A 72,089-nucleotide genomic window follows, 5' to 3' on the forward strand; every position below is an offset into this window, starting at 1 on the left:
TTTATTTATTTTATTTTTCTTTATTTCTTTTTTATTTTATTTATTTATTTATTTATTATTATTTCACTTTTATTTTATTTTTTTTTATTATTTTTACTTATTTAGATTTATTTTATTTTTATGTATTTAGTTTAATTTTGTTTATTTTATTTTAACATTATTTTATTTTCATGCATTTATTTTCATATTTTTCTACCTATTTTTACTTATTTTAGCTTTAGTTTTTTTTATGTATTTAGTTTCATTTTGTTTATTTTATTTTAAAAAAAATTTTTCATGCATTTATTTTCATTTTTTTTTTACTTATTTTTACTTATTTTAGCTTTATTTTATTTTCATGTATTTAGTTTCATTTTGTTTATTTTAATTTAACTTTTTTTTTTCGTGCATTTATTTTCATTTTTTTTTACTTATTTTAGCTTTATTTTATTTTCATGTATTTAGTTTAATTTTTTTAATTTTATTTTAACTTTATTTTTATGCATTTATTTTCATTTTTTTACTTATTTTTACTTATTTTAGCTTTATTTTATTTTCATTTTTTTATTTTGAAGTATTTTTTTTACTGTTGTTTATTTATTTATTATTTACTTCATTTTTATTTTATTTTTATTTATTTTGAAGTGTTCTTTTTGTTTTGTTTTTTTTTTCTTCTTTTGCATTTTCTCATTAAAAAGCACTCCTTGAGCTCCGGCCAGTGGCCTTGCCTAGGCTGAGATGATGTCAGGAGGAAGATTTTCCTCACTCTCCTCTCCTGCAGTGATCACTCAGACTGTACATTGTAACTTTGTCTCATTTCCTCAGTCTCCCCGCCCCCCCAGTGATCAGTCTGTACATTGTAACTTTGTAGCAAGTGACGAGCTGAGAGGCTGCAGTCAGGGGCTGATCTGTGTCATCTCTACACTGGCAACTTACTTCAGGAAGTATATGTATAATAATAGTGTGTGACTGCGGGGGAGGGGACATTAGAGTGTAAGCTCCTCTGGTACAGAGACTGATGTGACTGTGGGGGGAGGGGACATTAGAGTGTAAGCTCCTCTGGTACAGAGACTGATGTGACTGTGGGGGAGGGGACATTAGAGTGTCAGCTCCTCTGGTACGGAGACTGATGTGACTGTGGGGGAGGGGACATTAGAATGTAAGCTCCTCTGGTACAGAGACTGATGTGACTGCGGGGGGGAGGGGACATTAGAGTGTAAGCTCCTCTGGTACAGAGACTGATGGGACTGCGGGGGAGGGGACATTAGAGTGTAAGCTCCTCTGGTGCAGAGACTGATGGGACTGTGGGGGAGGGGACATTAGAGTGTAAGCTCCTCTGGTACAGAGACTGATGGGACTGCGGGGGAGGGGACATTAGAGCGTAAGCTCCTCCGGTACAGAGACTGATGGGACTGCGGGGGAGGGGGCATTAGAGCGTAAGCTCCTCTGGTGCAGAGACTGATGGGACTGTGGGGGAGGGGACATTAGAGCGTAAGCTCCTCTGGTGCAGAGACTGATGTGACCGTGGGGGTGGGGACATTAGAGCGTAAGCTCCTCTGGTACAGAGACTGATGTGACTGTGGGGGAGGGGACATTAGAGCGTACGCTCCTCTGGTACAGAGACTGATGTGACTGTGGGGGAGGGGACATTAGAGTGTAAGCTCCTCTGGTACAGAGACGGATGGGACTGCGGGGGAGGGGACATTAGAGTGTAAGCTCCTCCAGGACAGAGACTGATATGATTGGCTCAGTGATCTCTGTACAGCGCTGCGGTATATGTCAGAGCTATAAATGTATAATAATGTATTTCCCTCTTGCAGACGCGGGACGCCATCTACCTGCAGAACGACACGGTTGCCGCCAGACATTCCCGCACGACCTACAAGCTGAATATCGCGTCGTCGGTGATCGGCGTCATTTTATTTATCGTCATCTTTGTCATCTACTTTGTCATCGGAATGCAAGTATACCATAAAGGACGGCAGTGAAGGAGCCGAGCGACCTCCAGGGGACCCGAGCGACCTCCAGGGGACCCGAGCGACCTCCAGGGGACCCGAGCGACCTCCAGGGGATCCGGGTGACAACCGACAAATATCCACACGCAGTATATAGATATAGATATATATTCTGTCTATGAAGAAGGAAACATATTCACACAACACAGCCAAGGGAACGGACGGGGGGGGGAGGGGGGGATGAGGGGGAGGGGTGTAAATAAAATGTGTTTAAAAGTCAAATTGTGTGTTTGTTGTGATGAAAACAATGCGGGGCGATCTTACAGGGTGACTCCGTCCAATCAGGTAAAGGTGCGGTTTTACCACTCAAAACATTTTACGAATGAAGGTGCTGGACATTAAAAGAGGAAGTGGGAGGAGATATCCCCTCCTAGACAGGTGTCCCCATTAAAAGATTTCTATCCACTTCCTGTCCTGCAGACACAAGAGGAAGTGGGAGGAGATATCCCCTCCTAGACAGGTGTCCCCATTAAAGATTTCTCTTCACTTCCTGTCCTGCGGACACAAGAGGAAGTGGGAGGAGATATCCCCTCCAAGACAGGTGTCCCCATTAAAAGATTTCTATCCACTTCTTGTCCTGCAGACACAACAGGAAGTGAGAGGGGGTGATAGCCCCCTCCTAGACAGCTGTCCCCATTAAAGATTTCCCTTCACTTCCTGTTCTGTAGACACAAGAGAAAGTGGGAGGTGATATCCCCTCCTAGACAGGTGTCCCCATTATAAGAGTTCACTTCCTGTCCTGTAGACACAAGAGGAAGAAGGAGGTGAAATCCCCTCCTAGACAGGTGTCCCCATTAAAAGATTTCTATCCACTTCCTGTCCTGCAGACGCAGGAGGAAGTGGGAGGTGAAATCCCCTCCTAGACAGGTGTCCCCATTAAAGATTTCTATCCACTTCCTGTCCTGCTGACTCGAGAGGAAGTGGGAGGAGATATCCCCTCTTAGACAGGTGTCCCCATTAAAAGATTTCTATCCACTTCCTGTCCTGCGGACACAAGAGGACGTGCCCAGGGCAGCCGCCCCTCCTTCCCACCCCTCATCCTGGCCCTGCTAGTTAGTTCAGACCCTCCCTGTATCTTCCATGTTCCCCAGTGTCAGTTCTCTGCAGGGGCGGGGTTAGGGGGGCAGAGGGGGAGGTGTCAGGGGCGGGGCTCAGGAAAGTCGATGTCTTCTTACACGTCAAAGGACGTGAAAAACATTTGATTCGTCTTCTTGAAGAGTGAAGCTGCTTGTGGACGATTCCAAGTCAGCAAGTGACCATACAGCCTGGGGGGAAGGGGGGGAGGGCAAAATGAGGTGCAGCTCTGCCTAGGAACCAATCAGGTTCCAGGCTTTATCGTCAGAGATGAATTGAACAAAATGACGTGAGAAGCTGATTGGCCGCCATGTGCAGCCGCGGCGGATTCTGTGTGCTGTCCCCCCCCCCCCCCCCCCCCGCTGGGTCCAAGGAGGAAAGTCGATGCAGAAAGCGGCATTAGAATCAGAACAATGGAACGGGGAAACCACCGCAATGGGGAACCGATAGCCATGAAAAAGCCGATGCGGGGCTATCACCCTCTTCTACGCCATCCGAACTGAAAACGCAGGTCGGTTCCCACTATAGAAACGCAGTGCAGATGTTCCGGAGGGGTTTCCGCATGCGCGTTTTTGATGTGTTCCAGGTTCGTTTTCCCTCCCGTCTCTTCAATTTAAATAGCTACCTGTGCGTGTTTGGAGCATTCCGGTGCGTTTTGTATGCGTTTTACTGCGTTCCAGTACAGCTCTGTGCAGAAAAACGCATTTTTTTATGCATTCCGGCGCATTTTTTATCATTCCAGTTCAATTCTCCCTCCTCTCTTTCTCTTCAATTGAAATAGGGACATGTGCGTTCCGGTGCAATTTTTTATACATTTTTTCCAGTTTATTTTTCCCTCCACTCTTTTTCTTCAATTCCAATAGGTATTTGTGCGTTTTTGGTGCATTCTGGTGCATTTTTATGCATTTTACTGCGTTCCAGTACAGTCCTGTGCAGAAAAACGCATTTTTTTATGCATTCTGGTGCATTTTTTATGCATCCCAGTTACATTTTTTGCCCCTCCTTTTTTCTTCAATTTAAATAGGAACATGTGCATTCCGGTGGGGTTTTTTGGTGCGTTTTTGATGCGTTCCAGTTTATTTTTCCCTCCTCTCTTTTTCTTCCATTGAAATAGGTACCTGTGCGTTTTTGGTGCATTCCGGTGTGTTTTTTATGCATTTTTCTGCGTTTCTTTACAGTTCTGTGCAGAAAAAAATGAATTTTATATAAAAATTATTCCTGCGCCATAAAACTACAAACTCTAAGCTGCTGCAAATGTGAAAAAACACAAACAATATGAAACATAAATAAACAGCGCAAAATAGATCTCTAAATCCAATCAAAAAAATTATTATATAAAGTGCAAAATAAATATTATTATTATTATACAGTATTTATAAAGCGCCAATAGTTGGCTCAGCGCTGTACATTACAAAGGGGGACAGAACATGTGACAGAACAATACCAATACAATGTGATACATGAGGGGATCGAGGGCCCTGATCCTTGGAGCTTACAATCTAGGAGGGAGGGGATGGTGGTACAGGAGGAGATAGCTGTGGGGGATGGGGTGGTAGGAAGAGTGGAGGAGGTTGGCAAGTTAGCAGGGGGTGGGGTAGGCTTCCCTGAAGAGATGGGTTTTCAGGGTGCGCCTAAAGGAGAGGAGAGTAGGTGATAATCTGATGGGTTGGGGCAAGGAGTTCCAGAGGATGGGTGACTCCCTGGAGAAGTCCTGGAGGCGGGCATGGGAGGAGGAGACCAGGGAACTAGAGAGAATGAGGTCTTGTGAGGAGCGGAGTGTGCGTGTTGGGCGGTACTTGGATATTAGGTCAGTGATGTAGTTCGGGGCAGTATGGTGGACGGCTTTGTATGTCAGTGTTAGGATTTTGAATTTGATCCGTTGCGCAATCGGAAGCCAGTGGAGGGATTGGCAGAGGGGGGTGGAGGACACTGAGTGAAGGCCAGTGGAGGGATTGGCAGAGAGGGGTGGAGGACACTGAGCGGAGGCCAGTGGAGGGATTGGCAGAGAGGGGTGGAGGACACTGAGCGGAGGCCAGTGGAGGGATTGGCAGAGAGGGGTGGAGGCCAGTGGAGGGATTGGCAGAGGGGGGTGGAGGCCAGTGGAGGGATTGGCAGAGAGGGGTGGAGGACGCAGAGTGGAGGCCAGTGGAGGGATTGGCAGAGAGGGGTGGAGGACACAGAGTGGAGGCTAGTGGAGGGATTGGCAGAGAGGGGTGGAGGACACTGAGTGGAGGCCAGTGGAGGGATTGGCAGAGGAGGTGGAGGCCAGTGGAGGGATTGGCAGAGGGGGGTGGAGGCCAGTGGAGGGATTGGCAGAGAGGGGTGGAGGACACAGAGTGGAGGCCAGTGGAGGGATTGGCAGAAAGGGGTGGAGGACACAGAGTGGAGGCCAGTGGAGGGATTGGCAGAGGGGGGTGGAGGCCAGTGGAGGGATTGGCAGAGAGGGGTGGAGGACACAGAGTGGAGGCCAGTGGAGGGATTGGCAGAGAGGGGTGGAGGACACTGAGTGGAGGCCAGTGGAGGGATTGGCAGAGGAGATGGAGGCCAGTGGAGGGATTGGCAGAGGGGGGTGGAGGACACAGAGTGGAGGCCAGTGGAGGGATTGGCAGAGAGGGGTGGAGGACACTGAGTGGAGGCCAGTGGAGGGATTGGCAAAGGGGGGTGGAGCCAGTGGAGGGATTGGCAAAGGGGGGTGGAGGACACAGAGTGGAGGCCAGTGGAGGGATTGGCAGAGAGGGGTGGAGGACACAGAGTGGAGGCCAGTGGAGGGATTGGCAGAGGGGGGTGGAGGCCAGTGGAGGGATTGGCAGAGAGGGGTGGAGGACACAGAGTGGAGGCCAGTGGAGGGATTGGCAGAGAGGGGTGGAGGACACTGAGTGGAGGCCAGTGGAGGGATTGGCAGAGGAGATGGAGGCCAGTGGAGGGATTGGCAGAGGGGGGTGGAGGCCAGTGGAGGGATTGGCAGAGAGGGGTGGAGGACACAGAGTGGAGGCCAGTGGAGGGATTGGCAGAGAGGGGTGGAGGACACAGAGTGGAGGCCAGTGGAGGGATTGGCAGAGAGGGGTGGAGGACACTGAGTGGAGGCCAGTGGAGGGATTGGCAAAGGGAGGTGGAGCCAGTGGAGGGATTGGCAAAGGGGGGTGGCATAAACGGAGCAGTTGGAAAGGTGAATGAGTCTGGCAGCCGTATTCAGGATGGACTGAAGCGGGGATAGCCTGCGGTGAGGCAGGCCAGTGAGGAGGGAGTTGCAGAATGATAAACCATGAAGTAATAGTGAACGTCCCGGGTAGTATTAATATTAAACACCAAAAGTCCGTGAATAATAAAAATCAGAAGTTCCAAAAATTCTTCAAATACAAGGAAAACGTCCACCTTCCACCCGTACAAACCAACATCCAATGCGCTCAGCAGAACTTAGCGAGTGAGAAGCCTTTCGGGATTTTAAAGGGATCCTAAACCCTCTTCAGCATCCACTCCATAGAATTCTTCACCATCCGAATCGGCTCCAGCGTTCACCAGGAGAAAAAAATCTCAAATAGTGTGATATTGCCAAACAATAATAACATTTCTAAGCAGGGATTAAGGCCGCTCACATGGCAGCAACTTGTAAAAGGCGCATTTATTGAGTACAATGGCCTCCGGATGGAACCCGAGCGTTTTACAGCCTCCTCTTTCAGGAATCTCACATCAGCCACAGGATAGAGCAGAGAATCCACAAAACAGACCAACACAGCTCCCAACAATGGCCGCTGGAACGCACCACTCAGCGTGAGCCCCACTCACCGGAAGTGACATCAGACGTACGGGGTATGGCCCGGAAATGCGTCAACGCGTTTCGCCCCTCCCATTGGGTGTTTCGCCCCTCCCATCGGGCGTTCTCAAGATGTCCACTTCCTCTCATCACTCCCTTAAATACCCGGAAGGAACCCGCCCCTCGGTTCCTATTGGTCCAAACACCTCCCGAGAAATACTAAACATCGCTCCTCCTATTGCTTGACGTCAGAGTCCTTTACAACAGAAGTGCTTTCCTACAAAACTTCATCCCCAACATCACTCATTTCATCCCATCAGGTAATATATATACATATATGGATATCACTCAATAAAGGCTTCAAAAACATAAATAAAAAATAAAAAATGAACTTTATTATTTTAAATATATAAAAATAAATAAACCAATGATGGGGCACTATCAGGGGTGGACTGACAACTCATGGGGCCCCCGGGCAATAGGGGATCATGGGGCCCCCGGGCAATAGGGGATCATGGGGCCTCCGGGCAATAGGAAATCATGGGGCCGCCAGGTAATAGAGGATCATGGGGCCCCCGGGTAATAGGGGATCATGGGGCCTCCGGGCAATAGGGGATCATGGGGCCCCTGGGCAATAGGGGATCATGGGGCCTCCGGGCAATAGGGGATCATGGGGCCCCCGGGCAATAAGGGATCATGGGGCCGCCAGGTAATAGAGGATCATGGGGCCCCTGGGTAATAGGGGATCATGGGGCCCCCGGGCAATAGGGGATCATGGGGCCTCCGGGCAATAGGAAATCATGGGGCTGCCAGGTAATAGAGGATCATGGGGCCCCCGGGTAATAGGGGATCATGGGGCCCCCGGGTAATAGGGGATCATGGGGCCTCCGGGCAATAGGGGATCATGGGGCCCCCGGGCAATAGGGGATCATGGGGCCTCCGGGCAATAGGGGATCATGGGGCCCCCGGGCAATAAGGGATCATGGGGCCGCCAGGTAATAGAGGATCATGGGGCCCCCGGGTAATAGGGGATCATGGGGCCCCCGGGCAATAGGGGATCATGGGGCCTCCGGGCAATAGGGGATCATGGGGCCGCCAGGTAATAGAGGATCATGGGGCCCCCGGGTAATAGGGGATCATGGGGCCTCCGGGCAATAGGGGATCATGGGGCCGCCACGTAATAGAGGATCATGGGGCCCCGGGTAATAGGGGATCATGGGGCTCCCGGGTAATAGGGGATCATGGGGCCCCTGGGCAATAGGTGATCATGGGGCCCCCAGGCAATATGGGAGCATGGGGCCCCCAGGCAATAGGGGAGCATGGGGCCTCCGGGCAATAGGGGATCATAGGGCCCCTGTGTCTTCGCCCACACTCAAACCACACCCAAAAAAGCCTATGAAAGGTACCAGGGTCATCTCAAGTCGGAATCGCACCGATGTGATCGCTTTAATTCCGGACTATAGGATGCGACTCACCCTGCGATTTGAAACACGCAGGGCACGGCAAATCACATGGCAGGTCGCAGCCGGTGTGACCGGCCTCTTAATCATGGAGTGATCTCACAAAAAAAAGAATATTTTGTTACAAAACTACAGATATAGCATTTTTAAAAAGTTTCCTTTTTATGATTGAGCTGCTTGGGCAAAAAAAAAAAATTTTTTTCCACAATGTATCTTTTTTTCAGGGGTAGTTTATTTGACTTTTTGTTCCTTTCATTTGTGTTTTGTGTGTGTTTGTTTATATTTTTATAAATACTTCATTATTATTAGTATTATTGATAATAATAATAATAATATTCATTCATATTATTGTTATTATTATGAATAATAATAATAACAATAACAATAATATACAACATTTCTATAGCACAAACGGCTTGTGCAACGCTTTAGAAAATTACAATTTAATACAAGATGATTCAGAGAGCTCTTCATGAGAGCTTTTTTTATATATTATAAATATATTTGTATAAATACATTATTATTATTATTATTATTATTAATAATAATAATAATAATAATATTATTAATAAACAAAATTTCTATAGCACAAACGGCTTGTGCAACGTTTTAGAAAATTACAATTTAATACAAGATAATACAGAGAGCTCTTCATGAGAGCTTTTTTATATATTAAAAATATATTTTCTAAATAAATTATTATTATTATTATCATCAATAATAAATGTATTAATATTATTATTATCACTATTATTATTATTATTATTATTATTATTATTAATAATAATAATAATAATAATATTAATAATAAACAAAATTTCTATAGCACCAACAACTTGTGCAACGCTTTAGAAAATACAATTTAATACAAGATAATACAGAGAGCTCTGTTCATGAGAGCTTTTTTATATATTATAAATATATTTTTATAAATACATTATTATTATTATTATTATTATTATTATTAATAATAATAATAATAATAAATGTATTAATATTATTATTATCATTATTATTATTATTATTATTATTATTATTATTATTAATAATAATAATAATATTAATAATATACAAAATTTCTATAGCACCAACAACTTGTGCAACGCTTTAGAAAATACAATTTAATACAAGATAATACAGAGAGCTCTGTTCATGAGAGCTTTTTTATATATTATAAATATATTTTTATAAATACATTATTATTATTATTATTATTATTATTATTATTAATAATAATAATAATAAATGTATTAATATTATTATTATCATTATTATTATTATTATTATTATTAATAATAATAATAATAATATTAATAATATACAAAATTTCTATAGCACCAACAACTTGTGCAACGCTTTAGAAAATACAATTTAATACAAGATAATACAGAGAGCTCTGTTCATGAGAGCTTTTTTATATATTATAAATATATTTTTATAAATACATTATTATTATTATTATTATTATTATTATTATTATTATTAATAATAATAATAATAATAATAAATGTATTAATATTATTATTATCATTATTATTATTATTATTATTAATAATAATAATAATATTAATAATATACAAAATTTCTATAGCACCAACAACTTGTGCAACGCTTTAGAAAATACAATTTAATACAAGATAATACAGAGAGCTCTGTTCATGAGAGCTTTTTTATATATTATAAATATATTTTTATAAATACATTATTATTATTATTATTATTATTATTAATAATAATAATAATAATAAATGTATTAATATTATTATTATCATTATTATTATTATTATTATTAATAATAATAATAATATTAATAATATACAAAATTTCTATAGCACCAACGGCTTGTGCAACGCTTTAGAAAATTACAATTTAATACAAGATAATTCAGAGAGCTCTTCATGAGAGCTTTTTTATATATTAAAAATATATTTTTCTAAATAAATTATTATTATTATTATCATCATCAATAATAAATGTATTAATATTATTATTATCACTATTATTATTATTATTATTATTATTATTATTAATAATAATAATAATAATATTAATAATAAACAACATTTCTATAGCACCAATGGCTTGTGCAACGCTTTAGAAAACTACAATTCAATACAAGATGATTCAGAGAACTCTGTTCTTGGGAGCTTTTTTTATATATTATAAATATATTTTTATAAATACATTATTATTATAATTATTATTAATAATATTAAACAAAATTTCTATAGCACCAACAACTTGTGCAACGCTTTTGAAAATTACAATTCAATACAAGATGATTCAGAGAGCTCTGTTCATGGGAGCTTTTTTTATATATTATAAATATATTTAATATCAAATATATATATATATATATATATATTTTTTTTTTTTTTTTTTTTTTTTTTTGTAAAAAAAAAACATATATAAATGTTTATAATGCATACTTAAATAATATTGAGGCTAATAAGGGGCTATACCTTGGCACAAGAATGGGTTCAGGAGGTGATAGGAGCTCCCACAACCCTCAAGACCCATGTAAAGCTCATTGCACCCGCAAAGAACAACCCCTCCCCCCACCACCACCACTTTTGTTTCAATTTCACCATTAACTCTCCATTTTCATCACATTTTCAGGAAATAAAAGCTCTCCATGCCTCTCATCCCTCATAGCGGTGCTGTTTATAGTATAGAAGCAATAAATGCAGTTTAATAATTTAATGCCGTGTGCTGGACTGGAGTGGATCTAGTCGGACATTATCTGCGATCTCACAAGGGAAGCTTTACACTATTGATTCTGCACTTTGCGCTTTGTTGTAATGGTTGTGGTGGTTCATGTTTGTTCGGGTCGCCATCTTTATGTACTTATTGTTTCTGGGAAATATGTTTACTACTTACGGACACAAGATAAAGAGTGTAGGGAACAGTTTTTACACTGATCTGAATTATTTATTTAAAGGAGCCCTGTGTTCAAAAACTTATAATAACTTATGATAGATTGCAGCATATTTTCATGAGAGAGAGGGAGGAAGAGGGGGGGAGAGGAAGGGAGAGGGAGAGAGAGAGAGAGAGAGAGGGGGGGGGGAGGAAGAGGGGGGAGAGGGAGAGAGAGAGAGAGAGAGGGGGGGAGGAAGAGGGGGGAGAGGGAGGGAGAGGGAGGGAGGGGGAGAGAGAGAGAGAGAGGGGGGGGGAAGAGGGGGGAGAGGGAGAGAGAGAGAGAGAGAGAGAGAGAGAGGGGGGGAGGAAGAGGGGGGAGAGGGAGAGAGAGAGAGAGAGAGAGAGAGAGAGAGAGAGAATTGCCTCCTTTCTCTTCTCTTCATACATATTTTTATTTTTTTTGCAGCTCCACCAAAAAAAAAAAATATATATATATATATATATGTATATATACACACACGTGAGTGTATATGTTTTATATATGTGTGTATATATATATTTATATATTTATTTATTTTTTAGATGAAATTTATTTTTTCGGGTGGATTGGCAAAATAAAAGGTATATGAAGAGAAAGGAGGCAACACTCTCTGTCTATCTATGTGTATGTATATATATATATATAGAGAGAGAGACAGAGAGTTGCCTCCTTTCTCTTCATACATTTTTTTTTTTTGCAGCTCCACCAAAAAAATTATACATATGCTCCCTCCCCTGACTTCTCCATCAAGATCAATAACTCAACCATTAGTCCCTCACCTCATGTCAATCCCTCCACTGGCCTCCACTCAGCGTCCTCCACCCCTCTCTGCCATACACTTGGTCTTTATTTTTAGGGGGTGGGGCATTTTGCCCCCCTTTTTTAGTGGTACTTCTAATTAGTGACCTAAAAAATAAAGGTCACCTCATATCTATCCTATCTATATCAAAAGTTGTCACCTCCTATCTATATCTATAGTTGTCACCTCCTATCTCCTATCTAAAGTTGTCACCTCCTATCTATATCTATAGTTGTCACCTCCTATCTCCTATCTAAAGTTGTCACCTCCTATCTCCTATCTATATCTAAAGTTGTCACCTCCTATCTCTTATCTATATCTATAGTTGTCACCTCCTATCTCTTATCTATATATCTATAGTTGTCACCTCCTATCTCCTATCTATATCTAAAGTTGTCACCTCCTATCTCCTATCTATATCTAAAGTTGTCACCTCCTATCTCCTATCTATATCTATAGTTGTCACCTCCTATCTCCTATCTATATCTAAAGTTGTCACCTCCTATCTCCTATCTATATCTAAAGTTGTCACCTCCTATCTCCTATCTATATCTATAGTTGTCACCTCCTATCTCTTATCTATATATCTATAGTTGTCATCTCCTATCTCCTATCTAAAGTTGTCACCTCCTATCTATATCTATAGTTGTCACCTCCTATCTGTATCTAAAGTTGTCACCTCCTATCTATATCTATAGTTGTCACCTCCTATCTGTATCTAAAGTTGTCACCTCCTATCTATATCTATAGTTGTCACCTCCTATCTGTATCTAAAGTTGTCACCTCCTATCTATATCTAAAGTTGTCACCTCCTATCTATATCAAAAGTTGTCACGTCCTATCTCCTATCTATATCAAAAGTTGTCACCTCCTATCTCCTATCTATAGTTGTCACCTCCAATCTCCTATCTAAAGTTGTCACTTCCTATCTATATCTATAGTTGTCACCTCCTATCTGTCCTATATTTATATTGTAAAGCACTGAGCAAACTGTTGGCACTAAATAAATCCTGAATAATAATAATAATAATAATCTCCTATCTATATCTAAAGTTGTCACCTCCTATGTAAAATACAACCAGCCTTTAATGTAGTGTCTGCTGCCCCCTAGTGGAAAAATAAGAAACTACAAAACAACATCTTTTTTTTTTCTCTTAGCACCATCCAGAATTACCTGTTTTTTAAAAAGGATTGTTTTGTGGCTGTCGGCATATTTTACTTTCTTACTTAGTATGATCAGGAAAAAAAAAGTACATTAAAAAATATTTTTCAGGTAAAACTGAAATATTTAATTTTTTTTTGTATATTTGTAGCAAGAACGTGGTGCTTTATTCTCTCTTTCAAATGCCTTTATCAAAGACTGTTTAGCAATCTAGGATCTGTTTGAGATGTTTATTGCAGAACCAGTAAAGTCAACGCATTTCATGGGAAATACCTCCCCCTTCCTCAGGATTAGCATGCCTTAAAGGAACACTAGACAGCAAAAACATGCAATCAATATGTCATTCGTTTTGATAGATGACTCTCCAGAATGTTACATAAACATATAAACTGACCCGCAAAATATTTTTTCGAAAGTATCTGTGAAGGATTGCATAGATAATTCTTTTAGCAAAATAAACAAAACTTGTGGGGATGAGTCCCATTACAAGCTAAACTCAATCTGCCAAATTTAAAATACACAGGAACAAGAAAAACAATATATACATAAATAAATAAATTATATATATATATATATATATATATATATATATATATACTGTTTATATCCCTGGATACATTCTTTTTACACACACATATATATATATATATATATATATATATACACACATATATATATATATATATATATATATATATATGGCTGTGTGAAGGAATGTATCCAGGGATATAAACAGCATATTGATGTATTGACCAATACTGTAGCAATTAAAAAATATTTTAAAAAATAATGTCAAAACATCCCATGCATAGATAAATCTTGTAGGAAATAAACAAAATTATGGTGATGAGTCCCATTGCAAGAAAAACTCAATCTGCCAATTTTAAAATGTTTAGGAACAAGAATAATATTTAGGAACAAGAATATATAAACATATATATATATATATATATATATATATATATATATATAAATATATATATATATATATATATATATATATATTTATTTATGTGTGTGTGTATATCTATAGGGGTGTGTACAGGAATGTATATAGAGATATAATAAAAAAAAAAAAGTATATTTATATATAAGTATATATATTAACCAGCATTGTAACAATTAATTAATATTATCTATTAAAAAATATATTTAAAAAATGGCAAAGCATCCCATGCCATGCAGTGAAGGAAGGGTCACTATGACAACAGCAGATCATGCACCTCCAGCAATGACAGCTCTTCTTCCTTTCTTGCTTTTCTCTTGAAACTTTCTATAAAAAAAAGAGGAAAATTCAAGGTAATAGTCATACCCTCATTTGGCCACAAGATGGCGCTGAGATCATCACCGCAGCCCCTTAGAAGCCCTGCAGCGTGAGGCCTCCCGGCTGTGTGGAGGTGCTCTGCCTCCCTCTGCTGGCGGGATGCGGGAAGTGCATCGTGTGACGTTCTCCCGGCGGTGACACCTTAAATTCGCGACTGGCGGGAAGACTGAGCCGCACCGGGACGGGGTGAGAGGGGGAGGGGGCACCGGGACGCGGTTGCGGGGGGTCTTAGAAGCGGATAAGAGACAAACAACTTGTAGAACTACAACTCCCTGCGGGGGAGGGCGGCGGCTCAGGGCATGCTGGGAGTGATAGTGCCCCTCCAGAGAGCCAGGAGTGTGCAAAGCATGCTGGGACTGGTGGGGGTTACATGGCATGCCGGGACTTGTAGTGCATTTCCAGGACATTCTACTTGTAGGATATGCTGGGACTTGTAGTGGATTGCTGGGACTTGTAGTGGATTTGTAGGAGATGCTGGGACTTGTGTAATTTCAGGACATGCTGGGACTTGTAGTGGATTTGTGAGGCATGCTGGGACTTGTAGTGGATTGCTGGGACTTGTAGTGGATTTGTAGGACATGCTGGGACTTGTAGCGGATTTGTAGGACATGCTGGGACTTGTAGCGGATTTGTAGGACATGCTGGGACTTGTAGTGGATTTGTAGGACATGCTGGGACTTGTAGTGGATTTGTAGGACATGCTGGAACTTGTAGTGGATTTGTAGGAGATGCTGGGACTTGTAGTGGATTTGTAGGACATGCTGGGACTTGTAGTGGATTTGTAGGAGATGCTGGGACTTGTAGTGGATTTGTAGGACATGCTGGGACTTGTAGTGGATTTGTAGGAGATGCTGGGACTTGTAGTGGATTTGTAGGAGATGCTGGGACTTGTAGCGGATTTGTAGGACATGCTGGGACTTGTAGTGGATTTGTAGGACATGCTGGGACTTGTAGTGGATTTGTAGGACATGCTGGGACTTGTAGCGGATTTGTAGGACATGCTGGGACTTGTAGTGGATTTGTAGGACATGCTGGGACTTGTAGTGGATTTGTAGGAGATGCTGGGACTTGTAGTGGATTTGTAGTGGATTGCTGGGACTTGTAGTGTATTTTGGGGCATTTTCAGTGAATTCTCCCGGAGTGTCATCTTTGTGAATTGAATCTTCTATCCCCCCCCCCCCCCTGGTGTGGGCTTCTTTTTTTGTTTGTTATTATTATTATTGTTGTTTGTTTATTATTATTCTCATTGTTTGTACCCGTGTGTCCTCCCAGGAATGGATCGGCGCGGTCTGGCGCAGGATCTGCGGAGATGGGTGATGGAGGAGATGGGTGTCCCAACGCAGAAAGCGCCCCCGGAGGACGTCCTGCAGAGGTGAGGGCTGACCTGCCAGGTGTAGTGAAGGAAGAGGACCGGTCCGCTCCATCCTGACCCTCCTGTCTTCTTCTCCCCTTCCCAGGCTGTTCATTGGACAGTGCGCTGAGATCTGGAAGTACGTCATCTGCCACGTGCGCAGCCAGAGGTGAGGGGCGTGGCCAAAGCTGATTGGTTGGTTGAGCGCAGATACAGTGTCCCGCCGTTGGCGGAGTTCCGGCCCGCCACCTCCCAAAGAAAAAAAATTGGCAGTCAAAGTATTTGTAGCTGCTGGCTAGTAATAGTGGGGCGCTTACCTGTCCAGGGGTCCGGCGGTGTCCCCGCCCCGAGCTGATTCTACAGTCGGCTGGCAGGTACTGGCGCCGCCATCTTGACTAAGGGAAACCGGCAGTGAAGCCTCGCAGGTCTCCTGCGCTTTGTGAATGGGCTGCAGTCCTCTGGGACTGTAAAGTTTCCCAAAGGGCTGTGGGGGGGTTGGGTCGCAGTGACCTCCCCCCGTTGCGACTTTACAGTGCCACTTTGATGTAGCTTTGGATCCCATGTTAATCCTCAGTCTTCGTTTTTTATGATTTTTTTTTTTTTCTCTTGTAGGACGGTGAGGAACATCGAAGGCAACCTGCTGTGGTATCCTTACTGACCGACATTCCGCATTCTATGGGGCATATGGCGTGGTGAGGGGGGTGCTGTCAGGTTTTTATTGCTGTGTCCCCACTGTGGGGGATTCACCCTGCTTTTTGTCCTGGTGTCACTGAGACAGGAAGTCCAAAATTTTGTGACATCACCTGACTGCTGTGCAGCCAATAACCAGCAGAAAAGGGAGGTGAGGGGGGTGGGACCCCTGTCAGGTTTTTATTGCTGTGTCCCCACTGAGGAATTCACCCTGCTTTTTGTCCTGGTGTCACTGAGATAAGAAGTCCAAAATGTTGTGACGTCACCTGACTGCTGTGCAGCCAATCACCAGTAGAAAAGGGAGTGTCACATGTCCCCCACACCATACCTGGAAGTACCAGGGATTGCTCTTTGCTCCATGATGTTGGAGCCAAAGGAAGAGGAGTATTTGTGTCCTGTGGGGTCACCATTAAAACAAGCCTGAACCCTCCAGTAGATGTGGAAATTGAGGCCTTGAGAAGCATAGAAGGAGCCAAACTGTCCTGATTGGGGTTTTGGTTTGTCACCCAGACATTGCAATACAGCATCAGCGGTTCCCTTGGGTGCTGGTGATCTGGGAACCCCTGATTGTGGTAGAGGGGGAGGTGTTCCCAAACACACCCACACGTATGCACAATTCCCACCATCTCTCAGCCTGCTCTGATCCCAGAGAGAGGCGGAATGTGCACACAACGGCTCTGCGCGAGACTTTCATCTCATGTCTATGGGCACCTTATAGGTCGAAGTCAAGAAAACAAAAAAATACAGCAATTTTATCGTCCTGTATATGTCGCACCTTGACTGAACGCAGGTATCAGCAGCTGCAGCACTCAGAGGTAAGTGATCCTTCTATCAGAAATGTCCGGGGGGGGGGGAGGCTGTTCTGTTTCAAACGCTACCTCCTTAGACCCAGTCTGCCTGGACGGTAGGGTCACCTGCTGACTTATCATCCACAAGCAGCTTAACTCTTAACCCCTTTGGCGCCAAGAGTACGCAGCTTAGCAGCCCCTCTGGACTGGGCTTTTTTTCCGTGGGTACCTTTCTTTGTGCTGGGCAAGTTATCAGCACAAAGACCGGGGTGTCAGCGAGAGCCCCCGTGTCCCGTTCTAACCATCAGGACCTGGACACTCTGGGGTCACATGATTGCTGTGAAAGCCTCTGATTGGATATCACAGTGATCAGTCACTGTGAAGCCCCCCCCCCCTTTTTCCTCTTTGAATGAAGAAGAGAGATACATTGTATCATTATATACATCCTATTATACATTGTATCATTATATACATCCTATTATACATTGTATCATTATATACATCCCATTATACATTGTATCATTATATACATCCCATTATACATTGTATCATCATATACATTCCATTATACATTGTATCATTATATACATCCTATTATACATTGTATCATTGTATACATTCCATTATACATTGTATCATTCTATACATCTTATTATACATTGTATCATTATATACATTCCATTATACATTGTATCATTGTATACATTCCATTATACATTGTATCATTATATACATCCTATTATACATTGTATCATTATATACATTCCATTATACATTGTATCATTCTATACATCTTATTATACATTGTATCATTATATACATCTTATTATACATTGTATCATTATATACATTCCATTATACATTGTATCATTATATACATAGCGGGAAGGACAAAGGAAGATACCAAAATCACATTAGTAAACAAGTTGTAGTAGCCCAAAAACGGCCACTAGATGTCAGCATGCTCCAAAAATAAGGTCATACTCTTCCATACAATACCTAAAAAAAATACTTGAAATTGGGGCAGAACAGAGGAAAATGGGCCAATTTTGGGGTGCATGCCGGCAAGTTGGACACCAAAACCACAAACTGGAGCAATGTACCAACATTTACTGCCCCTTCCTATAAGAGACCGATGGAAACCCCTCACAATGTAAACGCTTCATGTTCTTCTATTCTTGGCAGGCGCAGCGCTCGGCGGAGGAGGAGGAGCAACAGCGCAGGAAGCAGCTTTGTCGGGAGATCCTAGAGCTGCGATCGGAGCTGCAGCACTTGCAGGAACAGATCCAGAGTGCTGAGGAGGAGATCCTCAGCCAAGGTGAGACGGGACGAGTTCAGCGAGAATGTGTGTGGGGGGGGGTGGTAATAAAAAAAAAAATATATATATATATATACGACAGGAGATGGTCAGAGACTGCAGACACAGTACAGGACATGGTCAGAGACTGCAGACACAGTACAGGACATGGTCAGAGACTGCAGACATGATACAGGGGATGGTCAGAGACTGCAGACATGATACAGGGGATGGTCAGAGACTGCAGACATGATACAGGAGATGGTCAGAGACTGCAGACATAGTACAGGAGATGGTCAGAGACTGCAGACATAGTACAGGAGATGGTCAGAGACTGCAGACATAGTACAGGAGATGGTCAGAGACTGCAGACACGGTACAGGAGATGGTCAGAGACTGCAGATATGATACAAGAGATGGTCAGAGACTGCAGACATGATACAGGAGATGGTCAGAGACTGCAGACATAGTACAGGAGATGGTCAGAGACTGCAGATATGATACAAGAGATGGTCAGAGACTGCAGACATGATACAGGAGATGGTCAGAGACTGCAGACATGATACAGGAGATGGTCAGAGACTGCAGACAGGGTACAGGAGATGGTCAGAGACTGCAGACATAGTACAGGAGATGGTCAGAGACTGCAGACATAGTACAGGAGATGGTCAGAGACTGCAGATATGATACAGGAGATGGTCAGAGACTGCAGACAGGGTACAGGAGATGGTCAGAGACTGCAGATATGATACAGGAGATGGTCAGAGACTGCAGACAGGGTACAGGAGATGGTCAGAGACTGCAGACAGGGTACAGGAGATGGTCAGAGACTGCAGATATGATACAGGAGATGGTCAGAGACTGCAGACAGGGTACAGGAGATGGTCAGAGACTGCAGACAGGGTACAGGAGATGGTCAGAGACTGCAGACAGGGTACAGGAGATGGTCAGAGACTGCAGACAGGGTACAGGAGATGGTCAGAGTGTCATTTCTTCAGTGTTGTCACATGAAAAGAAAAGAGAGAATCAAATATTTACAAAAATGTGAGGGGGGGGGGACTCCCTTCTGGGAGATGGTGTGTCTCTCCCCACGGTCAGTGTTGCGGTCACAGGGTAACACGTATGTTGTATCCCAACAGAACTGAACAGCGAGAAGTCGCAGGATTACCGCCGCCGCTCCCTCCTGCTCCAGGCGTTCAATAAGAAGAGAGAGGAGGACTGCAAGACGTTCCGGGAAAGCAACGCTCGGCTAGAGTACCGTTGCGAGCAGCTGCAGGATGCCAGCCGGTGTGTGGATGACCTCGGGTGTCTCGTCGTGTGTTTTTTTTGTTTGCTTTTTGTTTTTGTTTGTTTTTGTGGTCCGTGAATATCGGGTATCTGTAATAATATACTTTTTTGTGTTTTGTTTTTTTTGTTTTGTTTTTTTGTTATTCTTCTTCCTGCAGAGCATCTCAGAGGGAGATTATATTTCCTTTGTTGGAAAGCGACTCTGCCAGAGGGGCCTTACCGGAACCCGAGGTGATGGTGGGTGACCCGGTACTTCTTCTGAACTTTGTCTTCAACATTCCATGATTAAAGTGGAAATCCAGTTTCACAATTCCCCCCCCCCCCCCCCTTCCTTAGTCCCCCTTACATTTAAAAAAGAAAAAGAATTTATATATATATATATATTCTCCAATCCAAACTTCTGCATGCGAAGCAAGTGGCGCCACAACTCCAGTGCTGCACTCCACACTGAAAAGTGATCCACCTCTGTGCCAAGATGTGCCCTCGCCTTAGATTGTGGACCAATGCATAATTACAGGCCACATGCACCTTCCCCAGATCGCAGGGGCAAAATAAGAGGTTCAGGGTCTCTTCCAGTATTCGCTCACCCACACCCTCCATAGCCAGGTGTGTACCCCTTTAAGAGATCGGCTCTACTTCCCCCTGTCACTAAAAGTCAATTCTAGACCACCGTAGTGTAATCCTGACACAAACTATCGAGAGGTATTGCACTTGTGCTTGAAAAAGATCAAAACCGCCTATAAAACACACACAGATCGATTCTGGTCTACGCAATGACGTCACCCGGCTCCGCCCAACATGTTGCGTCACTCGTCGGGGTAAAGGATCCTGTGAGGACAGGAAATGACACATTTTATTTCCCGTGCTTCGGTTACAATTTGAAGAACTGTAAAATCCCCTATTTCCTTTCACAGAGGGACGTCAGGGACGTTTGCCACGTGCGTTTGCAGTTTTTCCGCCGTCTCCGCGATGATTCCGTCTCTTCTTTGTGAGTATAAACGTCCTGCCGGGAGGTTTAGCCGCCTTCTCTGTTCGGTTTGTTTTTTTTTCCATTTCCGTTGCGTCCGTTCCCCTAAGTAGGACCCTTTTTATTCTGCGCAGGACCGGAGGGGAGGAGGTTCGGTCTTTTTCGCACGAGCACTGGATGAGCATGGCAGAGGTAAGCAATTCAAAGGCACACTCCGATTGCATGGGACGATTTTTCACACTTTGAAAGGGGTGGAGGTTAGAGCCTCTGACGGGTATTTGTCAGCTGTAGGGCAATTTTTACAATTCGTTCTGCCGGGACAGGATGGGGGGGGGGGTGGAGTCTGTTCACATTTTTTTTTTTAGTTTGGTGGGGAAGGGTTGAACATTGTCATCCTGTCCGACAACCACTTGTCCTTGGGCGAGCACCCAGGAGCCAGAAAAACATTTTTAGAATCGTTTATTGAAGATAATAGTATCCAAGTAGAGCCAACGCGTTTCGGGGGAACTGCCTCACCTTTCTTCAGGGCTGTATTGATGGGAAGTGGCTAAATCAACCCCCTGGGGTCTGGGGCTGCTACCTTTCCGATGACAACAGGGAACACTGGGGTGATGGGAGAGGAGAGCACGATGTCCTGGAAAAACGTCTTCCTTAATGTTTAGAACCGTTTATTGACGATCATAGTATACAAGAGCCAACGCGTTTTGGCAGAACCGCCTCCCCTTTCTTCAGGGCTGTATTTCTTGAAAAATATTTAGGCTCTGAGAGGGTTAAATATATTCAACAGTGTGTGTTGTGGGGCAGAGGCAGCCTCTCAGAGCCCAACCATCAAGGAATACAGCCCTGAAGAAGGGGAGGCAATACCCCTGAGACGCGTTGGCTCTATTTGGATACTAATATCTTCAATAAACGGTTCTATAAATCTTCAACGCGTTTCGGGGGTATTGCCTCCCCTTCTTCAGGGCTGTATTTCTTGATGGTTGGCCTCTGAGAAGCTGCCTCTGCCCCACAACACACACTATTGAATATATTTAACCCTCTCAGAGCCTAAACATTTTTCAAGAAATACAGCCCTGAAGAAAGGGGAGGCGGTTCTGCCGAAACACGTTGGCTCTTGTACACTTTTATCGTCCGTGGTGCTCCGCTCCTCTCCCATCACCCCAGTGTTCCCTGCGGTAATGACCCTGTTTTGAGGAAATCTGAAAGGACAGCAAAGTATATCATTTCAATGCTTGGTTCTAATAACATATCCGATGTTTTCATGTCCCGTAGAAAGTCTGGATGGTTCACCCTCCCAACCACATTGTCTCCTCTCTGGAGCACTTGGCTCTGGAGGCCACGCGGGATTTGAGACAGCTACAGTCCTCCCTCACTTCCGACTCTTCCCAGACCTCTAGCAGCATCTCCGAGACCACGGGGGACGGCCATGACAGCAGAGACGCCTTAGAGACCTACAAACGGGCGAGGTGAATTCCACATTAGAATTATACCCATCTTTCTTTCTTTCTTTCCTCCCTTCTTTCTTTTTCTTTCTTTCTTCTTCCTCCCTTCTTTCTTTTTATTTCTTTCTACTTCCTCCCTTCTTTCTTTTTCTTTCTTTTTCTTTCTTTTTCTCTTTCTTTCTTTCTTTCTTTCTTTCTTTCTTTCTTTCTTTCTTTTTCCTCTTTTCTTTCTTTCTTTTTCCTTTTTTCTTTCTTTCTTTCTTTCTTTCTTTCTTTCTTTCTTTTTCCTCTTTTCCCTTTTTTCTTTCTTTCTTTCTTTCTTTCTTTCTTTTTCCTCTTTTCTTTCTTTCTTTCTTTCTTTCTTTCTTTTTCCTTTTTTCCCTTTTTCTTTCTTTCTGTCTTTCTTTTTCCTTTTTTCCCTTTTTCTTTCTTTCTGTCTTTCTTTTTCCTTTTTTCCCTTTTTCTTTCTTTCTGTCTTTCTTTTTCCTTTTTTCCCTTTTTCTTTCTTTCTGTCTTTCTTTTTCCTTTTTTCCCTTTTTCTTTCTTTCTGTCTTTCTTTTTCCTTTTTTCCCTTTTTCTTTCTTTCTTTCTTTCTTTCTTTTTCCTTTTTTCCCTTTTTCTTTCTTTCTGTCTTTCTTTTTCCTTTTTTCCCTTTTTCTTTCTTTCTGTCTTTCTTTCTTTCTTTTTCCTTTTTTCCCTTTTTCTTTCTTTCTTTCTTTCTTTCTTTCTTTTTCCTTTTTTCCCTTTTTCTTTCTTTCTTTCTTTCTTTTTCCTTTTTTCCTCTTTTTCTTTCCTTCTTTCTTCCCCTTTTTTTTTTTTTTTTTTTTTTTTTTAATATATACATCAGAAAGCACAAATAAGAATACAGAGATGTTTATATCAAAAGGTTGAGTTTGGAAGAGTTTATTCTGTATTTAATACTGAATATCACCAAAATGTAGGTGGACACCTGGATATCACATCTTTATGATCTTGTTAGACTTCCTATTCCATCCAAATCCATGGCCATGGGTGTGGCGTTGCCCCCCCCCCCCCCCAACCCCGCGCTGTGGCCATGGGTGTGGCGTAGCCCCCCAACCCAGCGCTGTGTCCATGGGTGTGGCATTGCCCCCCCCAATCCCGCTCTGTGGCCATGGGTTGGTTGAAAGACCTGCCTTATTCCAATTCATCCCAATGGTGTTCAGTAGGGTCGAGGTCAGGGCTTTGAGCAGGACACTTGGGTTCCTCCTCACCAAACTGGTCAATTCATGTCTTTATGGAGCTGGCTTTGTACACAGGGGCACAGTCATGCGGGAACAGAAAAGGGCCTTCCCCCAAACTGTCACCACATGATTGGAAGAGCCCACTTGTCTGCAGTGTCTTTGTATCCTCTTCACTGGAGATATCGGAACTCCATCATTTAGATGGGGGACCACATTCTTTTGGCAATATAGGAAGGTATGATGGTCAGGTGTCTACAAACTTTTGGCCATGTAGTGTAGCTGAGTGGGCAGCATGACACATTATAGGTAAGTTATGGGACTTGGCAGGCAGGCGATTGTCTTGTCACCAAGTTTCTTGGATAAAATTTTCAGGTCGGTAATTGGCTGTCTGTGCTTTTCAGATCTTACTATGAGGGTGACCATCGGAACGCATCGGATGCTCTCCCGTCCTTTAACAGTCTAATACAGGTACGTTACGTCCCAAGAATCTATTGGCCGTTACGTCCCAAGAATCTATTGGCCGTTACGTCCCAAGAATCTATTGGCCGTTACGTCCCAAGAATCTATTGGCCGTTACGTCACAAGAATCTATTGGCCTTTACGTCCCAAGAATCTGTTGGCCGTTACGTCCCAAGAATCTATTGGCCGTTACGTCACAAGAATATATATATATTCTTAAGGGCCAAAGTTCTCAGCAGTCGCTGGTCCTAGAGGCAGAGAGAGCTTCAGATGGCCACTAAAGGAATATTGTCTGTGTAACACATTTGATAGAAATATGAGTCACAAGAATCCTATTGGCCGTTACGTTACAAGAATCTATTGGCCGTTACGTCCCAAGAATCTATTGGCCGTTACGTCCCAAGAATCTATTGGCCGTTACGTCCCAAGAATCTATTGGCCGTTACGTCCCAAGAATCTATTGGCCGTTACGTCCCAAGAATCTATTGGCCGTTACGTCCCAAGAATCTATTGGCCGTTACGTCCCAAGAATCTATTGGCCGTTACGTCCCAAGAATCTATTGGCCGTTACGTCCCAAGAATCTATTGGCCGTTACGTCCCAAGAATCTATTGGCCGTTACGTCCCAAGAATCTATTGGCCGTTACGTCCCAAGAATCTATGGGCCGTTACGTCCCAAGAATCTATGGGCCGTTACGTCCCAAGAATCTATTGGCCGTTACGTCCCAAGAATCTGTTGGCCGTTACGTCCCAAGAATCTATATATTTTTTTTAATAAATATATATATATATATATATATATATATATATATATATATATATATATATATATATATATATATATATATTCTTAAGGGCCAAAGCCCAACGTTCTCAGCAGTCGCTGGTCCTAGAGGCAGAGAGAACTGCAGATGGCCACTAAAGGAACATTGTCTGTGTAACGCATTTGATAGAAATATGGAACAGCAAAAAAAATATAAAATGTAGACCTTTTCTGTAGTTTAACATACGTGTTCCTGTATAAGAGCAGCAAGTGGGGGAGGGGGTATGCAAAGATTTCAGGAAAGGGTCAAATCCTAAAAGGCAGACTTTATTTGCTCCTCATCGGCTGTCATAGGATTTCTGCTTTGTCTCCTCCAGGAGGGCTGGGCCGAGTCGGTCAAGGTGACCACACAACTGCACTCTGTGCAGCACCAGATGCAGGAAGTATCCGAGCTCCTGGCAGGGAAGATACAGGAAGTGCACAAATCCCTGGCAGATGACAGCGAGGTGTCTCAGCTCAGCAGGTGGGGCCCCAAGAGCACCACTTAAGCAGGACTAACTTCAACCTTTTATGTTTTTTTTGGTAGTAGGTGCAGTTGATGGCTGCAGTACTTTGTATTGACCATTAGGTGGTGCTAAAGCTGTGTGGTCTACAGTAAGGATTGTATTTTCTAATGCGCCATCTGCAGGCTGTGGTTGGGTATTGCACCCTATAGCTAAACATTTTAACCCAAAGCTCTCTTTGTTCCCCTCCCCCCTCTGTATGGTTGGATGTCAGGGCCGCCTTTGACGCCGAGCTGCGTTCCGTGCTCCTTCGAGGATGTCAGGATGCGTTGCTGCAGGAATGCCGAGCGTTACAAGAAAAAACCATGGAGCGGAAGCAGGAGGTGAAACTTCTCCAACAGCAACAGCAGAACGTTCAGGACTCCTGCCTGCTGCTGGTCAGTGTCTGCACTGCGGTCACGCCCCGCCTTCTCTCTGCGTTCACGCCCCGCCTTCTCTCTGCGTTCACGCCCCGCCTTCTCTCTGCGTTCACGCCCCGCCTTCTCGCTCTGCGTTCACGCTCCGCCTTCTCGCTCTGCGTTCACGCTCCGCCTTCTCGCTCTGCGTTCACGCTCCGCCTTCTCGCTCTGCGTTCACGCTCCGCCTTCTCGCTCTGCGTTCACGCTCCGCCTTCTCGCTCTGCGTTCACGCTCCGCCTTCTCGCTCTGCGTTCACGCTCCGCCTTCTCGCTCTGCGTTCACGCTCCGCCTTCTCTCTGCGTTCACGCTCCGCCTTCTCTCTGCGTTCACGCTCCGCCTTCTCTCTGCGTTCACGCCCCGCCTTCTCTCTGCGTTCACGCCCCGCCTTCTCTCTGCGTTCACGCTCCGCCTTCTCGCTCTGCGTTCACGCTCCGCCTTCTCGCTCTGCGTTCACGCTCCGCCTTCTCGCTCTGCGTTCACGCTCCGCCTTCTCGCTCTGCGTTCACGCTCCGCCTTCTCGCTCTGCGTTCACGCCCCGCCTTCTCTCTCTGCGGTCATGCCCCGCCTTCTCGCTCTGCGGTCACGCCCCGCCTTCTCGCTTTCTGGTCACGCTCCGCCTTCTCGCTCGCTCTGCGGTCACGCTCCGCCTTCTCGCTCGCTCTGCGGTCACGCTCCGCCTTCTCGCTGGCTCTGCGGTCACGCTCCGCCTTCTCGCTCGCTCTATCTTCTGAGATCTCTGACTTTGTTACTTTCTATTACAGGACAAAAAACAAAAACATATCCAAATCTTAATAAAAGGAAACGCCATGGCGAAGTCGCAAATACGGCGCAGCTGCGCAGAGGTGAGGTCTTATCGGACACCATCAGACACCACAACCCCTCGCCTAGCGGGCACTGTCACCCCCTCCCTGCCCAGGGCAATTTTCAGCTTTCCGCGCTGTCGCACTTTGAATGACAATTGCACGGTCATGCAACACTGTACCCATATGACATTTTTTTTCACTCAAATAGAGATTTCTTTTGGTGGTAGTTAATCACTAATGAGTGTTTTTATGTTTTGCGCTATAAACAAAAAAAGAGCAAAACATTTGAAAAAAAAATTATACCCAGCCAATGGGAGTGGAGCTTCTTGGGGGGTCATCAGCACCAGATTGGCAGGCTTGCATTCTTCATAGCTGACCCAACCTCCCCCCCGGCCCCTCTCTGTCTCCACAATAGGTGCAGAAGTTCATCGCAGAGAAGCTGCTACTGCGGCCGCAGGAAGTCTCCCAAGAGTCTCAGCGCCTAAAGGATTCCATCGCGAAGGACGTTAAATACTTCTCGGCCATCTCCCTCCCGGCACTTCAGAAACTCTGTGCGGACGGGTGAGCGGTTCTCTGGTCAGACATGGAATTTTGGGGTTTGTCCCCTCATGGGAGGCCCAGCTTAAAAACCCTTCCATATACCCAGTGAAGATGAAACCAATCCTCCTACATAAGTTGCACCTGTTTATCTGCGGTCTTCTTTTCTCAACAGCCATTCGTACTGCAGAATGTATACAGCTTGTTTGAGCTTTCACAAAGCAGGGGGCAAGGAGCTGAAATTACACTCTTCAGAGCTCTGAGAGCTGATTGGAGGGAAGTGACACCCCCCCCTCTCCCTTTCACGATGAGGCTGTAAGTCCCAGGCTGTGTGCTGGAGGTCCCTCCCCTGTCACCTTTTTGTCTCTTGGTGTCAGGAAAACTTGTCAGAAGTGACTCATGCTGATAGCAGAGGGAGGAGGCAGAGCTGACCCTTAGTTCTCTGGACTGAGACAAGTACACACTATAAAGGGATATGCTCTGTTCGTATTTCATGTCTGAGGATTACAGACACTTTAAAGGATAAGTTCAGCTTTAGAACATGTTACACCCTAAAATACATGAGTAATGTGTTCCAGCATATTACCGCCCCCCACCCCCTTCCCCAATGACCGTGTAATATTAAACCCTTCTTAACTGGTATGGTGGGTTTAGACGGATTAGCATACCCTCTTGCCCAGCGAATCCAGCGATGTCCTGCTGTGATCTGCCGAGAGCCGCCACACCTTTAGGTCCCAGGCCGCCATCTTCTTTGTGATGTCATCTGGAGGCCGGCTGTCTTTTCCGAGTCCTAGCAGCTAGCTCCCCGATGAAATGCGGTGGGCAGCAGGCCAGGGGGGCTTTCTAGCATTGTCCATGTTCTGATCGTTGTCCTCTCTTTTTCTCTCCTACAGTGTAAATGAAGTCCCGCCTATGGACCTCTCCATCAATCGTCTGTCCAGCCCCCACTGTCCGTACTATAATGTCTACAAAAAGATCTACACTAGTATCGGCCTGCCTTTATATAAGGTAAGTCATTGAAGGGGTCCGGGTTCCTAAGTGGTAGCACAGTAGTCACTTTATCCGTTTTTAATGTCTTCCCATTGGCCCTTGAAGAGATCGTCCCGCCGGAGGGTTCCCATTGACCCTTGAAGAGATCGTACCACCGGGGGGTGACCCTTGAAGAGATCGTACCACCGGAGGGTTCCCCTTAAAGAGATCGTCCCGGCGGTGGTTTCCCATTGACCTTTGAAGAGATCGTACCGCCGGAGGGTTCCCATTGACCCCTGAAGAGGTTGTCCCGCCGGAGGGTTCCCATTGACCCTTGAAGAGATTGTACCACCGGGGGGTGACCCTTGAAGAGATTGTACCACCGTGGGGGGGTGACCCTTGAAGAGATCATACCACTGGAGGGTGACCCTTGAAGAGATCGTACCACCGGGGGGTGACCCTTGAAGAAATCGTACCACTGGAGGGTGACCCTTAATCGATCGTACCACCGGAGGGTTCCCCTTGAAGAGATCGTACCGCCGGAGGGTTCCCATTGACCCTTGAAGAGGTCGTACCGCCGGAGGGTTCCCATTGACCCTTGAAGAGGTCGTCCCGCCAAAGGGTTCCCATTGACCCTTGAAGAGGTCGTACCGCCGGAGGGTTCCCATTGACCCTTGAAGAGGTCGTACCGCCGGAGGGTTCCCATTGACCCTTGAAGAGGTCGTCCCGCCAAAGGGTTCCCATTGACCCTTGAAGAGGTCGTACCGCCGGAGGGTTCCCATTGACCCTTGAAGAGGTCGTACCGCCGGAGGGTTCCCATTGACCCTTGAAGAGGTCGTCCCGCCGAAGGGTTCCCATTGACCCTTGAAGAGGTCGTCCCGCCGAAGGGTTCCCATTGACCCTTGAAGAGGTCGTCCCGCCGAAGGGTTCCCATTGACCCTTGAAGAGGTCGTCCCGCCGGAGGGTTCCCATTGACCTCTGAAGAGGTTGTCCCGCCGGAGGGTTCCCATTGACCCTTGAAGAGATCGTCCCGCTGGAGGAGTTTCCTTGGTAGCCCGAGCCTGTGATTGTCCATCACCCCAGTCATGTGATCAATAACCCGTCCTACCAGCTTTCAATGGCTGCTGTGTGACCGGAAGCAATCAGTGTAATAACAATGGAAATTGTAGCACCCCCCCCCCCCCCTGCGGTGCAGATACAACTTTATTCCAGTAAAAGGGTGATATTCAAATAAGTATCAATGTGTTTTGGGGGTCCCAAGAGCGCCCCCTTTTATCAGGGGGTAGAAAGAACATTTCCATATTAGTCCGATATCAATATAATATCCCCTCCTTGGGGGGCCCACCTCTGTGCCGTCACCTTTTGTGTACGGCGTCCAATAGCCATGAGTGTTTTATTGAGATCGATTTGCAGAGGGAATTTCCAAAGGTCAGAGATGATTCGACTAAAATGTAAAACGGAAGCGCTTGTATCCCTGAAATGTAATGACGTGGCTGCTGCGCGATTCGTGGCCCCTGAGAGACGATCCTATTCTGACCCTGAGCAAATGATTCCGGACACTTAGCATTGCCGCTGGCAAAAGGGCGGCCATTTTTGTTCTTTCACCAGTCTGATCTCCCCTTTAAATCCCAGGCTCCGGAGACCATCCTCGGTCACGTGGCAGATATGAAGAAGAAGCTGCTTTTCCTGCGTTCTCAGATAAACGGGCGCAATCAAGCCGTGAGCAAAATACAGAAGCGGCTGCGGGAGAGCCAGAGCCCGGACACCGACGGTAAGCGGAGTGCCCTTTTATTAACGATTATTTCACCGGCTGCAGATCTACAGGGAAATAATATCTAAATTATTTATTTTTAATTTATTTTTCTTATTTTTATATATATATATAAAAATATTTTTTTTTTAATAAATATATATTAAAAATATATCTTTTTTAATATGTAAAAATTTATTTATTTATATATATATATATATATATATATATATATATATATATATATATATATATTATTTTTTTTATTTATTTATTTTTTTTTTATTTATTTAAAAAAAATTATATATAAATATATAATTTTTTATAATAAATCCATATTAAAAATAAATATATTTTTTATAATATTAAAAAAAAAAAAATAGAGATAGATAGAATATATATATTATATATATATATATATATATATATATATATATATATATATATATATATATATATATATATATATATATATATATTTTTTTTTAATGTTAAAAAAATGTTTATTTTTAATATAGATTTATTAAAATATATATATATATATATATTTAATTTTTTTTTTTTTCTTTTTTTTCCTGTTAGTAAAAACTAAACTTGGGCTCTAATCCACTTGGTAGTTGTAGTAATGCATCCTGTTTGTTGCATTGCTGCTTTAATAAATACGACTTGGGGGGGGCCCCTTTTTTAATATTTTCATCTTTTCTTGTTCTATGGTTAATTGTTCTCACCAACCCCCCTGCCCCCCCCCCCCCCTTTCCTCCCCCCACCCCTTTCCTCCCCCCACCAGCCCTGTTGAAGCTGCTCTCGGCCCACTATGCCCAGCAAACGGACGAGTTGGTTCCAAAGCTGCAGCGATTGATCGATCAATGTGAGAAGAGCCAGGAGTACGGGGCGGAGGCCCAGGCCACCATCACTGACTGGTACGTCCGAACACAGTGCGGGTTACCCGTACAAGAGACGAGGGTGAGGGACAAATCCTATTGGTCAGATACAACCCAGAGAACAGTTCAGCGGTTGGGAGAAATTTGAATATTGGGAGTGAATGTGCCTTGATGTGAAGTCGAATCTTAATGTAGCTAAGTGCATTTAAAGTCCAAACCATATTCCTTTGTTTCTCGGGGTTCTTTTTTTTGGGGGGTTGTTTTTTTTTTGTTTTTTTTTTGGAGGGGGGTTTCTTGTTCCTTTTTTTTTGTTTTTTGTTTTTTTGTTTTGTTTGGGGGTTTTTGTTTTTTTTGTTCCTTTTTTTTTTGGTTTTTTGTTTTGTTTTTTTGGGGGGGGTTGTTTTGGGGTTTTTTTGTTTTTTCCTTTTTTGTGGTTTTTTTTTTTTTCTCTTTTTATTGGGTTTTTTCATTTTTTGTTTTGTTTTTTTGGGGGTGGGGGTTGTTGTTTTTTTTTTTTTTTTTTTGTTTCTCCTTTTTTGGGGTCTTTTTTTTCTTTTTTTGGGGGCTTTTGGTTTCTTTTATTGGGCTTTTTGAGGTTTTTTTTTGTTTTTTTGTGTTTTTTTTTTTTGTGGGGGGAGGGGGGGGGGTTATTGGTCACAATAAATTTTGCTGAAGCTAAATATCCGCTCAGTTAAGAAATGGCAAAAATCCCGCAGTACTGTGTAGTCCATGTCCGCGGTGTGAAACTATGTGCAACATTGGACAATTGAATATTTCATGGGTGGGGTACGGGAAGGATCCAATTGCAACTGAAAAGGCATCAGGGACAGTTGCCTCAAAAACGGGACTTGAGTAACCTAATGCACATCTAAAAGTAAACAGGAGAGGGCGACAGCTAAGGGCAGGCGGTTTAATAAAAACATTAATATAAATATTAATATATTATATAATTAATATATTATATAATTAATATATTATATACATTAATATATAATACGCACTCGCTGCTTGAAAGGACCTTTCATCGAACTTTCCGCGGTCCGCTGTGGAGTTGCTAACCCCTGATCCATTGTGGACATGTAAAAGTTGACAAGAGAGGGCGCCACCTTTCTAAGTGCAGACGGTTTATTTAAAACCTTAAAATAAAAGAGAAAATTTCCGCTCGCTGCGTGAAAGGACAAAGCCGGTATATCATGAAATCCAGAGTGGGATCTTTCATGGAGTGGCCTTGGTGGGCAGAGATCAGCGGGGAGGTGGCTGGCGAGCTGCGCAGGGAAGCTGCGGGTGTGTATCCGGGCCTGAATGCTCCCGGGATTAGCTGCAGCTGCTACAGAGCAGCCGCCTCCCCGCGCAGCTCTGCCTTTGCCAGCCGCCTCCCCGCGCGGCTCTGCCAGCCGCCTTCCCCGCGCGCCTCTGCCTTTGCCAGCCGCCTTCCCCGCGCGCCTCTGCCTTTGCCAGCCGCCTTCCCCGCGCGCCTCTGCCTTTGCCAGCCGCCTTCCCCGCGCGCCTCTGCCTTTGCCAGCCGCCTTCCCCGCGCGGCTCTGCGTTTACCAGCCGTCTCCCTGCCTGTCTCTGCACACCAAGACTTCTCCATAGAAGGCCCCACATTGGATTTGATGATTTACTGACTTTGTCCTTCCGTGCTGTGAGTGCAAATTTTTGTCTTTTTTTTTTTTAAGTTTTTTAAAAAACTATCTGCACTTAAATGGTGGCGCCCTCCCCTATTTTGCCTTTACATGTCCACAATGGATCAGGGGGTTAGCAACAGGGAATGTTCTATAAGTTGAGGGTACATGTGATCATGCGTCTTTAAAAGAAAAAAAAATTAGAGGTGGGAGATTAATCTGCGACTGCTCAAGGGACCCCCAGCCAACCAATGGAGGAACCCTGGTTGATGTGGTTGCTGCAGTGTGCCGGTCCACAGATTTCTCAGTGGTGTTTTTTTGTTTTTTTTTTTTTTTTTTTACACTCTCCACAGGTGGGAACAGCCGGCCCAGACATGCCTGCCCTGGGAGCAGAGAGGAGGTCTGTCCCTGCAACAGTGGCGCGATCGCTGGACCGTAGCCGTGGCGGCATTGCAGAGGTCATCAGGTGGCAGGAGATGATCCAGTTTAAAAAAAAAAACAAAACATTTTCCCCCTTTTTTTTTTTTTTTATTTATTTTTTTTATTTTTTTATTTTTTTTTTTTATGGGGGAGTTAATATAGAATCTTGTCTATTGCAGAAAACTGTAGACTAACACAACACCTACAGTAGCACAGAAGACTTTACTTACACCAGCCGCTTGATGGCGCTGTAGCCGAACTCGCCAGATTTACATCGATATTGGCCCAGGCGTTGCATGGGCTGGGATTCTCTATTTTTATTGGCCGCCTATAGTTTTGGTGGGCAGGTTGTTCATTCAAAATAATTTAAAAAAAAAAAATCTATAGGAAACAAAAATGGGACACAAAATGATTAAAAATGACATACTGCATAAGGCTCCGTTCACACTTGTGCGACCCCCAAAGTCGTGCGAAGGTTTTTTTTTTTTTCTATTGCGACTTTACATTGCCACTTTGATATGACTTTGGCTTTGACTGTTGCACAATTGTTGCATTGATAAAAAAAAAAAAAAAATCGCTCCTTAATGTTATCAATGCAACAATTGTGCAACAGTCAAAGCCAAAGTCATATCAAAGTGGCAATGTAAAGTCGCAATAGAAAAAAAAAAAAAAAAAAAATTGCACCTATTTAATGTTGTTTTTTTTTGTTTGTTTTTTTTTTTTTTGTTTTTTCTTTTGTTTTTTCCCAGTTTATGGCACTCGAGTCGCGCCAAAGTAGTGCGGGAACTTGTAAAGCAGAACTACTCTGTATCTGAACTCCGCAAACCAAATGCACGATTTAATTCACTTTTAATATTCAGAGCACACTAACCCCCCCCCCATCCATCCGTGTCTCCGTGCATTTTTTTGCTGAGAAATCATTTTGAAAAACGCCCCCTGGCATTTCTGGCAGTGGCCATCTTAAGTAAGGGCAGATGATTCATTGTATCATTGGAATCCATCTGCCCTTAGCTCAGGCATTGGGAGAGCTGAGAACTCTTCGTCCCCCTCCTAAAGACTCATGGGATGTATGACATTTGCCTAGGAATGGAAACAAAGAAGCAAGTAAAGAAATGTAAAAAAAAAAAAACAGGAAGGTATCATATTTACTAGGGTTCAAGATGGTCAATATTGAAAGCGTGAAGTTCCACGTTTAACATGAACGTTCGTCTTTGGGAACACATACAGAGCGACGTCATGTGTCCAGCGTCGCATGACAAGCCGCACAAGTGTGAATGGAGCCCAAGGGTTCTTTTGTGTTGCAGTTGTAGAGCTGCGTGGCTTGCTGGGACTTGTAGTTCTTCAGCAGCCCTTTTGGATTTCTGCCGTTTTTGCTAACGGATTTTTTTTTTGCACATCTGTTTATAAAAATAGACTATAAGTTTTTGTTTAGTTGACTGTTTTCAGTTTCTTCATTAAAGGAACACTTAAATATATATAAATGAGTCGCATTATTGTGTAAGAGCTATCGGAGACATCGATCAATATGGAATTGTTTGTCATACTGGGACACGGGCCTGGGCAAATCTTTCCAAAAATAGAGGCATAACATTTTTTTTATTTTTTTATTTATTTTTAATGTATTTTTTATTTATTTTCCATGTTTTTTATTTATTTTGAATGTATTTTTTATTTATTTTCCATGTTTTTTGTTTATTTTAATGTGTTTTTTTAATTAATGTATTTTTTTATTTTTAATGTATTTTTTATTTATTTTTAATGTATTTTTTATTTAATTTTATTTTGTTTTTAATTTATTTATTTTAATGTGTTTTTTAATTTATTTTAGTGTTTTATTTATTTTTAATGGTTTTTTAATTTATTTTATGTTTAATGTATTTATTTTTTAATTTATTTTGTTTTTAATATATTTTTTATTTATTTTTAATTATTTTATTTTTTTATTTTGTTTTTAACGTATTTTTTAATTTATTTTTAATGTGTGTGTGTTTTTTTTTTTTTTTGTTTTTGTTTTTTTTAATTTATTTTTAATTTTTGGGGGGTTTATTTGGGACAGAGCATCCCACTGTGTGGTGGAGGAGGGAAGGGTTAGAACCCCTGCCGGGGTTTTTATCGCCGTGTGAAAAGTCTATAAAGTGTCAGATCTGAGATCTTTAAAAGTCACAAAATCTTTAAACTTCGGTGTTCATAACGTAAAATAACCGACGCGTTTCGGGAGCTCAGAACTATTCCCCACTTCTCCAGGGCTTTTATATTACAAGTGACAGAGAGGACTAAAAATTGCACAATCACCAGGAATATTCATTTTATAGTGTAATTATTTAAAAAAAAAAAATTCTAGAGACTTGCAATAAACAGGCCCGGATGAAGAGAGGGTGTTTTGAGCTCCTGAAACGCGTTGGTCGTTTTATGTTCTGAACAAACAATTTTTGGGCTCCTAGATTTTTAGTCTGGTGCTCTCTTTTCACTGGTGGAACCCAAACTTCGGGGTCCCCTAATTAAGGGGTACCCTGTTTTTGTTGAGGGTTGCCACACTGAAGCTACTGAGCCCCGTATGACTCCAGCTGCCTTCCTTCAACCATGAAGTACCGATACGTTCAATCCAGAACCTCCAATATACATGTTTCAGGTTTTTATTGCTGTGTGTGTGTGTGCCCCCCCTCTGGGAAGATTCACCGAGGGGGGGGCAAATCCAAAATGTTACAGTTGTCACCGGAGCACAAATAGAGGGAAAATTCGGTTTCCTCTCATCTCCTTTATGCATTCTATCCTGGGGACTCCCCACCTCAACACAAATAGCAGGAAGAAAAATACAACCCATTCTTACTCTATATCCAGATCTAGCAAACATTAACATATTTTATTTATCTTTAAATTAAATATTGAATTGAAATATTTTTTTCATATTTATATTAAAAGGATATAAATATTCTCACTCTAGATCAAGATCTAACAAAGGTAAACTCATTTTTAAATATTTTTTAATTAAATAATACAATTACTATAGTATAAAAAAAAATATATATATATATACACACATACAGTGGGGATGGAAAGTTTGGGCACCCCAGCTAAATATTTGTATTAATGTGCATAAAGAAGCCAAGGAAAGATGGAAAAATCTCCAAAAGGCATCAAATTACAGATTAGACATTCTTATAATATGTCAACAAAAGTTAGATTTTATTTCCATCATTTACACTTTCAAAATAACAGAAAACAAAAAAATGGCGTCTGCAAAAGTTTGGGCCCCCTGCAGAATTTATAGCATGCACTGTCCCCTTTGCCAAGCTGAGACCTGCCAGTGTCATGGATTGTTCTCAATCATCGTCTGGGAAGACCAGGTGATGTCAATCTCAAAGGTTTTAAATGCCCAGACTCATCTGACCTTGCCCCAACAATCAGCACCATGGGTTCTTCTAAGCAGTTGTCTAGAAAACTGAAAATAGTTGACGCTCACAAAGCTGGAGAAGGCTATAAGAAGATAGCAAAGCGTTTTCAGATGTCAGTATCCTCTGTTCGGAATGTCATTAAGAAATGGCAGTCATCAGGAACAGTGGAAGTTAAAGCAAGATCTGGAAGACCAAGAAAAATATCAGACAGAACAGCTCGCAGGATTGTGAGAAAAACCATTCAAAACCCACGTTTGACTGCACGATCCCTCCAGAAAGATCTGGCAGACACTGGAGTTGTTGTACACTATTCCACTATAAAGAGATACTTGTACAAATATGGTCTTCATGGAAGAGTCATCAGAAGAAAACCTCTTCTACGTCCTCACCACAAAAATCATCGTTTGAACTTTGCAAATGAACATATAGACAAGTCTGATGCATTTTGGAAACAAGTTCTGTGGACCGATGAGGTTAAAATTTAACTTTTTGGCCGGAATGAGCAAAGGTACGTTTGGAGAAGAAGGGGCACAGAATTGAATGAAAAGAACCTCTGTCCAACTGTTAATCATGGGGTTGGATCAATCATGCTTTGGGGTTGTGTTGCAGCCAGTGGCACAGGGAACATCTCACGAGTAGAAGGAAAAATGGATTCAATAAAATTTCAGCAAATTTTGGATGGTAACTTGATGCCATCTGCGAAAAAGCTGAAGTTAAAGAGAGGATGGCTTCTACAAATGGATAATGATCCTAAACACACCTCGAAATCCACGGGGGATTACATCAAGAGGCGTAAACTGAAGGTTTTGCCATGGCCTTCACAATCTCCTGACCTCAACATCATTGAAAATCTATGGATAGACCTTAACAGAGCAGTGCATAACAGACAGCCCAGAAATCTCAAAGAACTGGAAGACTTTTGTAAGGAAGAATGGGCAAAGATACCTCAAACAAGAATTGAAAGACTCTTGGCTGGCTACAAAAAGCGTTTACAAGCTGTGATACTTGCCAAAGGGGGCAGTACAAGATATTAACTCTGCAGGGGGCCCAAACTTTTGCAGACGCCATTTTTTTGTTTTCTGTTATTTTGAAAGTGTAAATGATGGAAATAAAATCTAACTTTTGTTGACATATTATAAGAATGTCTAATCTGTAATTTGATGCCTTTTGGAGATTTTTCCATCTTTCCTTGGCTTCTTTATGCACATTAATACAAATTTTTAGCTGGGGTGCCCAAACTTTCCATCCCCACTGTATGTATATATATATTCTAAAATATTGATTCTCTTTTTTGTTTTGTTTGTTTTTAATTTGTGTTCTTTTTGGGGTTTGGTGGGGGGGGGGGTTTTGTGTTTTTGTTTTTGGTGTTTTTTTTTTTTTTGCTTTTTTTAAGCTGGTATAAATACAATCTAGAATGTCTTCGTCGTACACCCAGGTAATGTTTCCCTCCATCTCTGTGAATGTTTTTTGTTTTGTTTTGTTTTTTTGCTTGTTTTTAATCTGTTCTTTTTGGGGGGTTTTTTGTGAGTTGGGGAGGTTTGTGTTTTTTTTTTTTTGTTTTTTTTTTTGTTTTTTTTTTTGTTTTTTTTTTAGAACCTTTTTATATAAATAAAACTGCGTGTTTCATGCTAAATCGTCTTTTAAGACACTTTTCTTTCGTGTTGGCACTCTTGTTGCTAGGAGCCCCCCCCAGCAGCGTAGATGTGTGAGATATCCGAGCACGTAGCGGTGCAGATCGGGGGTGGCTCAGCACCCCCCCACCGTACCAGAAACATCTTTCTGAGAAAGGCAGACAGGAAGCCGCAACCAAAATCTCTCTAACATCTCCATCAAGTTTTTCGTGAGACGCTTAGCAGACTGTTTTTTTGGGGTTTTTTTTTTTTTTGAGTCGACTTGTCTTCCTACACTGCTGCAAAAAGAAAATCATTTCCAGGGGTCACCGTCGTTCTCCTCTGTCTCTCCGGGTATTAAATCTGCCCTCCGGCCTTCCTCTCCCGGACTGAAACTGCTTAAAGTGATTGTAAACCCTTCCATATCCCCAGTGCAGTGACCGGCCTCATGTGATGCAGAGAAAAAACAAATCCTCCTACACAAGTTGTACCTGTTTAGCTGCAGCCTTCTCTTCTTTACATCTGTTCAAAGTCCAGAATTTATTCAGCTTATCTGAGCTTTCAGAAAGCAGGGGGCGGAGAGCTGAAATTGCACAACTCAATGAGAGCTTGATTGGTGGGAAGGGACACTCCCCTCCACACAGCACACAGGAACTGAGCTGAGGCTGTCAATCACAGACTGTGTGCTGGAGCTCCTTCCCCTGTCACCATTTTTCTCTTGGTGTCAGACATGATAGAAGAGGAAGGAGGCAGCAGACAGAAATGGCACCTAGTGCTCTGGACTGAGACAAGTGCACACTACAGAGGGATGTGCTTTGTTCATATTTCATGTACAACCACCGGTACACGCTATTAGAAAATCGAATGGAAACGATCGATTTCCGATCGTTTGATTTTCAGTTCATTCGTTCACTGATTTCAAGAGCCAATATGGAGCGTTCAGACGAAAATTTTTGAAAGGGACAAATTGGAAAAATGAGTTATCCCAACGTCCAGTTTTCGTTTTAATTGGTCCAGTATTCGTCCTATAAAAATCGAGTCAGCGAGGCCACGCATGACCAGAAACGAAGCACAACCACTGACTAGACACAGACAGTATGTATGAAGGAAGCTGTCCTCTGCCGTTCTCGAATTTCTGTACCATTTTAGGCATTTCGATTTTTAATATGGGAAGAGGAAAAAATGTGAGCGATCGTTTTGTCCAATTTCCTAGAACTGTGCGAAGCTTGACTCTGATCTCGCTGCCAGGGGCGGACTGACCATTTGGAAACTCAGGCACTGCCCGAGGGCCCGGGGTCAGTAGGAGGCCCCATGAGATGCCCCTGGTACCTTTTTCATAGGCTTTTTTGAGTTTGGGCAAGGACACAGGGGCCCCATGATCTCCTATTGCCCGGGGGCCCCATGAGTTGTCAGTCCGCCCCTGCTCCTCGCTGCACACTGTGAGCTTCAGCCCAGTACACACGGGACAAAAATCCGCTTCTGTCGACTAGTCATGCTGGAAAACCAATCCAGCCAATGGCTGCATGCGCTGATCGGTGTACTCCGGGGGGGGGGCTGTTCCCCACTAATCTGCTTCCAGGTTAAATGACAATAAGGCCGGCCATACACAGGTGGAAATTCGACTGATTTTTTTCCGGACCTAAGAATAATCGGTCGATTTTGCTTTGTTAGTGGTGTCAATGGCACCGGCCGATTTCCGGGGTTCCTCCCTTTTCGGTGATCAGGCGTGTTGAAAAATTCATGAAAAACGACCAATTTTTCGACTCAATGATGGTCAAATTGTTCAATCGTTTTTCTGAAAGAATGTGAGCCGTGACCTGGAAGGAACAGAAGTTTCGTCTGTTATGTGGGGTGAACTTTATGACTCGATTTTTGAAATCCGTGATGGTGCCATCGGATTACCGAGCGAACGACGTTTTCGCTTTTCGGACGAAAAAATAGCTTGGGATTCAACCAGGGGCGGACTGACAACTCATGGGGCCCCCGGGCAATAGGAGATCATGGGGCCCCTGTGTCCTTGCCCAAACTCAAAAAAGCCTATGAAAAAGGTACCAGGGGCATTTCATGGGGCCCCCTACTGATCCCGGGCCCTCGGGCAGTGCCCGAGTTTCCAAATGGTCAGTCCGCCCCTGGATTTAATTTATTTATGGGGTGTATTCATGAAACCTGCGTAGCCGTGTGTCCCTCTGAAATGCATGTTCATTTGTTTGGTGCTGATGGGGGGTGTATTCCCTGCAGTTCCAGAGTACTGCATTATGGCCAGTAGATGGAGCCGATGGGGCACACTTATTTCCTATGTTAGTCAGCGCCATCTAGTGGCCATAATGGGGATATGCAACAAAAAAAAGCATCTGCTATGTCCTCTGTGCCTTTTGCTTGTGTTGATGCAGACATCTATCAGGTTTTGTTTTTTGTTTTTTTTTCAACCTGCTGGTTATGGGACTTTTTTTTTTTTTTTTTTTCCAACTTTAGCACATTGAATGCATTGCGCTAAGGATTTTGAACAACTATTTGGTTTGCTAAAGCTTTACGTATCACAAACAACCATCATTTTTTTTTTTCGCTTTTAGAAATGACTTTTTTTCACCATTTTCATCCTTTCATGTCAGCTCTGCTGATCTCCTGCAGCCTCTTTGCAGCACGTCTTTTCTCCAGACTGGCCTCCCAATAATGGCGGCAGTGGACCGGGCCTGAGCAATGTGTGGTGTAGGCATGGCTTTTGGTCTCTACCGGGGGGGACACATGCGCAGGGGCAGACTGACAACTCATGGGGCCCCCAGGCAATAGGGGATCATGGGGCCCCTGTGTCCTTGCCCAAACTCAAAAAAAGCCTATAAAAAAAAGGTACCAGGAGCATCTCATGGGGCCCCCTACTGACCCCGGGCCCTCGGGCAGCTCCCGAGTTTCCAAATGGTCAGTCCACCCCTGCACATGACAGGGTGACAACGCAAGATAGCTGATCGGAAATGGGGAAAGGAGTGTTGTCACCCTGTAACAGGAAGTGTCTTCATGGCAGGAGCACCAGGGAGTATTTTAATGGCTGCTGCAGATTTGAGAAGATTAAAAACAAGTTTTGAATTAATTTTTTTTCCCTTGCTGTATGAGGAGTGTATAGAAGCCCTCCCCCCGTGTGTGTGTATATATCTCAGTCATTTAAAAAATATTAAAACAACAGTATTTCCATAAAAAAACTAATTTTATTACGATGAATATACAAAATATAATAATTAAATATTTACACAGTAAATAGAGAAATGGTCGGTGCGAATGAAATGTACCTGAGAAATAAAAATTAAGTTAGAAGAGTTTGAAGTACGGCGGTAGAAGTTTGCGGCGTTTGGAAACGCCCCATCTACCGTCCAGGGAATTGTAATGGTGGTAGGTGGCCACCCACCTGTCACGTTGTGGCCGACGTCTACAGCACAGGTGTCAGACTGGCAGCCCTCCAGCTGTTGCCAAACTACAAGTCCCATGAGGCATTGCAAGATTGACAGTTACAAGCATGACTCCCCAAAGGCAGAAGCATGATGGGACTTGTAGTTTCACAACAGCTGGAGGGCCGCCAGTTTGACATCCCTGCTCTATATATAAACTACATGTCCCATCATGCCTCTGACTGTTACAATCATGACTCCCAAAGCCAGAGGCATGATGGGACTTGTAGTTTCACAACAGCTGGTGGGCTGCCAGTTTGAAACCCTTGCTCTATATCTATATAAACTACAAGTCCCATCATGCCTCTGGCTTTGGGAGTCATGCTTGTAACTGTCAGAGGCATGATGGGACTTGTAGTTTATATAGATATAGAGCAGGGATGTCAAACTACAAGTCCCATCATGCCTCTGGCTTGGGGATTCATGCTTGTAACTTTCAATCTTGGGTCGTGTAGTTTGGCAACAGTTGGAGAGCCACCAGTTTGACACCCGTGCTCTATATCTATATAAACTACAAGTCCCATCATGCCTCTGCCTTTGGGAGTCATGCTTGTAACTGTCAGATGCATGATGGGACTTGTAGTTTGGCAACAGCTGGAGGGCCGCCAGTTTGACACCCCTGTGGTCTACAGTATCATCCAGTGCTTGTGCGATCGCTGCTCCGTAGTGCTTGGCTGCGTTTTTGGAGGACCCCCCCCCCCCCTTCTGTCCACAGCAGATCCTTGGAAGCACCCGACGCTTAGGACTCCAAAAAGTTCTTACAGTCTTTCCGAAGGCCGAATTCCCCCCCCCCCCCCCCCCGCCCCCTCACAGCTCCTTGGGCCGCTGGCTCTGATCCTTGGCATCCTGCGGCAGCCCTTGCGTCGATCGGTTGAGGAGCCCCTGGAGGTCGCAGACGAACTTGTAGACGTAGCGCTGGCCTCCGGTCTTGTGGATGATGTTTTTGTGGTAGTAGTAGCGCAGCCCGCGGCTCAGCTTCTCGTAGTTCATCCTGGGCTTGTTCTTGCGTCTGCCCCAACGCCGTGCCACCTGCGCACGAAGAAAGGAACGCGTTAACAAGGATAACCAGCCAGCGTTCAAGAAGAATAAAGTTCCAGAAGTAGAAAAAAAAAGTAAAAACTTAAAAAGATAAGAAATGGGAATTTGAAAAAATATAACAATGAAGAAACATCATCATCACTGGAACGTTACAAAGAGAATAACAGAATATGTACGAAGGAAATCAAGACCCAAATATCCAAAATGATCCAAAATGAAGAGAGCAAGACAAACCCCCCCCCCCCCCCCCCCCAAAAAAAAAAATCTACAAATATATTATTAGTAAAAAAAATTGTTTCTGCTTTGTAAGGGGTTTTTTTGCCTTCCTCTGGATCAACTGTAGATTTAGGGCTCTGTATTCTTTTCTATTGTATATTATAATATATTTTCTATATATGATATTGTAATTTATTTTATATTAATCTGTATATGGAGGTTTTCTATATATTTTTATTACATTCTAATATTTTAATTATATTTTCTATTTATCTGTATAAGGAGGTTTTCTATTTATTCATTTTTTATATTAAATATTTGTATTCTATATTCTATGTATCTGTATAAGGAGTTTTTTATATATTATATTACATATTATATTTATGTATATAAGGGGTTTTTTCTATCATTGTAATCAATTACTGTACATAAAATTTTCTATTTATGTTTATATCTATTTTATATTATATCATTTTGTAAAACGCTGGGCAAACTGTTGACACTGTAAAAAAAACTGTATAATAATTTTTTTTTTTCTTTTTGTCTGTAATATGGAGGTTGGCTATTTGTATTTATATTTATTTTATTCAATTCAAATGTATACAATATGTCAATATGTACGAGGGTTTCTATATATTTATAATATATTACGTTCTAATATATTCATTATGTTTTTGTATTTATCTGTACAAGGAGGTTTTTCTATATATTTATATTATATCATATTAATTATATTTTCTATTTATCTGTATAAGGAGGTTTTCTATTTTTTTTTTTTTATGTTTATATCTATTTATATTATCATTTTGTAAAACGCTGGGCAAACTGTTGGCACTATTAAAAAAAAAAAAAAAAAAAAAAACTATAATAATTTTTTTTCTTTTTGTCTGTATATGGAGGTTTGCTGTTTGTATTATATTTATTTTATTCAATTCAAATTTATACAATATGTCAATATGTACGAGGGTGTCTATATATTTATAATATATTACGTTCTAATATATTAATTATGTTTGTATTTATCTGTACAAGGAGGTTTTTCTATATATTATATCATATTAATTATATTTTCTCTTTATCTGTATAGGGGGTTTTCTATTTTTTTTCATTCAGTTAATTTTTATATTATATTAAATATTTGTATTATATTTTTTATTTATCTATATAAGGAGTGTGTGTGTATGTGTATATGTGTGTGTGTATGTATGTGTGTATATATATATATGTATGTATGTATGTATGTATGTATGTGTATATATATATGTGTGTGTATGTATGTATATATATATATATATATATATATATATAATTTATTATGTTGCATATCCTTTTTATCTGTATATAGGGGGTTTTCTATATAATTATATTATAATATATTATATTTTCTATTTATCTGTATATCTATTTATATTATATCATTTTGTAAAGTGCTGAGCAAACTGTTGGCTCCATATCAATCCTGTATTATAATAATAATAATAATTATTATTATTATGATTGTTTATTTTCTTTTTATCTGTATATTGAATTTCTTTAGATTTTCTGTTTAGTTATATTATATATTGTATTTATCTGTATAAGGAGGTCTCCTATATATTCCTATTATAATATATTAAGTGATTATTTATTATATTTGTATTTATCTAAATTTTAAGGTTTTCTATTTATTATACATTGTTACATTATATTATGTTTTTTTTTATTATATTGCATTGTATATTTTTATTATATATATATATATATTTTTTTTTTTACTATTGGTTGAACTGGATGGATTTGTGTCCTTTTTCCTGACTATGTAACTATGCAATAATTATTTAAAAATATGTTAAATGTATTTTCTAGGAAATGTGCAACTCCAATTTTCTTGAGAAATGAATAGACCTTCCAGCATCCCTTGCCATTACATACATCCAGTCCTGGAGTTGCAGGAACTGCGTTCCCCCTGAAAAAAAGGCCCTGGAGGACACTACGAAGTACTGACATTTTTACTCAGACATCCTGTCCTACTCGCATTTTTTTTGGGGGGGGGCATGCTGCTGTGGGTGTGGCTTAGCCTATAAAGCCATCAGTTTTGACATTTACAGAGAGGGAATGGGCAGGGACGAACCTCGTTAGGGTCGGAAAGCTTGAATTCCCAGCCGTTGCCCGTCCAGCTGATGAGCTTCTGACACGACGAGTCTTGAAGTAACTCCAACAGGAACTGCCACAGCTGAATGGGACCGTTATTGCCTGTTAGGGACAAGAATCACATCGTGCGTCATTATAGGTAAGTCCTTCGGGGTATCGGCTCGTCCTCCAGTCTGTCGTATTCGATGAGGAGATGATGACACCCTTCTTACCTGTGCTGGTGGGTTTGGGGTCTTTGATTCCAGCAGTTTTCTGGTGATGGGTGGAGTAGTAACTGTCCTTGGTGGCGCCGGTGCCATGGCTGCTTGGATTGGAGGTTTGGTAGAAATCGGGTTCTACGTAGGAAAAACCTGCAAAGGGACAAAGTCGTCCATGACGTGTGCGCAAGCAACGCAGATTGGTGACCTGTAACTTATTGCAAACACTAATACCAATGAGGTTACCCGATTTTACACCTGTACGGCCGGTCTTGTGATTTACATACAGCGCCTTGAAAAAGTCTTCACACCCCTTGAAATGTTTCCCGTGTTGTCATGCTACAACCAAAATTGGGATTGGGTGTGATGGATCAACACAAAGTGGCACATCATGGGGAAGTGGAAGGAAAATGAGAAATGGTTTTCCACATTTTTTTTACAAATATCTGAAAAGTGTGGCGTGCATTTGGATTCAGCCTCCTTTACTCTGATATCCCTAACTAAAATCTAGTGGAACCAATTGCCTTCAGAAGTTGCCTAATATGTAAATAGAGTCCCCCTGTGTGTCATGTGATCTTGGTATAAATCCAGCTGTTCTGTGAAGCCCTCAGAGGTTTGTTAGAGAACATTAGTGAACAAACAGCATCAAGAAGGCCAAGGAACACACCAGACAGGTCAGGGATAAAGTTGTGGAGAAGTTTAAAGCAGGGTTAGGTTATAAAAAAAAAAATCTCCCAAGCTTTGACCATCTCATAGAGCACTGTTCAATCCATCATCCGAACATGGAGAGAGTATGGCACAACTGCCAACCTACCAAGACATGGTCGTCCACCTAAACTGACCAGCCGGGCAAGTAGAGCATTCATCAGAGAAGCAACCAAGAGGCCCATGGGAACTCTGGAGGAGCTGCAGAGATCCACAGCTCAGGGGGGAGAATCTGTCCACAGGACAACTATTAGTCGTACACTCCACAAATCTGGCCTTTATGGAAGAGTGACAAGAAGAAAGCAATTGTTGGAAGAAAGCCATAAGAAGTCCCGTTTGCAGTTTGTGAGAAGCCATGTGGGGGGGACAGCAAACATGGAAGAAGGGGCTCTGGTCAGAGGAGACCAACATTGAACTTTTTGGCCTAAAAGTAAAACACTATGTGTGGGGAAAACTAACACTGCACATCACCCTGTACACACCATCCCCATCGTGAAACATGGTGGTGGCAGCATCATGTGGTGGGGATGCTTTTTTTCAGCAGGGACAGGAAAGCTGGTCAGAGTTGATGGGAAGATGGATGGAGCCAAATACAGGGCAATCTTAAAAGAAAACCTGTTAGAGTCTGCAGAAGACTTGAGACCGGGGCGGAGGTTCCCCTTCCAGCAGGACAACGACCCGAAACATCCAGCCAGACCTACAATGGAATGGTTCCGATCAAAGCATCTTCATGTGTTAGAATGGCCCAGTCACAGTCCAGACCCAAATCCAATGGAGAATCTGTGGCCAGATCTGAAAATTGCTGTTCCCAGACGCCCTCCATCCAATCTGACAGCTTGAGCGATTCTGCAAAGAAGAACGGGCAGAAATGTCCCTCTCTAGATGTGCAAAGAGACATCCCCAAAAAGACTTGCAGCTGGAATTGCAGCCAAAGGGGGTCCTACAAAGTATTGACTCCGGGGGGCCAAATACAAATCCCACCACACTTCACACAAATGTTGGAAACCATTTCTCATTTTCCTTCCACTTCACAATTATGTGCCACTTTGTGTCGGTCCGTCACATCCAATCCTGATAAATACATTCTAACAACATGGGGGGCATTTCAGGGGGAGGGGGAATACATTGTAACGTGACAACATGGAGGACATTTCAGGGAGAGGGGGACTTCTTCAAGGTGCTGTACCTCTGCTACAAAGCCAGGTGGGTGACAATCTCCCCATTGTGGGAGGGGCAGAGACACAAACTACTGGAGGAAAATCTCCCCATTGTGGGAGGGGCAGAGACCAAACTACTGGAAGGAAATCTCCCCATTGTGGGAGGGGCAGACACAAACTACTGGAAGGAAATCTCACCATTGTGGGAGGGGCAGAGACCAAACTACTGCCGGGAAATCTCACCATTGTGGGAGGGGCAGAGACACAAACTACTGGAAGGAAATCTCCCCATTGTGGGAGGGGCAGAGACGCAAACTACTGCTGGAAAATCTCCCCATTGTGGGAGGAGCAGAGACGCAAACTACGGGTGGGAAATCTCCCCATTGTGGGAGGGGCAGAGACGCAAACTACAGGAGGGAAATCTCCCCATTGTGGGAGGGGCATAGACACAAACTACTTCCGGGAAATCTCCCCATTGTGGGAGGGGCAGAGACACAAACTATTGAGGAGAAATCTCCCCATTGTGGGAGGGGCAGAGACACAAACTACTGGAGGGAAATCTCCCCATTGTGGGATTGGCAGAGACACAAACTACTGGAGGAAAATCTCCCCATTGTGGGAGGGGCAGAGATGCAAACTATGGGTGGGAAATCTCCCCATTGTGGGAGGGGCAGAGACGCAAACTACTGCTGGGAAATCTCCCCATTGTGGGATGGGCAGAGACGCAAACTACGGGAGGGAAATCTCCTCATTGTGGGAGGGGCAGAGACGCAAACTACTGCCGGGAAATCTCCCCATTGTGGGAGGGCCAGAGACGCAAACTACTGCCGGGAAATCTCCCCATTGTGGGAGGGGCAGAGACGCAAACTACTGTAGGGAAATCTCCCCAATGTGGGAGGGGCAGAGACACTTGTAGGCGATCTCTGCGACCTATAAAAAGCCAATGGGCAATTTAACCCAACAGCCTGAGCCCCAAACAAGTTTTGGGGATCCATAAAGTGTGAACAGGGAAGATCCCTTTAAGCCCTGCAAGCTGTGCCTACCTGTGTGGTGGTCTTGGGCTGGTCTGTGCTGGATGTTGTTGTTCATCGGGTGGAAGCTGGTGGTCCTGATCTCGACGGATTGGGCGCAGTTTATCCAGGAGGCTTCATCCCAACCATGCCAATCTTGGGACGCCCAGGAGAAGCTTTCATCGCCAACAGAGCCGATGCTGGTGCTCTGCGAGTACCCATCCGATTCGGGGGTGAAGGCCAGGTCCTGCTGAGCGTGGTACAAAGACTCCTCTGCATCCTGGAGAGATCCCAGCATGCTTTGCTGGGCGGAATGATGCTGCATTTCTTCCGTCAGTGATGGAAGCATCGCCTGAAATGACTGCAGATATTCTTCTGTCCCTCCTTGTCCTGCAGAGAGAAAAAATATATATTATTTCCCTCTCATTCAGGAATAATACGAACGTTCGTTCAGCCCAACAACAGCCAAAACTTTCCATCCTGGTGACAACCCTGGTGTCAACCACTCCCCCTTGTAGACATATTTTCATTCTACCAATCAGATCATTGGACAGGAGTCGGAGGAACGCCCACCTTGGTTGTACTGCTCCCAGTAATACAGGGACTGTTCCGTAAAGGCCTCGGAAGAAAGGGCGGTACTACCCTGCTGCCATATGGGGGGGTACTGTCCCTTCCCAGAATTCAATGGGGTGGAGCTCAGGTCAACTTCCCGAGAGAAACTTCCATCTTCAAGCTTTATATCTGCAAAAGAAAATGAAAGGTCTGTTTACCCCACCTGACCCATTGGATTCATACATACAATAATAAATGGCTGCAAACGTGATCCGCTACAAGTAAAAACTGCACATAAAATGGCAAAAAGTCCAATATCTATAAAAATGGGTACTTGGCTAAAAGTGGTTGTAAAATCTTACAGATACCAAGGGACTGGCCTCAGGTGATACGCAGAGATTAAACAAATCCTCCTACATAAGTTGTACCTGTTTATCTGCAGTCGTCTCTTCTCTACACCTGTTCAAAGTGCTGAATTTATACAGCTTGTCTGAGCTGTCAGAAAGGAGGGGAGCTGAAGTTACACACTGCAGAGCTCAGCGAGGAGAGCTCTGAGAGCTGATTGGAGAGGAGGGATACACCCCCTTCACACATAGAAACAGAGCTGAGGTTGTCAATCACGGGCTGGAGATCCCTCCTCCGTCACCATTTTTCTCTTGGTGTCAGGAAAAGTTGTCAGAAGTGACTCATGCTGATAGCGGAGGAACACTTTCAGCTTTGACAATAAAACCTGGAAGCTGATCGGTTTCTGTTACCCCGGGTTCACACCTAAGCGTTTTCTGCAGCGTTTTGGAGAAACGCAATACAGACCATTTAACATGATTTCCTATGGCACGCGTTCACATCTGCGCGTTTTCACTCCGGTGCGTTTTTTGGAAAGGGTCAGGGACTTTTTTTTAACACAAAACGTTACATTTTGGTTCAATAGACTTCAATGAAGATGCTGAATAAATGCATGTAGTGCCTTTCTGATGAGTTTTTTTATGCATTTTTGATACGTTTTGCATTTTAATCTGCCCAGCAACAAGTTGGCAACCACCCCCCCCCCCCCAATAAAAATCCCCATCAAACTCATCATGTGATTCGGATAGGAATTGTGCTGCTACTGCAGCTGAAGGAGTGAGACTTCAGTTCAAATCACATGCAATTTTTTTTTGCGGTGCGATTTGAGCCCATTCATTTTGTATCGGTACTCCGGTATCCCCCGGAGCGTCATCCTTCACTTGTGAAATATTTGGTTAGTATACGGAGCAGGGGCGGACTGACAACTCATGGGGCCCCGTGTCCTTACCCAAACTCAAAAAAGCCTATGAAAAAGGTACCAGGGGCATCTCATGGGGCCCCCTACTGACCCCGGGCCCTCGGGCAGTGCCCGAGTTTCCAAATGGTCAGTCCGCCCCTGATACGGAGTATATAGATACTTAGACACTCACCTAGGCTGGGCACGTCCTGGCAGGGCAGATCCGGGCTGTAGAAACTGTTCAGTGCCATCTGTGGGACACAAGGGAAGAGTCAGTTATGGAAGGGGGTATAAAGGGGTGACAACTGGGCATTGCACCCTGTATGTGGGGGGGGGAGGGGGGAGTGAAGGGGCATTGCCATGATTAAGGTGCTGTGCTGGGGAAGTGGCTGCAGAGCATAAGAAGTAACAAAAACTCCAAAAAGTTGTAAATGATCAGAATTTTCGGTTATAAGGGGCTAAATACAATTGTGTAAGATTCGGGGATTTAAGTATTAACAGCAAAAGAAACATTGGGGTCTCTAATGCAGACATTTGTGGTCAGGGGGGAGCTTCTATGAAGAATTTGGGGTGATGGGTGGACAGTATATATAAAAGGGTTCTTATTTCTCTCTCTCTTATCTCGTCAATTGGTAAACGCTGGTAAGCCTTTTATTTTTGCTGTCTTTCTCAATTTTATGTATGGCTGTATCTCCATAATATGTTCTTGGATCTATTCTTGCTTTGTTTCCCTGAAGGAAACTGTGCTTTGTTTCCCTGAAGAAGTGGGCATTGTCCTGTGAAACGTGTTGGAATATATTAACAAAGCATCATTTCATATTTCATGTCAACTGATACCTATGACACCACTTCAGGTACCATCATCAATATGTAGGAATATATTGACCAAGCATCATTTCATATTTCAAGGCTGGAGGTATCTAATATGTAAACTGATACCTATGACATCACTCCAATGTCTTAGGTATGACACTTGGTTGATATATTCCTACATATTGATGATGATCATCAATATGTAGGAATATATCAACCAAGCATCATTTCATATTTCAGAGCTGGAGGTATCTACCAATATGTCAACTGATACCCATGATGCCACATCAACGTCTTAGGTATCATCAATATGTTGGAATATATCAACCAAGCATCATTTCATATTTCAAAGCTGGAGCTATCTACTAATATGTCAACTGATACCTATGGCGTCACTCCAGGTATCAGCATCAATATGTAGGAATATATCGACCAAGTATCATTTCATAGTTCAAGGCTGGAGGTATCTACCAATATGTCAACTGATACCCATGATGCCACACCAACATCTTAGGTATCATCAATATGTAGGAATATATTGACCAAGCATCATTTCATATTTCAAAGCTGGAGCTATCTACTAATATGTCAACTGATACCTATGACGTCACTCCAGGTATCAGCATCAATATGTAGGAATATATTGACCAAGTATCATTTCATAGTTCAAGGCTGGAGGTATCTACTAATATGTCAACTGATACCTATGATGCGACTCCAACGTTTTAGGTATGATACTTGGTTGATATATTCCTACATATTGATGATGATCATCAATATGTAGGAATATATCAAACAAGCATCATTTCATATTTCAAAGCTGGAGGTATCTACCAATATGTCAACTGATACCTATGACGCCACTCCAATGTCTTAGGTACCATCATCAATATGTAGGAATATATTGACCAAGCATCATTTCATATTTCAAAGCTGGAGGTATCTACCAATATGTCAACTGATACCCATGATGCCACACCAACGTCTTAGGTATCATCAATATGTAGGAATATATCGACCAAGTATCATTTCATATTTCAAGGCTGGAGGTATCTAATATGTAAACTGATACCTATGACATCACTCCAATGTCTTAGGTATGACACTTGGTTGATATATTCCTACATATTGATGATGATCATCAATATGTAGGAATATATCGACCAAGCATCATTTCATATTTCAAAGCTGGAGGTATCTACCAATATGTCAACTGATACCCATGATGCCACACCAACATCTTAGGTATCATCAATATGTTGGAATATATCAAACAAGCATCATTTCATATTTCAAAGCTGGAGGTATCTACTAATATGTCAACTGATACCTATGATGCGACTCCAACGTTTTAGGTATGATACTTGGTTGATATATTCCTACATATTGATGATGATCATCAATATGTAGGAATATATCAAACAAGCATCATTTCATATTTCAAAGCTGGAGGTATCTACCAATATGTCAACTGATACCTATGACGCCACTCCAATGTCTTAGGTACCATCATCAATATGTAGGAATATATTGACCAAGCATCATTTCATATTTCAAGGCTTGAGGTATCTATTAATATGTCCACTGATACCTATGACATCACTCCAACGACTTCGGTATCAGCAACAATATGTATTGCAGTTAGGCTACAAATTGTAGTTCTGTTCATTTAAAACATTTGAATTTTTATGATCCTCCATTTATGTGTTTGATTGTCATTTTTCCGCCAATATGGTGGGTTTTTTAACTCAATAAAAGGTGTTAAATTCTTTTTTAACTTTTGTTTCCCATTTTTTGTACAAATTGATATTGTTTGGTACTTTTAAAGCCCCATTAGTTTCTTGTTATATTTACTACATTTCCAATTAGGGGTGTGGTACCAGTAAAACCTTTCCACAAGGATTTATTTATTTTATGTACTTATATAGCATCAATTTATGCAGCACTTTACATATATATTGTACATTCATATCAATCCCTAACCCTCAAGGAGCGTACAATCTAAGGTCCCTAACTTACATTCATACATACACATACTAGGGACAATTTAGACAGGAGCCAATTCACCTACCAGCATGTCTTTGGATTGTGGGAGGAAACTGGAGTACCGGGAGGAAACTGGAGTACCAGGAGGAAACCCACGCAGGCACAGGGAGAACATGCAAACTCCAGGCAGGTGGTGCTGTGGTTAGGATTTGAACCAACGACCCAAGTACTGCCAGGCGGAAGTGTTAACCATTAGCCACTGTGCTGCCTGGATCTGGAGAGATTTTCTGTCTCCATCTCCCACCCCATGTATATCTAATATGCTAGAAATCAGGGGTGTCAAACTGGCGGCCTTCAAGCTGTTGTGAAACTACAAGTCCCATCATGCCTCTGCCTTTGGGAGTCATGCTTGTAACTGTCGATCTTGCAGTGCCGCATGGGACTTGTAGTTTGGCAACAGCTGGAGGGCCGCCAGTTTGACACCCATGCACTAAATTAATGTCTTGAGAAAACTGGTGTCATCCAAGATGCTGAGTCCATGTGCATGTGGAATTTGGGGTGTATGGCGCTGGTGAGCTGGGGGTCACTTGAGCAAAAGTATTTGCATGGCTAAGGATAAGGGAATTGGATTTGGAGGCTGTAAAGGGGGATGGGGTGCATGGAATGGAGGATTCCGAATAAAAAAAAAAAATAGAACATCATAGAGTGGCATGTATATTTCTCCCTGAGAAGGAGGATTTGGGTGCTAAGGATGTTAGATGCTAGCACTATAGAATGTAAAAGTTGGGGTGCTAAGATAATGATTTAAGATGTTCAGGCAATGAAAGGAATAGAGAACTTGGTGAGCTGTGGGTAGGGATGGGAAATTTAGGGCGCTAATGGTGTGAAGTGTGAAATTTGGGGTGCTGCTGGTATGATGTATGGAATCTGGGGTGCTGGTAGTGTGATGTGTAGAATCTGGGGTGCTGATGGTGAGAAGTATGGAATCTAGGATGCTGTTGCTGTCATGTGTAGAATATGGGGTGCTGATGGTGTGATGTATGAAATTTAGGGTGCTGATGGTGAGAAGTTCCGAATGTACTATGCTGATGGTGCCACGTATAGAATGTGGGGTGCTGATGGTGTGAATTTAGGGTGCTCATGGTGAAAAGTATGCAAGCTAGGATGCTGATGGTGTCATGTATATAATGTGGGGTGCTGATGGTGTGATGTATGCAATTTAGGGTGCTGATGGTGAGAAGTTCAGAATGTACTATGCTGATGGTGTCATGTATAGAATTCAGGGTGCTGATGGTGTCACGTATGCAATTTAGGGTGCTCATGGTGAGAAGTATGGAGTCTAGGATGCTGATGGTGTCATGTATAGAAAGTGGGGTGCTGATGGTGTGATGTATGCAATTTAGGGTGCTTATGGTGAGAAGTTCGGAATGTACTATGCTGATGGTGTCATGTATAGAATGTGGGGTGCTGATGGTGTGAGTTTAGGGTGCTCATGGTGAGAAGTATGCAATCTAGGATGCTGATGTTGTCATGTATAGAATGTGGGGTGCTGATGTTGTGTTGTATGAAATTTAGGGTGCTGATGGTGTGTTGTATGAAATTTAGGGTGCTGATGGTGTGTTGTATGAAATTTAGGGTGCTGATGGTGTGTTGTATGAAATTTAGGGTGCTGATGGTGAGAAGTTCAGAATGTACTATGCTGATGATGTTATGAATAGAATCTGGTGTGAGATATGACATTTTGAGTTCTGTTGCTGAGACGTTTCAGTTTGGGGGTGTCCTGTGTTTGAATTTGGGGTGATGATGGTGTGAAGTATGGTATTTGGGGTTCTGTTGCTGAGACGTTTCAGTTTGGGGGGGTGTCCTGTGTTATGAATCTAGTGGTTGAGAAATTATGAATAAGTTTGGAGGTACTTAAGGTTTTATAGAATTTGGGGAGCTAGGGGGGTCAGGAACAAAAAAATCTGAGGTGCTCATGTCCTATTAAGTCTAGAATTTAGGGGCCTGAGGGTCACAATGATAGAATTTGAGGTGCTTAAAGGAAAGGCTATAGAATTTGGGGAGCTGACGGTCAGAGTTATAGAATTTATTGCTAAGGACGAGGTCTATAGAATTTGGGGTGCTCAGCATAAGGGTAATACAGATTGGGGTGTGCAGGAATAAAAGTGTATGGACATTGGGGTGCTGCGTGGGGAGTTGGGATCACTCACCTCTGTCTGTGTATCTTCTGGTCAGTCTGTCCTCTCTCAGCCTCTGACTTGTCCTCCAGGTGAACAGAGCAATCTTCTCCTCCTCTGCTGCCCCCCTGCCCCTTATATGTACCCAGCCCTGATCTGATTGGCTGCTAAGGGTGTGACGATCCCCCTGTCTCCTTCTCCCTGAGGGGGGGGGAGTTTCCATGACGTCACAAATCACAACTTCAGAGTGCAGCAAGGAGGAGGAGAGGGGGGGTCTTATCACAGGGGTCAGATGACAGCTTGGGAGCCATCACTCAGAGGAGAGGAAGAGGGGCTCTCCGCACATCTACTGAGAATAAATATTTACATCTATAAATATCCAGACCCATCACATCCCGCCTTGGAATAGCATAATACTACTTTATACACTTAACAACCTAATAACAAACTCATTTATCAAAATGTAACACAATATAACTACTAAACGTATCCTGATGTAACAAAAGAATAAAATATCAGACAATATAACTACCAAACTCATCCTGATATACCAAAAATATTAAATATCAGACAATATAACTACCAAACTCATCCTGATATAACAAAAAGAATAAAATATCAGACAATATAACTACCAAACTCATCCTGATATAACAAAAAGAATAAAATATCAGACAATATAACTACCAAACTCATCCTGATATAACAAAAAGAATAAAATATCAGACAATATAACTACCAAACTCATCCTGATATAACAAAAGAATAAAATATCAGACAATATAACTACCAAACTCATCCTGATATAACAAAAAGAATAAAATATCAGACAATATAACTACCAAACTCATCCTGATATAACAAAAAGAATAAAATATCAGACAATATAACTACTAAACGCATCCTGATATAACAAAAAGAATAAAATATCAGACAATATAACTACTAAACGCATCCTGATATAACAAAAGAATAAAATATCAGACAATATAACTACTAAACGCATCCTGATATAACAAAAGAATAAAATATCAGACAATATAACTACTAAACGCATCCTGATATAACAAAAAGAATAAAATATCAGACAATATAACTACTAAACGCATCCTGATATAACAAAAGAATAAAATATCAGACAATATAACTACTAAACTCATCCTGATATAACACAGTATAATAAAATACAACACAATATCATTTTTCAACTTGCCCAAAATAACACAGTGTAAAAAAAAACCATAATACAATACAACTACTGAACGTATCCAAATACAACAACGTGTAATATGATATAACAACATAACTAGTAAACATATCCTAATATAACACAGCATCATAAAAATGTAACAGTATAACTACAACAAATTATAATAAAATATAACTACTACATGAATCCAAATACAACAAAGTGTAATATGATATAACAATATACAACACAATTTAATGACTAAACTTGGCCCAATATATACCTGTTAAAAAAAAAAAAATAACTTGTCTTAATATAAATAATGCAATAAACTGCTATAAAAGAAATAAAGAAAAAACACAATATAATAAACTTTGCTTGGTAAAACAGTTAAAATAAAATTTTGCGCAATTTACAGTAACTTCTAAATCATCTACAGTAATTGTAAAATATAATACAGTATATCACCTAAACTTGGCCTATTATAGCACAGTATAATAAAATATAAAACACTATAACCACTAAACATATCCTAATATAACGCAGTATAATAAAATGTAACAGTATAACAACAACACATTATAAAACAATATAACTACTAAACGTTTCCAAATACAACAAAGTGTAATATGATATAACAATATACAACACAATATAGTTATTAAACTTGGCCTAACATATACCTGTTAAAAAAAAACAAAAAAACATATGATATAACAATATACAAAACACAATTTAATGATTAAACTTGGCCTAATATATACCTGTTAAAAACAAAAAAAAATAACGTGTCTTAATATAAATAATGCAATAAACTTCTATAAGAAATTAAAGAAAAAAACACAATATAATAAACTTTGCTTAGTAAAACGTTTAAAATAAAACGTTGCGCAATTTACAGTAACTACTAAACGATCTGCAGTAATTGTAAAATATAACACAATATAACAACTAAACTTGTCCTGTTATAACACAGTATAATAGAATATAAAACAATGCAACCACTAAACATATCCTGATATAATACAGCGTAATAAAATGTAACACTATAACTACAACACATTATAATAAAATATACTAATATACTACTATGCTACTACTACTACTATATACTAATATACTACTATGCTACTACTACTACTATATACTAATATACTACTATGCTACTACTACTACTACTATATACTAATATACTACTATGCTACTACTACTACTACTATATACTAATATACTACTATGCTACTACTACTACTACTATATACTAATATACTACTATGCTACTACTACTACTATATACTAATATACTACTATGCTACTACTACTACTACTATATACTAATATACTACTATGCTACTACTACTATATACTAATATACTACTATGCTACTACTACTACTACTACTATATACTAATATACTACTATGCTACTACTACTACTACTATATACTAATATACTACTATACTACTACTACTACTATATACTAATATACTACTATGCTACTACTACTACTATATACTAATATACTACTATGCTACTACTACTACTATATACTAATATACTACTATGCTACTACTACTACTATATACTAATATACTACTATGCTACTACTACTACTATATACTAATATACTACTATGCTACTACTACTACTACTACTATATACTAATATACTACTATGCTACTACTACTACTATATACTAATATACTAAACATATCCAAATATAACAAAGTGTAATATGACATAACAATATAACCAGTAAACATATCCTAATATAACACAGTATGACAAAATACAACACAATATAATGACTAAACTTGGTCTAATATATACCCGTTAATAAAAAAAACTTGTCCTATTATAAATAATGCAAAAAAGCTACTGCTAATATTGGTCTAATATAACACAATATAAAAAAAAAAATAAAGAAATAACACAATATAATAAACTTTGCTTAGTAAAACATTTTAAAATAAAATATTGCACAATTTACATTAACTAATAAACGATCTGCAGTAATTGTAAAATATAACACAATATAACAACTAAACTTGTCCTGTTATAACGCAGTACAATAGAATATAAAACAATGCAACCACTAAACATATCCTGATATGACACAGTATAACAAAATGTAACAATATAACTACAACACTTCCAAAATTAAAACACATAAACTATAACTAGTAAACGTATCCAAACACAACAAAGTGTAATATGATATACTATTATATCTACTAAACATATTATTATACAGGATTTATCCTAATACAACACAGTATAATAAAATGTAACAATATAATTACTACACTTCACCTTATAAAACACATTAGAATCAAATATTGCGCAATTAACATTAACTACAGTAATTGTAAAATATAACACAATATAACAACTGAACTTGGCCTGTTATAACACGTATAACAGAATATAAAATAATACAACCACTAAACATATCCTGATATAATACAGTATAACAAAATGTAACAATATAACTACAACACATTATAATGAACTATAACTACCAGGGGCGGACTGACAACTCATGGTGCCCCCGGGCAATACGGGATCATGGGGCCCCTGTGTCCTTGGCCAAACTCAAAAAAGCCTATGAAAAAGGTACCAGGGGCATCTCATGGGGTCCCCTACTGACCCCGGGCCCTCGGGCAGTGCCCGAGTTTCCAAATGGTCAGTCCGCCCCTGATAACTACTAATTGTATCCAAATACAACGTGTAATATGATATACTATAATTTCTACTAAACATATCCTAATATAACACAGTATAATAAAATGTAACAATATAATTACTACACTTCACCTTATAAAACACATTAGAATAGAATATAACTACAAACAAAAACAATATGACACAATATAACTATTAAACTTGGCCTAATATAGAACATACGTATCAATTTTTTTTTTTAGTTTTATTTTTCCCTTTCCCACACACATACAAAATATTTATCTTTTACAATTAAAGTGGAGCTCCACACAAAAAGGGAACTTCCGCTTTAAGGACCCGTCCCCTGCTCCTTGTTAAGGAAGTGGGGGGGGGATGGTACCCGATTTTGACAGGTCCCTGTTCCCACTTCTGCTCTGACCACTTCTAGGCCATCAGAAGCAGATGTCCTCCCACCCCAGTGTTCTGAGATGCCGGGACTATTTGCAATGCACAGCGCCGCTCACGCATGCGCAGTGGGCAGGCTGTCACAGCCGGGTGCCCACAGTTACGATGCCGGCGCTGGGGACAGGGGACGGCGGCTGGGGTGAGCACACCGCAGGATCCAGGGACACGTGAGTGGCTCTTTTTTGAAAGTCATCATCAGCTACAGTTTTTGAAGCTGCTGACTTTTAATTCTTTTTTTGACTGGATCTGCGCTTTGGGTCCTGGGGCTCATTCACACAGCCATGTTGGGATAACACGCAGCAGCACACATGACACGCGTCGGTACCATGCAGTGCCGATTATTCTGAATGGCACGCTACCACACCCTGTTGATGGACACGCGTGGTGGCATGGTGCTGAAAATGCAGCATGCATGATATTTGGTCCACTGCTCTGGATGCATTAAAATTGGTTCATCGCATGACCCAAAACGCATTAACGGAGGCACCACATCAGACACGGCTTCTTCTGGCCAGATCGGGTGACAGCTTTAACATCTTCACGGCCAGGGGCAGACTGACAACTTATGGGGCCCCCGGGCAATAGGGGATCATGGGGCCCCTGTGCCCTTGCCCAAACTCAAAAATGCTTATGAAAAAGGTACCAGGAGCATTTCATGGGGCCACCTACTGACCCCGGGCCCTCGGCCAGTGCCCGAGTTTCCAAATGGTCAGTCCACCCCTGTTCATGGCAACCACCAACCTAGAGGATTGGGCAGTCGGTGAAGTTGGAAATATTTTGGCCATTGTTGGTCCTCAAGAGAAGCCAACGCTTGTCTTCCTACAACCTTCTCCCAGGGGTGGACTGACAAGGTATGGGGCCCCTGGGCAATAGGGGATCATGGGGCCCCTGTGTCCTTGCCTAAACTCAAAAAAGCCTATGAAAAAGGTACCAGGGGCATCTCATGGGGCCCCTTACTGACCCCGGGCCCTCGGGCAGTGCCCGAGTTTCCAAATGGTCAGTCCACCCCTGCCTTCTCCTGTCCCTCAAGTGTACCGGTTGAAGTCAGACGTCGGTCCAAAATTCTTCCTCAAAAAAAAGTTGACGTCATAACCACCCTTGCTGCACCTTACCCAATCATGTTTGGTCAGTGAAACCCCCCCCCCACCCCCTCATAAGGAGCTTATGCCATTGAGCAAAGCCAGATAAGGGTGTTGCGGGGCGTTATGAAACACCATAGACATCCATTTACACCGAGCGCCTTCCTAATGCCATTGCTTGAGTCATCAGCTGATTTAGCGACTTCTAATTAAGTCCATTATCAAGTAATAAGGACACCAAAGGCTAATCAGGTTATAGGTATTTAACCCTTTTGCCGCCAGGTCCATGCATTCGATTCACTGGAGGTCAAGTGAGACACTCGGGGTCTTTTAGGCTCCGTTCACACCTATGCAGTTTGCTTTTTGTCCTTTTTTCGCAGTTTGTTTTGCATTTTTCTACACGTGTTTGTACAGCGTTTTGTTCGGCTTTTTTTTTTTGCTTTTTTTTTTTTTGGTGGAATTTTTTTTTAGTTGTTGTTGCTTGGCAGAACGCATTACCGTGCATTTCAGCAGCTTCTCCATTGAACTCTATCGTAGCAAAAATGCTGCTTTTCTGCTTTTAAAATACGTCCCCGACCCTTTTCCAAAAAAACGCAGTTTCAAAAAAGTACAGTAGGAAACCATGTTAAATGGACTGTAGTGCGTTTCTGCAAAAAGCACTGGTTCCTTGGACCCCAGATGTTTTGATAAAGAGAACCTGTCACCAAAAATAATCATTACATAGGGGACTTTTTGTCTCCTTATGTGAGGCAAATAAAAAAAAAGTTACCTTTTCACAAAAATATAAGAAATGCACATTTTTATGCAGGTAAAAAAATGGGCAATGACATATACAGACAGGGATACAGGCAATCACATATACAGACAGGCGTATGGGCAAGAAGATATATGGACAGGCATACGGGCAATCACATATACAGACAGGCGTACAGACAATCACATATATGGACAGGCGTACGGTCAAGCAGATATACGGACAGGCGTACGGGCAATCACATATACGGGCAGGCGTACGGGCAATCACATATATGGACAGGGATACGGGCAATCACATATACGGACAGGCGTATGGCAATCACATATACGGACAGGCATACGGGCAATCACATATACGGGCAGGCGTATGGGCAATCACATATACGGGCAGGCGTATGGGCAATCACATATACGGACAGGCGTATGGCAATCACATATACGGACAGGCGTATGGCAATCACATATATGGACAGGCGTACGGGCAATCACATATATGGACAGGCGTACGGGCAATCACATATATGGACAGGCGTACGGTCAAGCAGATATACGGACAGGCATACGGGCAATCACATATACGGACAGGCATACGGGCAATCACATATACGGACAGGCATACGGGCAATCACATATACGGGCAGGCGTACGGGCAATCACATATACGGACAGGGATACGGGCAATCACATATACGGACAGGGATACGGGCAATCACATATACGGACAGGCGTATGGCAATCACATATATGGACAGGGATACGGGCAATCACATATATGGGCAGGCGTACGGTCAAGCAGATATACGGACAGGCGTATGGGCAATCACATATACAGACAGGCGTACGAGCAATCACATATACGGGCAGGCGTACGGGCAATCACATATACGGGCAGGCGTACGGGCAATCACATATATGGACAGGGATACGGGCAATCACATATACGGGCAGGCGTATGGCAATCACATATATGGACAGGGATACGGGCAATCACATATACGGACAGGCGTATGGCAATCACATATATGGGCAGGCGTATGGCAATCACATATATGGACAGGGATACGGGCAATCACATATACGGACAGGCGTATGGCAATCACATATACGGACAGGCGTATGGCAATCACATATATGGACAGGGATACGGGCAATCACATATACGGACAGGCGTATGGCAATCACATATACGGACAGGCGTACATCAGTTGTATCCTGGGACTCCATCGTCCCTCTATGTCCGTCCCATGGCCTTGTCTGCTTTGCTCCATTATTCCTTTGTCAGCAATGTGGCTGCAAGATCTGATTTCACTTATCTGTGCCGAGTCTCAAATCTTTCCAGACAAACCTCAATTGCTGCTCTTAAAGCAGAGTCTGTCACTGGGGATGGAGCCACCCGGCCGTACCAATTACATTGTATGTACGCCCTAACAATAAATGTCTCTTAAATGATCCTTTGTGGTCTGTTAAAGGATACGTCCCATTTATACCATGTAAAGTTTGGGATGCCGCGCCAACTTTCCATCCCAGACTCCGGGGACTCACACTAAGCCCTGTGGGTGGGGCAAAATGCGTCAGAGGCGTGCCCTGGGTGGAGCTGGGAAAAAGTTGTTTTTATTGGTCTTTTACTTGGGTTACATGTTGCTCCCATATTTAATGTAATATGGTGCCAGGCCCCCCACCCCTTACACAATCTCGGGGTTCTGCTTCTCACCAGCTCCATAACTATAAGTCCATATTCCTATACCCCTGACCAATGTACCCATCCACTGACCCCGACCAATGTACCCATCCACTGACCCCGACCAATGTACCCATCCACTGACCCCGACCAATGTACCCATCCACCGACCCCTGACCAATGTACCCATCCACAGACCCTTGACCACCAATGTACCCATCCACTGACCCTTGACCACCAATGTACCCATCCACTGACCCCTGACCAATGTACCCATCCACTGACCCCTGACCAATGCACCCATCCACTGACCCCTGACCAATGTACCCATCCACAGACCCTTGACCACCAATGTACCCATCCACTGACCCCTGACCAATGTACCCATCCACAGACCCCTGACCAATGTACCCATCCACTGACCCTTGACCACCAATGTACCCATCCACTGACCCGTGACCAATGTACCCATCCACTGACCCCTGACCAATGTACCCATTTACAGACCCCTGACCAATGCACCCATCCACTGACCAATGTACCCATCCACAGACCCCGACCAATGTACCCATCCACTGACCAATGTACCCATCTACAGACCCCTGACCAATACACACATCCAATGACTCCTGACCAATGTACCCATCCACTGACTCTTGACCAATATACCCATCCACTGACCCTTGACCAATGCACACATCCATAACTCCTGACCAATGCACCTATCCATGGACCCATAACCAATACACTCATCCATGGATCAATGCACCCATCCACTGACCCATGCATCCAACCACTGACCCCTTATCAATGCATCCAACCACTGACCCCTGACCAATGCACCCATCCATGGACCCCTGACCAATGCGCCCATTCACGGACCCCTGACCAATGCACCCATTCATGGACCCCTGACCAATGCACCCATTCACGGACCCCTGACCAATGCACCCATCCACTGATCCCTGACCAATGCACCCATCCACTGACCAATGCACCCATCCACTGACCAATGCACCCATTCACGGACCCCAGACCAATATATCCATTCACTGATCCCTGACCAATGCACCCATCCACTGATGGGAAAGGCAGGTGGCCCAATACTTGCGGTAATATAGTGTGTATATATATATATATATATATATAGGCACAGAGAGAACATGCAACCTCCAGGCAGGTGGTGTCATGGTTGGGATTTGAACTGATGACCCTGGTGCTGCCAGGCGGAAGTGCTAACCATTTAGATACTGTGCTGCCCCATAAATGTTGGGTTTACATATTCTTAGGAGCCAACTGGCCTACTAGCATGTCTTTGGGGTATAGAAGGAAACCAGGGTGGCTGGAGGAAAACCACACAGTCACAGGGAGAACATGCAAACTCCAGGCAGATGGTTGGTGTTTGAGCTGATGACGCTGGTGCTGCCAGGTGGAAGTGCGAACCATTTAGCCACTGTGCTGCCCCATAAATGTTGGGTTTACATATTCTTAGGAGCCACTTAGCCTACCAGCATGTCTTTGGGGTATGGGAGGAAACCCACACAGGCACAGGGAGAACATGCAAGCTCCAGACAGGTGGTGCTGTGGTTGGGATTAGAGCTGATGACCCTAGTCCTGCCAGGCGGAAGTGCTAACCATTTAGCCACTGTACTGCCACATAAATGTTGGGTTTACAAATTCATAGGAGCCAATTGGCCTACCAGGATATCTTTGGGGTATGGGAGGAAGCAGGGGTGGCTGTGGGAAACCCACACAGGCAGAACATGCAAACTCCAGGCAGGTGGTGCCGTGGTTGGGATTTGAGCTGTTGACCCTAGTACTGCCAGGCGGAAGTGCTAACCATTTAGCCATTGTGCTGCCCCGTAAATGTTGGGTTTACATATTGTTAGGAGCCAATTGGCCTACCAGCATGTCTTTGGGGTATGGGAGGAAGCAAGGTTGGCTGGATGAAACCTACACAGGCAGAACATGCAAACTCCAGGCAGGTGGTGCCGTGGTTGGGATTCAAGCTGACGACCCTGCGAGATTGACGTCCCACTGTACTTTCATAGCCTTTCATAAATCAGTCCCAATGGGTGGTCGTCCAACTGTCTCACCCAAAGGTCACATTGTATGTTGGAGGCATCACTCTCGGGTTGAGATTTGCTTACAGCGGCTAAATCTTCATTTCTTTTCTGGTTGGAAAGAAAAAGATTTCTGTTTTTGAAAAGTTTTTTTTTTTTTTTATGGCCGGCTGGCTCTCTGATAAGTCCCCCCTCGGACTGTGGGGTGTGGTGGCTGCCAGTAGCTTATCTCAACGGCCAGCAGTGGCTCTCAGCACTTTCTTATCACCGCTAATTAGATCTTCATGATTTCTGAAGGACTTTGTCTTGGGCTCTGCTGATACCTAAAGGTCTCCAAAAAGCAGGACATCAGGTCCCCGGATGCTAAGAAACAGATTTATGGGATGGTTTTGGAGCACGCAGATAAAAGAATCGAAGAAATGATGATATTCCATATTACATCGACCAGACAGCCGGCCATAGACCATTGGAATGTTGTTTGAAGGTTCCTACAGAAATTTAGAAAAAAATCACTCATTACGCTGGCCATACATGGGAAGAATTCTGAACGAATTTTCTTTAGAAAATCGGAAATTTCATGCATTTTGTAATCCGATGGTGCCACCATTGAGCTCGAAATTCAACCAACCAAGCCTTCAATTTCACATGTTGCTACAGAAAAGAATTTTTGTGGCCAAGAATTTTCTTTTCTTTCCAGGTCACAGTTCATGTTTGTTTCTTTTTTTTAATTACATTTCTGGCACGATTCTCCTAATCTTGATCAGAAATTCGTTTGTTTTTCCAAAAATTTCCAACACTCGAATTCAATGGTTGCATGAAAATCGTCCGTTTCTGTGGCCCACTAATGGTGCGAGATTCGAATGAAAATTCTTAGAAAAGATTTTCGAAAGAAAATTCTTTCAGAATTTGATCCATGTATGGCTGGCTTAAGGCTGGCCATACATGAGTCGAAAAAAGGGGCGGACTGACCATTTGGAAACTCGGGCACTAGGGGGCCCCATGAGATGCCCCCGGTACCTTTTTCATAGGCTTTTTTGAGTTTGGGCAAGGACACAGGGGCCCCATGATCCCCTATTGCCTGGGGGCCCCATGAGTTGTCAGTCCGCCCCTGGTCGAAAATCAGCTTCTGTTGAATAGTCATGCTGGAAAACCAATCCAGCCAATGGCTGCAAGCGCTAATCGGTGTATTCCAGTGGGGGGGGGGCTGTTCCCCACTAGTCTGCTTCCAGGTTAAATGACAGTAAGGCCGGCCATACATGGGTGGAAATTCGACCAATATTTTTCGACCTAAGAATAATCGGCCAATTTTTTTGCTCTGTTAGTGGGGTCAATAGCACCGGCCGATTTTCGTGGTTCCTCCCATTTTCGGTGATCGGGCATGTTGGAAAATTAATGAAAAACGACCGATTTTCGACTCAATGATGGTCAAATCGTACGATCGTTTTTTCGAACAGAATATGCGCATGAGCCGTGACCTGGGAGGAACAGAAGTTTACATGTTATATGGGGTGAACTTTATGACTTTTTCGGCCAATTTTTGAAATCAATGATGGTGCCATCGGATTACCGAGCGAACAACGTTTCCGATTTTTGGACTAAAAATCATTCAGAATTCAAACCATGTATGGCCTGCATAAGGCCGGCCATACATGGGTTGAAAATCTACCGATTTTTAGGCCAAAAATCAGACCTAAGAATAATCGGCCGATTTTCACTCTGTTAGTGGGGTCAATGGCACCGACCGATTTTTGTGGTTCTTCCCCTTTTCGGTGATCGGGCATGTTGGAAAATTCATGAAAAACGATCGATTTTCAACTCAATGATGGTCAAATCATACGATCGTTTTCCTGAAGAAAATATGTGCTGGAGCCATGGCCTGGAAGGAACAGAAGTTTTGCCTGTTATATGGGATGAACTTTATGACTCGGTCGGCCGATTTTGGAAATCAATGATGGCACCGTCGGATTACCGAGCGAACAACGTTTCCGATTTTTGGACAAAAAATTGTTCGGAATTCGAACAATTTATATACACATATATATATATATTTATTATTATAATTTTTTTAAATAAATATATATACATTTATATTTATATATATATATATATATATATATATATATATATCTTTTTATTTATATATATATATATATATATATATATATATATTTATTTATTTTTAATATATATATATCTTTTTATTTTTATATATATATATATATATATATAATTCTTAGATATATATAAACAGAAGTTGAAAAATTTCTTCTAAGAATTATATATATATATATATATATATATATATTTATTATTATTATTTATTTATTTTTTATAAATATATATACATATATATATATATATATATATATATATATATACATATATCTTTATATATATGTGTTTATTTAATTTTTTTTTTGACAGCTGAGGAGGGGTATAATTGCAGCTCCTTGTGAGAGAGAGTCATTTGAGGACAGAAGTTGGAAAATGTTTTCTAAAAATTATATATATATATATATATATATATATATATATATATATATATATATAAATAAATAGATTTATTTATTTAAATTTTTTTTGTTTTTTTTTGTTTTTTTTATAATTTCCTTTGGATGTTCAGCACACATGGCTATAAAGGTTTTCGGAATGCAAGCGCTCATGTGAGCAAATATTTGCGCATTTGTACAGAGCAGCACTCTAATGGCACACTTTCGGCTTACCCCTGCTCTTATTTTATTTTTTTTATTTTTTTAATTAAATGATCTTCACCATATCCACGCTTCCACCGGTGCGTTCTCCTCCTTGATTAGATCTTTCAAGTGCCCCATCCCTCCCCACACTCCCGGCACACGCACCCGGTCCCCTCGCCCTCCTCATTTGACCCCCAGAGCACCAGGAACTCCAGTTTAAAGACTTCTGCTGTTTAGATAAGTATTTTTTTTTCCACAATTTACTACAGCCGAGGAGCTGTTTGATGGATACTTCCAGCCGCCCCCTTCACAGGGCTATTTTATTTTGGAAAATCTCATTGACAAATGATGGGGAAGTGGTTTCAAATGCCACTGTTAAATCACCAGGGTGGGGGGTGGGGGGGGGGGCATGGTCACGCATGCATTATGAGAGGTGGAGAAAGTGCTTCTATGGGGATCACATTCCAGGCCTCATCCATTTACTTAATCCCTTGGCCAACAACTAGGAGGAACATTCACAAATGACATCTCCATACAATAAAAGAAGACCTAAGGCTCTAATAAATGTGTAACGACTATAAAAAAGGTCACCGAAGATCCTTTTAAAAAAAATTTCATAGAAATGTACATAGGATGATATCTCTGGATGTAAATTATTTTAACAAAAAAGGGTCTATTTATTAAAAAAAGAAAAAAAAACTCTTTGTACGTTTGTTCCGTGGCAATTACCCAATAGTTTGCTTATTAAGTTTAGGAATTTTACGCAACAATGTATAAAGCCGTGGCCGTTGTGGGAGCGGGGAAAAATTGAACGTGAAAATAAAATGACATAACTGTGCAGCGCTGCAAATCAAATGTGAATAAATAAATTAAATAAAAATAAATTAAAAAAAAAAACCACAAAAAAAGTCTCATAAGTGGGCAAAATCAAGATGAAAAAATAAAATGACATAACTGTGCAGCGCTACAAATCAAATGTGAATAAATAAATGAATAAATGAAAGAACTATAAATAATTAAATAAATAAATAATAAAATATATCAAATATATCTTTTGATAAATTAAATAACTATAAATAATTAAAAAATAACATAATACATCCAAAGATATATTTGATATATTTTATTATTTATTTTTTATTATTTATAGTTCTTTCATTTATCTTTTGATATATTCTATTATTTATTTAATTATTTATAGTTATTTAATTTATCAAAAGATATATTTGATATATTTTATTATTTATTTATTTTATTATTTTTTGTTCTTTCATTTATTTATTCACATTTGATTTGTAGCGCTGCACAGTTATGTAATTTTATTTTTCAGCTTGATTTTGCCCACTTCTATTGTATTATTTTTTAATTATTTACAGTTATTTAATTTATCAAAAGATATATTTGATATATTTTATTATTTATAGTTCTTTCATTTATCTTTGGATATGTTATATATTATTTTTTAATTATTTCTAGTTATTTAATTTATCAAAAGATATATTTGATATATTTTTTTATTTATTTTATTATTTTTAGTTCTTTCATTTATTTATTCACATTTGATTTGTAGCGCTGCACAGTTATGTAATTTTATTTTTTCAGCTTGATTTTGCCCACTTATATTATATTATTTATTAATTATTTCTAGTTATTTAATTTATCAAAAGATATATTTGATATATTTTATTATTTATTTATTTATTTTATTATTTTTAGTTCTTTCATTTATTTATTCACATTTGATTTGCAGTGCTGCACAGTTATGTAATTTTATTTTTTCAGCTTGATTTTGCCCACTTATATTATATTATTTTTTAATTATTTCTAGTTATTTATTTATCAAAAGATATATTTGATATATTTTATTATTTATATTTTATTATTTATAGTTCTTTCATTTATCTTTGGATATATTATTTTTTAATTATTTCTAGTTATTTAATTTATCAAAAGATATATTTGATATATTTTATTATTTATTTATTTTATTATTTTTCGTTCTTTCATTTATTTATTCACATTTGATTTGTAGCGCTGCACAGTTATGTAATTTTATTTTCTCAGCTTGATTTTGCCCACTTATATTATATAATTTTTAATTATTTCTAGTTATTTAATTTATCAAAAGATATATTTGATATATTTTATTATTTATTTTATTATTTTTCGTTCTTTCATTTATTTATTCACATTTGATTTGTAGCGCTGCACAGTTATGTAATTTTATTTTTTCAGCTTGATTTTGCCCACTTATATTATATTATTTTTTAATTATTTCTAGTTATTTAATTTATCAAAAGATATATTTGATATATTTTATTATTTATTTATTTATTTTATTATTTTTAGTTCTTTCATTTATTTATTCACTTTTGATTTGCAGTGCTGCACAGTTATGTAATTTTATTTTTTCAGCTTGATTTTGCCCACTTATATTATATTATTTTTTAATTATTTCTAGTTATTTAATTTATCAAAAGATATATTTGATATATTTTATTATTTATATTTTATTATTTATAGTTCTTTCATTTATCTTTGGATGTATTATTTTTTAATTATTTCTAGTTATTTAATTTATCAAAAGATATATTTGATATATTTTATTATTTATTTATTTATTTTATTATTTTTCGTTCTTTCATTTATTTATTCACATTTGATTTGTAGCGCTGCACAGTTATGTAATTTTATTTTCTCAGCTTGATTTTGCCCACTTATATTATATTATTTTTTAATTATTTCTAGTTATTTAATTTATCAAAAGATATATTTGATATATTTTATTATTTATTCATTTTATTATTTTTCGTTCTTTCATTTATTTATTCACATTTGTTGTGTAGCGCTGCACAGTTATGTAATTTTATTTTTTCATCTTGATTTTGCCCACTTATATTATATTATTTTTTAATTATTTCTAGTTATTTAATTTATCAAAAGATATATTTGATATATTTTATTATTTATTTTTTATTATTTATAGTTCTTTCATTTATCTTTGGATATATTCTATTATTTATTTAATTATTTCTAGTTATTTAATTTATCAAAAGATATATTTGATATATTTTATTATTTATTTATTTTTTTATTTTCGTTCTTTCATTTATTTATTCACATTTGATTTGTAGCGCTGCACAGTTATGTAATTTTTTTTTTTCAGCTTGATTTTGCCCACTTATATTATATTATTTTTTTTATTATTTATAGTTATTTAATTCATCAAAAGATATATTTGATATATTTTATTATTTATTTTTTATTATTTATAGTTCTTTCATTTATCTTTGGATATATTCTATTATTTTTTAATTATTTCTAGTTATTTATTTATCAAAAGATATATTTGATATATTTTATTATTTATATTTTATTATTTATAGTTCTTTCATTTATCTTTGGATATATTATTTTTTAATTATTTCTAGTTATTTAATTTATCAAAAGATATATTTGATATATTTTATTATTTATTTATTTTATTATTTTTCGTTCTTTCATTTATTTATTCACATTTGATTTGTAGCGCTGCACAGTTATGTAATTTTATTTTCTCAGCTTGATTTTGCCCACTTATATTATATAATTTTTAATTATTTCTAGTTATTTAATTTATCAAAAGATATATTTGATATATTTTATTATTTATTTTATTATTTTTCGTTCTTTCATTTATTTATTCACATTTGATTTGTAGCGCTGCACAGTTATGTAATTTTATTTTTTCAGCTTGATTTTGCCCACTTATATTATATTATTTTTTAATTATTTCTAGTTATTTAATTTATCAAAAGATATATTTGATATATTTTATTATTTATTTATTTATTTTATTATTTTTAGTTCTTTCATTTATTTATTCACATTTGATTTGCAGTGCTGCACAGTTATGTAATTTTATTTTTTCAGCTTGATTTTGCCTACTTATATTATATTATTTTTTAATTATTTCTAGTTATTTAATTTATCAAAAGATATATTTGATATATTTTATTATTTATATTTTATTATTTATAGTTCTTTCATTTATCTTTGGATGTATTATTTTTTAATTATTTCTAGTTATTTAATTTATCAAAAGATATATTTGATATATTTTATTATTTATTTATTTATTTTATTATTTTTCGTTCTTTCATTTATTTATTCACATTTGATTTGTAGCGCTGCACAGTTATGTAATTTTATTTTCTCAGCTTGATTTTGCCCACTTATATTATATTATTTTTTAATTATTTCTAGTTATTTAATTTATCAAAAGATATATTTGATATATTTTATTATTTATTTTTTATTATTTATAGTTCTTTCATTTATCTTTGGATATATTCTATTATTTATTTAATTATTTCTAGTTATTTAATTTATCAAAAGATATATTTGATATATTTTATTATTTATTTATTTTATTATTTTCGTTCTTTCATTTATTTATTCACATTTGATTTGTAGCGCTGCACAGTAATGTAATTTTTTTTTTTCAGCTTGATTTTGCCCACTTATATTATATTATTTTTTAATTATTTCTAGTTATTTAATTTATCAAAAGATATATTTGATATATTTTATTATTTATTTATTTTATTATTTTTTGTTCTTTCATTTATTTATTCACTTTTGATTTGTAGCGCTGCACAGTTATGTAATTTTATTTTTTCAGCTTGATTTTGCCCACTTATATTATATTATTTTTTTTATTATTTATAGTTATTTAATTCATCAAAAGATATATTTGATATATTTTATTATTTATTTTTTATTATTTATAGTTCTTTCATTTATCTTTGGATATATTCTATTATTTTTTAATTATTTATAGTTATTTAATTTATCAAAGGATATATTTGATATATTTTATTATTTATGTATTTATTTATTTTATTATTTTTCTTTCATTTATTTATTCACATTTGATTTGTAGCGCTGCACAGTTATGTAATTTTATTTTTTTCATCTTGATTTTGCCCACTTATGAGACTTTTTTTGTGTTTTTTTTAATTTTTTTTTTGTTCTAGTAGCTACTCATATAGCTGGGGGGGGTGATATGGTAGTAAATATAGATTTTACAAAATGGAATGTTCCTATGGGATTTTTTTCTTTAAGGCTATTTTTTTTTATCTGATCAAATATTCTTAGGCTATAATTGTATAATTTTGGTAAAATGTTTGGGTTTTTGTGTTAGACAATT

At 40.7% G+C, this 72,089-nt stretch overlaps 2 protein-coding genes across 2 annotated transcripts; one reads left to right on the top strand and one right to left on the bottom strand.

Annotated features, from left to right (window-relative positions):
• The first annotated feature begins 14,534 nt into the window (after positions 1 to 14,534).
• Positions 14,535 to 33,230, top strand: HAUS5 (HAUS augmin like complex subunit 5). Its single transcript, XM_089663825.1, has 20 exons — positions 14,535 to 14,649; positions 15,736 to 15,835; positions 15,921 to 15,983; positions 16,427 to 16,459; positions 17,295 to 17,319; positions 18,478 to 18,610; positions 19,729 to 19,876; positions 20,035 to 20,113; positions 20,791 to 20,864; positions 20,978 to 21,035; positions 22,116 to 22,309; positions 23,889 to 23,955; positions 25,086 to 25,231; positions 25,486 to 25,648; positions 26,431 to 26,511; positions 26,888 to 27,033; positions 27,903 to 28,017; positions 29,611 to 29,749; positions 30,516 to 30,648; positions 32,588 to 33,230. The coding sequence occupies exons 2-20, from the start codon at positions 15,738 to 15,740 to the stop codon at positions 32,712 to 32,714; spliced, it is 2,022 nt and encodes a 673-aa protein (XP_089519951.1). The 5' UTR covers positions 14,535 to 14,649; positions 15,736 to 15,737; the 3' UTR covers positions 32,715 to 33,230.
• An 8,667-nt stretch (positions 33,231 to 41,897) lies between these two features.
• On the bottom strand, positions 41,898 to 49,586 carry LOC149434317 (uncharacterized). Its single transcript, XM_089663823.1, has 6 exons — positions 49,529 to 49,586; positions 48,117 to 48,284; positions 47,577 to 47,933; positions 44,687 to 44,824; positions 44,455 to 44,576; positions 41,898 to 42,119 (listed from the first exon to the last, which is right to left on the bottom strand). The coding sequence occupies exons 1-6, from the start codon at positions 49,584 to 49,586 to the stop codon at positions 41,898 to 41,900; spliced, it is 1,065 nt and encodes a 354-aa protein (XP_089519949.1).
• Between the last annotated feature and the right edge of the window lie 22,503 nt (positions 49,587 to 72,089).

This window comes from Staurois parvus, unplaced genomic scaffold (genome assembly GCF_062004578.1).
Source record: "Staurois parvus isolate SC_StPar_1 unplaced genomic scaffold, SC_StPar_1.0 ptg001779l, whole genome shotgun sequence".
In the NCBI taxonomy this organism is placed as follows: domain Eukaryota; kingdom Metazoa; phylum Chordata; class Amphibia; order Anura; family Ranidae; genus Staurois; species Staurois parvus.

Bases quoted from the DNA above. Each gene is read 5' to 3' on its own strand.
- LOC149434317 (XM_089663823.1), bottom strand. From the start codon at position 49,586: ATGGCACTGAACAGTTTCTACAGCCCGGATCTGCCCTGCCAGGACGTG. The intron at 44,825-47,576 runs GTAGGCACAGCT...GTCCCTTTGCAG, and splicing joins AGCCCAAGACCACCACACAG to GTTTTTCCTACGTAGAACCC. The intron at 42,120-44,454 runs GTTCGTCCCTGC...CTTCGTGCGCAG, and splicing joins AGCTTTCCGACCCTAACGAG to GTGGCACGGCGTTGGGGCAG.
- HAUS5 (XM_089663825.1), top strand. From the start codon at position 15,738: ATGGATCGGCGCGGTCTGGCGCAGGATCTGCGGAGATGGGTGATGGAG. The intron at 15,836-15,920 runs GTGAGGGCTGAC...TCCCCTTCCCAG, and splicing joins CCGGAGGACGTCCTGCAGAG to GCTGTTCATTGGACAGTGCG. The intron at 18,611-19,728 runs GTGAGACGGGAC...GTATCCCAACAG, and splicing joins GGAGGAGATCCTCAGCCAAG to AACTGAACAGCGAGAAGTCG.